A 72089-nucleotide genomic window follows, 5' to 3' on the forward strand; every position below is an offset into this window, starting at 1 on the left:
GGCTGAGCATCACCATGATGATGACTGTTAGGAGTTAAGGGGAGAGGCTGAGCGTCACCATGATGATGACTGTTAGGAGTTAAGGGGAGAGGCTGAGCGTCACCATGATGATGACTGTTAGGAGTTAAGGGGAGAGGCTGAGCGTCACCATGATGATGACTGTTAGGAGTTAAGGGGAGAGGCTGAGCGTCACCATGATGATGATGACTGTTAGGAGTTAAGGGGAGAGGCTGAGCGTCACCATGATGATGACTGTTAGGAGTTAAGGGGAGAGGCTGAGCATCACCATGATGATGACTGTTAGGAGTTAAGGGGAGAGGCTGAGCGTCACCATGATGATGACTGTTAGGAGTTAAGGGGAGAGGCTGAGCGTCACCATGATGATGACTGTTAGGAGTTAAGGGGAGAGGCTGAGCATCACCATGATGATGACTGTTAGGAGTTAAGGGGAGAGGCTGAGCGTCACCATGATGATGACTGTTAGGAGTTAAGGGGAGAGGCTGAGCGTCACCATGATGATGACTGTTAGGAGTTAAGGGGAGAGGCTGAGCGTCACCATGATGATGACTGTTAGGAGTTAAGGGGAGAGGCTGAGCATCACCATGATGATGATGACTGTTAGGAGTTAAGGGGAGAGGCTGAGCGTCACCATGATGATGACTGTTAGGAGTTAAGGGGAGAGGCTGAGCATCACCATGATGATGACTGTTAGGAGTTAAGGGGAGAGGCTGAGCGTCACCATGATGATGACTGTTAGGAGTTAAGGGGAGAGGCTGAGCATCACCATGATGATGACTGTTAGGAGTTAAGGGGAGAGGCTGAGCATCACCATGATGATGATGACTGTTAGGAGTTAAGGGGAGAGGCTGAGCGTCACCATGATGATGACTGTTAGGAGTTAAGGGGAGAGGCTGAGCGTCACCATGATGATGACTGTTAGGAGTTAAGGGGAGAGGCTGAGCGTCACCATGATGATGACTGTTAGGAGTTAAGGGGAGAGGCTGAGCGTCACCATGATGATGACTGTTAGGAGTTAAGGGGAGAGGCTGAGCGTCACCATGATGATGACTGTTAGGAGTTAAGGGGAGAGGCTGAGCGTCACCATGATGATGACTGTTAGGAGTTAAGGGGAGAGGCTGAGCGTCACCATGAAATGTGCAAATTGACATAAAATGAATAAAAGGGGAAAAAATGCTCCATGTTTTTTAGGCTGTAAACTTTAACTGTTATGTAAGCCAACTAGACAGACAGTGTATCACTCTTCCTCCTGTACATTAGCAGATAAAAGGCATCACATACTTGAATGAATGTTAAATAAAGAATGCTGGAAATAACTGCATCTCCATTAGCCTGTATGCTATGCAGAGACTGCCTTCTTCATGTAGTGAATTGCAGCTGATGTTTTAAGATGGCAATTGGCAATTTGACTTATACAACATTCGCAAGTTGTACATTTGACTCATACAATAATAACCCACCTTGGAGTGATGCTCTAGTTTCTTGGTTTTTTTCTCCCTTTTGCTTGCGCCGGACTGAAACTGTCTTTTCACCGACATCTGTATCAAAGCCGTGATTGGTCAGATGTCGATTCATTGCAACGGTGTCGGGTTACAGACGTGCTCCCCTTGTCACCTCTCACGGGTGCGCGGAGAACTGCACGGAGAACTGCGCACAGCAGCTGAGGCCCTGCGCAAGGCTGGGCCCATGCAGCCTGCGTGATTGGCCTGTAGGGAGGGGCGGCCCTGCATATCAAACATACCGGTAAACCAGCATCGTTTGCTATGAAAGCATATAACTCTGTCCACGCAGAATTACATCCTGTGTTCCTCCGGTACTTTTCTTTTCTTTGATGTATCCATAGTTCGCTCATCGAGCCGGGGGTCAGGTTATTCACCTGCAGGGAAAGGCGCTAGCGCGGGACCGTAGCATGATGTGACGCATGTTTTAGTTGACCTAATTAAAACCATTTTGTTTTTTATTTATGTGTCACAGTATCACCTCAAAATACTAGATACCAAACATTTTCAACCATGCAACAAAATATAAATATTCCTACAAATACTTTTATTTTATTTCCTTCTTATTTTTGTCTAAGCTCAAGGGAGCCAGAGCAGAGGGCTTAAAGGGCCGCATGCGGCCCGTGGGCCGCGGGTTGCCGACCCCTGCATTAATCAATAACAATAGTCCACAGCTCCTCTCTCTGCTCCAGAGGATTTAAAAAAGATATATCCCAATGCCACCCAAGTAAAAAGTTTGTTCCTGTTTGTCAACGTGTATGCCTTAAATAAGGATTCACATTAATGACTGTGACTGCTACTATGTTTCTGAAAACATTAGAGATGATATAAAAAGCATACATTAACATAATCTAGATTCACATTTGATCAGCGCTGTCTAATCCGTAGTGATAGACACTGTTAGACTTCTTAGCTCTAACTGGTTGTTTTTCTTTGGGCGTACTGGCATTTTGAAAATGCAATAAGGAGCAGAGAAACATGTTTTTATTCATTGATATGGCAGGATATTATGACAGTTTGAGCGAATATAAATACCTTGTAAGGGTTACAAACTGACCGTTTTCAACATACAATGATGTGTGATCGCTCACTTTTTGCCGCATAGAGGAAGCTTGTGTCTGATCATGTTCACTACTGTCTTTCAGTCGACCTGTATTTAAAAACTGCATCTAAAATGAGCTTTGTGTTGATTCTGAGCACACCTTGAACAATGTTTACTTATCGTCCAAACAGATGCTTCCTGATCTACATGAATATGATATTACATTACAAGGACAGAACATAATCACTACATGTGTAAATACTATGGTAACTTAGTGCTGGGCAGTATGCCGTTTCATACCGAATACCGTGAACTTTATACTGTATGATATGAGTTTTCATATACAGCAATACCGTTGAAAAAGTGGCAAAGGGCCTCGAGCGGCACATGCTGGGGTGTCTTTATGATGTTCATATTGTAGCTATTTAGAGTGGTCGATGTGTGTTAAAGTCTCTATTGAGGGATAATGGTGCGGTGCCAGCCAAATTGCACTAGATTTATTTGTTTAAATAAATAAAGTTGCACTTTATTTTTTTATTCTGAACCTAAGTTTGAAGGTCAATCATAAATCATAATAAAATAATTTAAATGTGCACTCATGAGGGCCACCACTGATCAGGTGATTCTTTGTGGGGCCAAAACGTATAAATGTAAATACATGTTCTCGTGATACCGTTATCATTTGGAAAAATACTGTGATATGAGTTTTTTGTCATACTGCCCAGCCCTAGTGTAACATCATGCTGCAGCTCACTTTGACCTCACGCTTTGTGGTTTGTAGGTATGACACTGGTAAAGATGGCTTCATCGACCTGATGGAACTGAAGCTAATGATGGAGAAGCTGGGAGCCCCACAGACTCACCTGGGCCTGAAGAACATGATCAAGGAGGTGGATGAAGACTTTGATGGCAAGCTGAGCTTCAGAGAGGTGAGTGCTGCCGTACTGTGTGGCTTTTAGTTATGATGCAAGTCATTTCATTCCAGATAGCTAAAACTGATCCTTTATCATCATCACTTTCAGTATTTGGTTGTATTAAGACAGGTCACTCTTGGGCAGAGTATTTAATAATCTGAACAACATGATTTTCAGTACAGACAAAATGATGCTGTATGGATGTGATGTCTGTAATGCACAGCGCACACACCACCAAAGACCACTCTCCACTACGGGAACAGGCAAAAAAGCAAATAAAAATGGTGCTGAAAAACGGTGGATATTGTGCAAACCCCCAGGAAAAGGGGCAGCACATTTCCTAATGGCCAAAACTATAAACACCTCAATAGCCCTCATTGCAATAATTAGTTGAAAAGTCCCAATCCAGAGGCATTTTACTCGCCACCTTTACCTTTTAACATTTATGGATGCAAAATAAAAGTTAAAGCAGTGTAAATGTAAAAGAATGGTGATAAATATTTGCAATCTCAATATTGATAAAAAACGTGTGATTATCATTTTGGCCATACTCCTCCTCCGTATCCATCACTCGCCCTTGATGAGTCCTTCCCTTTTTTAAGTTCTCCTTTGCATTGGAGCTTAGAAGTCCATGACATTCTACTAAATATGGTGCTTTACTGCTGTGACCATTAAAACTTCTCAATCCAATTTGAATGGATTCAAGTGATGTTACCAAGCCCCCAAGAAGACAGAGGGGTGTTTACACAAATGTAAGTAGTGTCAGTTAAGGCAAATCATTTGGGGCCCAGTCAATTTTCCCATTGACTTACATTGGAAAAAAAGTGCCCATAATTGAATTAGTAGGGCCTCAACATTTTGAAATGCACAAAAAGTTAAAACCAGAGCTATTCTATTAATTTCACTGAGCAATCCGTGACGGAGTGAATTGGAGGCTAGACTAAGTGCGCAAGGTCTTTGGGCCCAGTGATGCGGAAGATTGCTGGTAACTCCAGGGAAGATCTGGGTAATTTTGTTCTCCAGTCATGCCATTTTGGCTTCATGCGCCAATTTTCAACTTTCAAATGAATGAACCGGGCCCCACCTTTAACTCTGCATCCAGTTCTCTTTTTACATCCATCCATCCTTTAAAACAGTGGTTCTCAAACTTTTTTCAATAATGTACCCCCTTTGAAAAATTCAGCCAAGTACCCCCTGGTCAGCACAAAAACAATTTGTGAGGGAAAAAAAGCCTATATGTATATTCTATTATAATGTTATATGTATTTGCTGTTCATGTACATTTTTTGTTTTAATATAGTTGTATCTTATACTCTCTTTGTAATATTTTCACTCATGTGTAATACTTGACAAAACAGCTGCTGTGACAATATAATTTCCCAATTTATTATATATTTGTATAACATTAATTTGTTTTGATTGTAACTGAGTATTTTTCTCACAATAAAACACAAACGTTTGATTTTGTAGTGAAACTTAAAATAGCAGACCTTCAGCATGTGTTACATATTAACAGATTCAACAGTAAACTAAAGACAGAGAAACAGTAAAAATGCTTTTCAACATTTATTAATTACAATATAAGAGGTTGACACCATGCAGTTTTTGGTGGAGATGTTAATCGTCCAATCCTGATCCTGAAAAACCCGGAGAAAACCCAAAATAATAAAACCCACCCACACAAATATTTTGGGAAAACACCGGAGCGAACCCCGAGTAAATCCCAAAAATGATGAAACCCACCCACACATATTTTTTAGGGACATTACATTACATGTTACTTGTTAGACGCTTTTATCCAAAGCGACTTACATACTCAATACTGTGGGCAATCCCCACAGGAGCAATTTGGGGTGACGTGTCTCAGGGACACAACGACATGCTGACAGCAGTGGGGTTTGAACCTGTGACCACTCATCACGAGCACGGACTCTGCGCAGCCCCAAATCCTGACCAGGTCCTTGTAAACCTCCTTGTCGAGGGTCTGAAATGTATCCAGGGTTACTGTGAAACTTTCCCCCTCGACTTTGACCACACTTTCTCCAACAGGCACTCAACGATGCCGACTGAGTTTCCAACGTTGTTGTTCACCTTTGCGTTTAAAAAAATCCGTGTGACCAGTTTCTGAACCAGAACCTTGACTTCCATTTTGGCTTTCATTGACACTTACACTGGGGCTTCTTCTGTGATTGTTGGTGGCGCCTCAATCTCCTCGAAAGCCAATATCATCCTTCTAGTTTGTGTGACAGCCTCGTTGTTCACAAACCACCCGAACACTCCCAAGAAGCGACACGCTTGCCTCGTTATCTCACGGTTCACATCCTCTGGGGGTGGGGCAACTAATATTTTCGTAACTCCTGGGGCAAACTCAGGTATCATCATCCCTCTCGTGGTGTGATTGTAGAGGAGTTCTTTGAGAAGCATTGTGAACACCAGGTTCTTGCCGAGGGATATGTCTTTCATTCTCTGATAAACACAAACTTCGTTGCAATCCTGGTCTCCATCACCCTCCTCCGTGAGCAAATCATCAATATCGTTATCAAAAGCCCTCATTGAATTCACGCTGCTAGCTCTTGCTCCAGGGCAAAATGTTGCCTTCAGCCCTGACAACATTCGATGTATGGTCAGTTTGGCAACACGTCTGGTTAAAAAGGCCTTGATCTTTCCGCATATATTTTTCTCGCCCAGCTTGATCTCGGCTTCTACTTCTTCAATGGTAGTCATTGAATTGCTCTTTGCTCCCAGGTTCTCCTTGACGATGAATTGAGTGAGTTCAGCAATCTCCTCGACCGTGTCGGCTCTAAGAAGATCGCTCTCACATTGGGTCATACTATCCATTAGGGGCTCTGTGATTTAAATTTTTTTATTTTGTAATTATATCCTTGACCATTCTGGATGTATCGCTTCCAATGCTGTCTTCTAATCCGCTTGAGGCAGCTGAGGTTTTAGGGAATATAGGTACGGACCCTGATCTATTAGAGAGTGCAGATTTGGTCTCTGAGGTTTTTGAGAGGGTAGACTTGGACCCTCAGGTTTGAAAGACTGTATAGTTGACCTCTGAGGTTTTTGAGTGGGCAGACCCTGTCTCTGAGGTTTGAAAGAGGGGAGCAACTGGGGTTTGAAAGAGGGTATAGTTTACCTCTGAGGTTTTTGAGAGGGCAGACCCTGTCTCTGAGGTTTTAGAGGGGCCAGATGACTCGTGGCTCTTTTCATCGTTGACGTCATCCCCTTTTTGACAATCAGTGGAGGTCTCCATAGCCCTTTTCTTTTTGCGTAATCTAAATCGAAATAAACCCTTCATCTTAGCCCCAATAGTTCTCAACATATGGATGGCGTGACCAACAATGACATCAAGTCTGTGGTGGGAAGTGACGTGTTCACTTTCCATAAAACCCTCAGCCTGGGAATTGCAGCTGACTGCTGACTTACTGGTTACAGCTTCTTTCACCAGCAGCCTGGTTAAACTTGTGGCGCTGGCACACTCAACCGTGTCCTTAATGTCCAGAAAATCAGCGATAGTCTGAGGGAGTGTGTTGCCCAGAATGGACCAAACAACCTCCTCAGAAATGATTACATTTTTGTTCTTAATGGCTACTAGTAGGAATTTTGTCAGTACATCTACTAGGTCCAAAATAAACTCTGCCACATAAATTCCCTGTGTGTGATTTCCCCCTCACACACAGGGTAATAGTTTCCCTGTGTGTGAGGCGCATGGACATGGACAGACATTTATACATTTACCAACACCTTTTGGGTTTAAAGAAGCTCGGAATTTCAAAGATTGTTGGGATTAGGTGCTCCACAACAGTACCATTGTTTGATCACTCATTTATTTGTTATTTAAATTATGTAATACTCTGTATATTTCTATCTGTTGCCTAGTGCAATTGTATATTGTAGAGTATTTAAATCTATTCAGTATTTTCTTTATATTGTGTATTATTTAGATGCTCTAGTGATATATAAAGAGGTACAGTACAGTGCTGCACCATCAGTGTCTGATTTATTAAAACAACAACATTGTAACTGAGAAACACTTAAATGCTACATTTCAAATGTTTACAATCCATCACTAAATTCATGGCAAACCAATTTGCAAGCTGCAGTTATTACACTTCACGTTTTGATATATGTGTAACTCTATTAATATAAAACCCACACTGCTCCAACTTCGTTACTTTTCCTAAAATTGGTATATTTGTTTATTTATTTTGGGGCGTGGGGAATGAAGAAACATGAGCATTTATACCTATAACCACCAGACTGGATTTTGACGCCTCATATAAACATATGCATACAGTAATGTTGCGCTATACTTTGCGAACCACTGCTTTCAAATATGCAGCACTTCTATAACAAAAAGTATATTACTACATAGAGTATGCCCACAGCAAAACTTGTTTTCTGAGTGTTACTGAACCTCTGCAGTTCCTGCTGATCTTCCGGAGAGCGGCGGCTGGAGAGCTGCAGGAGGAGAGTGGTCTGATGGCTCTGGCCAGGCTTTCCGAGATCAACGTCTCCACGGAGGGAGTGATGGGGGCCAAAGACTTCTTTGAAGCCAAGGTACTCAATGTTTGTCCAGTGATCTGCTCTAACATTAACCTTCAGTCAGAAACTGAAAGTAAGGCAGGGCTACTCGGGATATTTTGTGTTGATGGGAATGAACACGGTGATTTTCTGTGTCGACAGATGCAGGCTCTGTCTCTGGGCAGCAAGTTTGAGGCGGAGATTCGGGAGGAAAAAGAGGAACGCAAGAGACAGGAAGAGGAGAAAAAAGAGAGGCAAGCCGCCTTCAAGCAGCTGCAATCCACCTTCTGTTCATGACCCGCCACAGGAGGCACATAACAATCCTGACATGCACAGTCAGTGTTACTGACATTTTTAGGAATAGCTTTTCATTCCACTTACACTTTAATCAGTGGCATTGCTCAAAATGTGGGACTAATTAACAAAAATAGCAAGTTTCATTAAAGTTAACACTCACTTAAATACTTGAAAATGCCTCATAACACATGTCACAGGCAAGGTTTATTAATTCCAGACTTTCTGCAGCTGTCCCACAGAAAGCAATAAGGCAAAAACACACATTCAGATGTATAAGGAAATATGAAGTGATATCTCCAAACTCATGGAAGTATCATAGATAAACTGTGCATTACTGTGGAATTGTTCTGTCCGTCTGTACAAGAACTGGAAGTTTTCATTTTGAGGGAATGTGACTTGTTTAGGCAGAGTTAAGCTGTTATCAGTCTGTCCTACATATGTTGTTTGTGAAGCGTTTTTGATTTAATGTTACAGCTCATAGTTGTTGTTAAAATATCGTATTATTCAGTTAACACTGTCAACCTGTGATGAATACAATAATATAGTAGTAGAATAACTGCGTCACAGTATTAGCATAATAGTAAGTCTTGACATCTCATAGTATGGACACATTTGTTGGTGGAAAATGAAGCTCAACATTGGTCCTTTACCTTTGGCTCAGTTGACTGATCCAACACTCAACAGGGTGTACTCTGATGGTTTTCATAAATAATATACAGTCTGTAGATTTGAGCCACACAAAGAACACTCCATGGTTTCAATATTGTGCCCCAAATCTTAATATGACCACCTGTTTTCAAAATCAGGGTGGTTATATTTTGTTAAACTTAGTGCTATTTTTGTTTGCTTTCTTTCTTTCTGAGAGTGAGATGAGATGCCTGTCCCATGTTTGTGTGTACACAACCTGAGTGAAGCAGTTGTTAGCTTAGCTTAGCATAAAGTGGAAGCAGGGGGAAATTACTATTCTGGCCTGAAACAGTCTGTAGAGCACATGTTGTATTTTGTTTGTTCAATCCACACAAAAGCAGGCCTTTTGAGATTTTCGTCATCCTTCAACTTTCTTTACAAACAATAGTGTCATGTCTGTTCTTTAATAGCACAAACTCCCCCACATTTTTTAACGTTACCTCCAGCCCACCCTATCTCACCCTTAGAAAGAAAGCAAAGAAACCCTTTTCATTTTATTCCTTTCATGTTTTTTTCACCTGTTGCTCCTGTTGTTATCCCTAAACCAGGCATTAGAAAAGGGGACTGAAGTTAAACTCTGATGGTAAAAGCACATGTTAAGATTGAAGATGCAGGGACTGTTTATCTATTTAAGCATGTTTCCTGTTGTTCCAGGGTTTCTATACCTTGGCTTGTCATTCTGTTTTTAGGACCTACATTCTAATGAACCAAGCATTTGCAGAAGGAATAAGTTGTCATGTGAATTTGATTATGGTGTAGTTCAATATTCAGTTTCAAGAGCATGCAATGCATGCAATGCAAGTGTCTTATGTAAGCTAGATAATCTTATATATTTTAAATCAATTTAGATATGTTCCATATCAATTAGATCAATATTAGAAATATCCTGCAACATAGAATATACAAAGACAGTGACTGATGCTTGATCCAAGCCTTTAAAGGGGACATATCCTGCTATATTTGAACAATATATTGTAGGGCCATACCTATATAAAGTATATAAATATAGTTGTTTTTTCAAAATACCAAAAAGATCCTGCATTTTAGCCATGCCTCATTTCGCTCTATTTGCTCTTTCCAGCGCTGTTTTTGCAGGGGGCTGATTCTGTGAGCTGCAGCTGACCACGCCCCCCTGCAGGAGAGGGGAGCGTGCTTTGAGATCAGCTGCTGGGCTGTCAGAAGAGGGGGAGAAAAAGAGATCTCCGTCCTCCGTGTTTTATTCTTATAGAAGTAAGAAGAGAAGTAACGGGCAGAAACCCTCCTTTTTACGCAGCGGTCCAGACATAGACATCAAACGGCGACACATATTCAGTTGGCAGTTACTTTGGCATTAGGGCAGGGATATCTAGATACTTCCCAAGGTCTGACATCATGAAGTGTGCTACTTTTAAAGCAAGCAACGATGTTTTCCAATCTGTAATCAAAAAGCTCCTCAAAAACGCTATCGAAGCAGTTCCTGCCGTTGCTACGTTAGTTCAAACAGTAACAACGGACTATTTTTCTTAGCGGATGCTTGTCAATTTAAATCAATACATAAAACTATTTTTTAAATCAATAAATCATTTTCTAAATCCATAAAAGCATTTCAATTAATATTGGGAGTCATGTCGTTACTTTGTTGAGAATGTGGCCATGTAATAAGCGGGACCCAAGCAGACGGATGCCGATCTAGATCCCTCCGCTTCGCGTCGGGCTCCTGATCAGCCTGTCGGTGTTCTTTTCCCCATAATGACCGCGTCGCTGCACATTATCCCTTACATATGATTATATAGAGTCATTATTCATTTGTTTTAAAGCAGGAGGCGCAAACGCTTGCCTCGGGGAGGGAGAAAAAGAGCCACAGCGGAGAATAAACAGAAGGGCAACCATGGCAACCATGCAAGGGAAGTCTTCTTCGCTGCTTTTGTGGCAGACTACAGCGCCACTTACAGGCCTGGCATATGTACTACAGCGTCTCCAGCGCTTTCGAGCAGGCAATGGCCGGCCGTGCCCAACTTCTCATTCCCCTAATAGGTGGAGAAGTTGACCACTAACTGGAGCACCCCTTTAGTGACGTAGACAATAATTCAAATCTGGATCAATCTGTATCAGATCCGTTACAAGCCCCGTTTTTAGAGATTTGGGTATGGAGGAAAAGAGAGAGGGTTGTGTTTTCTGACACTTGGTGAGTTCCCTGGAACACCGGGGACACATATTCATGTATAAAAGATGTACACGAGTGCATTTTGCATGATAGGTCCCCTTTAAGTTTAATTTCTTGAAGAAATAACAGAAAAGTTAACAGGAATCACTAGCTCAGTCTGGTTTAGTCTTTGTAGATAGGCAATGCTAAAATAATTGTCAGTGTTGATTAAGCATTTATTTTAAACTGACACTCTGACGGGTTACACACTGTGACATAATAATTTATATTGTAGTTTAATTTGTAGCTTCTCAAAGCAGATGTAGTGTGGGTTTAAAAGAGGTATTGTAGTTATTTAGCATTGCACTTTCAAAAAATGTACAAAAGACAGCTATTAGAAATACTTGTCAACAATGGATCCTACATTCCCCAGAATGCAATGCATGTCATAATCTTTAAGACCCTCCCCCCCATAGCATAGATCTTTTAAACTCCACTAACTGAGTTTGTACCACAAGCTTCTTGTTATGACAGAGATAATATCATTATATAATTCAGCACCTTTGTCTGTGGAGGTCCCATCAGTGTTGATGGTAAATGTAGTTCCCAGTCTCCTGCATTTCTTTGACAATGTTCTCTGGCTCGATTAAATATCAGCAAAATATCTGTCATGTAAAAACCTCTGCACTTGATTATGGGATACTATTTTCGGTATTAGAAATATAACTATGAAAAAGCCAAAAGAACACGGAAGTTCGAAAGCGGAAGACTCTCCTGTAGTTCTTCTTTTCCTCCCAACTACTTTATTGACATGTCTAATGACACTTGGCGATACAGAAAGCACAATATATTTTGCACCAGGAGAATTTCTCTGTCAATACAGTGGAATTGATTGATTCAATCGGCATAACAAGTGGAACAAATTCTAATTTAGGAAGTTGTTGTCTGGTGACAATAAGGCTTGACAAAGCTCCCTTAGACCTTTAAAATATATTTAGCTGTTTTCACAGGCTGTACCTACTGCTGTGTCAAATCAGTGGAGTGCCTCTTTAATGTGACCACCTATTGAAATACACACTTTATGCTTGAACTGCCCACTGTCCACTCCAGTACTGCGTTTGTGACTACGTTCCCTACTTGAGATTATGTATGCAGTATCCCCATTCAGGGTTCTTTAAAATACAAAATGTAAAAAACAACAGAAGGGGTCAGCATGACTGTCCCAGTCTCAATGCTTTTCTCCTGAACAGAGTTATGCAGTGATCACATAATTTGGAAGCTAATTTGGAAGTTAGCATTACAAGGGCTCCCTCTACAAAAAGGCATGATATTTTTTCCATTGGTGAAATGCTCACACATTTCTGGGTTTATAGACTCATTCCTCAACTCTCAGTCACAGCATGCCACACACTAAGACATGTAGCAATTTCAAGAAGAACATTTCAATATTAGAACAAAGCCCTGGTGCTGCTCAGATTCATTAAACTACATTTAAAGTTCCAGTCCAGCTGCCCCCTCAGTAAATCTCCATGTCAGTAAAACTCTTATGCATATCTCTCTTCATGATGTGGTTCCAATAAATCTCTAATATATTTTTCTAACTATGTGAGATTAGTAGTAACAGACACCAAGACCTCAGTGTGCAACAAGTGTTTTTAATAGCTTTGCTATGCAGCTATGTCATTAGCACTAGCTTAAAAAGAGAGATGTGTTACTGAAAGGAATAGTTCCATATTTTGGAGAATTCCAAATTCTTTTTTGCAGAGAGTGAAATAATGTTATTCTCATGTTTGTGTGTTAAGTCCAGATCTGGAGTTGGGATGTAGCTAGCTTAGTTTAGCATTAGAACTGGAAGCTCGGTAAAACAGCTAGCTTGGCTAAGTCCAAACTGAAAAGCACATCTACCAGCACCTATAAAGTTCACAGAGACATTTTTGAACTTAGACTGTCATTGCTAAAATCCCTTATGGTTTTAGGGGTGACTGTTTTAACTGCACAGAGATACAAAAAAAACAGTGCTTAACAACTATCAAGCAACCTGCACTCCAGTTGTTGGGCGTATGGTTAAATAGTTGTTCATCAAAAAGAAAAGTGTTGACATTTCTGTTTAAATACAGTTAAGTAACATAATATTAGGATGTGTCAGTGAGCTTTTGTGGTGTTGGCTAGTGTATTTTTGAGCTCGCCTTGCGTTTAAAACAGCTAGTTAGTTACCTTCCCTGCTAGCTAGCACAGCATCATATAGCTGTCACCTGATTGGTTGTGTGTCGCAAGGTCAGTGTCATTTGTGCTCAAGGTTGAAATAGTTTGACTTTGAGTGTAGTGCTTGGTGGCCATTTTGAGCGTTGCGCGACGCCAGTTTATCTCCCGCCTAGTCGACTGGCGCCCCTCTCCATGAGAAACCAATAGCACAGCCAGCGCAGAGTGTTTTACCGCTTTTCATTTACAGGCAGCTTACATTAGGATCATGTCCTGACTCCAACTCTGTAACCGATCAACACATGTTTTTGTGTACATGATCCTTCTTCATCCTTGGATGTTTGTTTTTTAGTGTTTAACATCAACCGCACACCTTGACGCTGCCTATGTCAGAGTTTCTCAGCTTTGGAACAGGAGTCCATTAAAAAACAAACTTACTGTCCTGATATTAAAGAAGTATAAGTAAGAGCTCCGTCCCTACACCTGAAACACCACTGTTTGATACATTTGGTGTCATTTCAGTTTTGAAACCCAACAATTGACTCACATGCCTGGAAAAGCTGAACTGACCTAAGCAGTGTTTATGCAGGTCATTTATCTGGTCCGTTATTTACTCAATGTATTTGAGTCGAAGCATGTTCAAGGTGTCATATAACAAAACTACTGTACGTATCTCATACCTTCTTCGGTATTTGTTGTGGAAATTGACAATGTATTTTTTCATGAATAAAACACTATATATTGTTATTTGTTTTAGCAGAGACTTATAAGTTGCCAAATATAATAAAAGTCAGTGAGATATATTTTTGGGCACTTGTAAAGATATTGTGTTGTAATGTTCTGTCAGAATGGAAGTTTGACTTGATTGCAATAAGCATAAATAAAACTGATGTTAAGAAATACTGAATCAATGTCATTACTCATACTCTGTACTGTAGATAGTGATGTAAGAGTGACACCTTCAGGCCTTTTAAAGGCTCCTTTTACATGAGCTGCATGGAGAAACACAGGACTTCCAGTGTCATGGAAATAATTATAATGCATCTGGGTAATTGGTATAAACCAGGAATATATTAAAATAATGAATTAATGCATTTATAAATACAGTGTAGTGGTAAGCCATTAATTAAGTTTTGAATGTAATAAGAGTTGGTGGTTTTAATCTGTTTTGTTAAAGGGCAACTCCAGCATTCTATGAAGAGAGCACACAAAAGAAGTGTACTGTAATCAGGACGTGAGGACGTTTGAATTGTTTTTTCTCTCTCTTATTGGATTATATTTTGAATTTTCTTAAGAATTGATCGACTTCACCATTGACATATTGTTATAGTTTAATGCCCTTCGTCTCCTTAATTTCTTAGATGTGACACTACATCCAACAAAAAGTATGATAGATAATTGTCTGTATTCTTACTAGCTCTCCTAAAAGTCCTTCAACTTTAGCTTTTAGAATGGTTAAGATTAACAAGTGAAGATGCCCGACAGTGTGTTCTCCCATTGAGTGGTGCAGAAATGATGAATAAAGCTCCGTGCTAAACACATGTTTAAGATACTTACATGATGTGTTCAGAAAAACAATCTCCAGATATTGACATCACTTTTAGAATAGTTAAAAAGCTAACATTGACCTATCATGTCATTCACGACATGATAGGTGTCTGGGTTGATGATGTTTAGCAGTCTCATTTAGGTCACTTGTTAGAAACTTGCGATTTTTTAAGACACACGATTCAGACCTTCAACAGTGGGGTATTTACTGACTTATTCTTTGTCTTAAAACAAAATGTGAAATACTTGTGTTAACTAAAAATTACTTTGAGATGAGGGAACCCAGAAGTGCTAACTTTTTTCCGGAATAAGGATATTCCACTTTAATGTTCAGCTTCGACAACTTTACTGTTTCCGCTCAGGTTTCTGTCAGCAGTTACTGTTTCATATTTGTGAATAGCTTGTGAATCTCAGGGGTTGTAGGCCTTATTGTATTGAAACACATTGGACAAATCTGATGGACAGAAAGGTGATTAAGAATGTAATGTATGCCTAATGTATGGTACTCTACATCTTGAGTTGATTAGGTCAAATGGGTGTCACACATTTAAAGATGATTTCAGGAAAAGCCTGCAGTGTACCAACCTTACACCAGCAGGGAGAAGCACATCCTCCATTCAGGTCAGCACACACCACGGTAGCAATAATGTAGGAGTCCACAAGCTAAATGAAAGAAGCTTCCCTTTAAAGCTTGTTTAGAAAATATTTATTTCATGGAATGTACACTGTACAAAGGCACTGAAGCATCTGAGATACATTGAGATCTCATCCTTTTACAATCACATTTTGTGGAACAATTCCTCTCGTATGTCTGAAGTTGCTACATGATTTATTTTAAACCATATAGATAACAAAGTGATTCTCTATATATAAACAGCCTTTAAAGGGAAATACTCCAAATAAAAACACACTGCTTCCTAATTTCCTAACTTTCTTCGCTAATCCTATACAAATTTGAATGTACAATATGAACACAACACATTGATTTAAGCTTTTGCATAAAGATTTAAGCAATGATTTTTCAAAATAAAGCATCAATCTACAAATCATAAGTAAGTCATTCTATGAGAGCCATATGTAATTTCATGCAGGTCAGTCTAATGTTATAAAGCTCACTTTAAGACATGGATGTCTTTGTTCCATAAGGCTTTCAATGAATAACCTTAGCAGCTTAACATTGACAGTGGAATTTCAAAACACAAACATCAGTAGAGGAAATCATTCATCATGAATGCCCTTTAGAGAGAAGGCAGATGAGTCATTGCAAACGGTCACTTCCTTTTTATTTCTTGCTCCTTCAACACTTTCAATATAACTGCCATTCCTTCTAACTCCATGTTCAGTTAAAAAGGTAGCTTTAATGCAACTTAATATAACCTTCTGTGCCAAAAATAGTTATCATTATCTTAAGTGGAAAGTATTCATCACAGTATCATAAAAACATAACAATTCCACCAGTGTAATGTATTGTTGAACTACTTAAATGCCATGTAATCCACAACAGGTTTAAGGGCAATAATAGTGTTTAACCCTCTGACTACGACACATCCATGTTGCCTGGCGTTTTCCAAAAAAACACTTTATAATTTGTAATGTTCGTCTGTTGACTGTTTTTGTCCACACTGAACTATTTCAAAAACAATAAGAGGAATTCTTATGAAAGTTTGACATACATTTACATTCTCCAGAGGGATAAATCCAACTGACTTTTCCTTTAGCTGCATAGGGAGGACAACAGTTGCCAAATACTTGGATCTATGACCAAAACCCTCTTCACTTGTAAGTACTTATTTATTAGCACTAACCTAAGCTGGTAGGAAAAACCGTAGGAAAAATAATGTGTTTGTTAGCATTGGCTGAATCCAATTGTGTAGACCTCAAACGTTCAGATAATCAAACTTCATTGCAACCTTTTCCTTATTTTTTAAAATCTTTTTTAACTCCCTCCCTCTGTTTTACTATAAGTCCAGTCTTTTAGCAAATGTTATAACAGAAGTCATGGAGGGCTCAGTTGCTACGTCCAGATGATGGACATTTGAATGGAGTTCAATGTGTTTCAGTATCTCATGAGAACCAGCACTGCATTACCAAACAGCACCAAATGATTGACTAAAATGAAAGGAGACATGATGAAACTGTAAGGTAACACGTGCCTGGAGAGTAGAACATTTTAACATGGCAAATCATTATGGTATTTCTTATATTATTATGACTCTTTAAACAGGTATTAACTAGGGAGCATACATTACTCACTATCTTTTCTCACGGTAGTTTTGCAGAGGGCCAGTGCTAGTGGTACTTCACCCAAAGCAGTTGTGAATTTAGTGGTGCAGGAATTAATTCTAATACCCGGAAACGATTGGAACACTCGTGGTTCTATTGTCTCAAAGTTGAAACAAACTTATCAGAAAAAGTAATGCTTGAATACATATATTAGAATGATAAGACGTACTTAAAATGACAATAACCATATTTGGCAAAAATGTATTTGCATTATACCAGGGTTTTTAGTTTTGAGGGGGGGTATTTGGTACAACTTAATTTGTGGCTCATTTGAAAACGTACACACTACATGATTAACTCTGAATTAAAGCCATATTCTTAAATTGAATATGTTAAGGTGTGTTATGATTGATCAAACCTTTTCAGTAAGGTGTTGGGTGTTGTTCACTGCACCGATTGTAAAGCCCCCTGAGGAACATTTTTGATATGGAGAGGCAAAGTCCCTCCCTTTCCGGGGGACCTCCATGGGACCTTATTTCGGAAAAAGTATGTATTGAAGTCATGGGGAGAGAAAGATTATCTTTCGATCCTGTTTGAATTATGCCACGAATTACACATATGATGTTTGTCAATTTAAAAGATCATTTTGCAAGTCAAAAAAATCTAAATGTGTCGTAAAACTGTGAAGTAACACTTTTTTTGTGTGAAACCGCTCAATGAACTACATCTCTGGTCTCGCACCACACACCAAGACGGCCGTCACGTTGGAACATTTCACTTCTTTCTTTCAGAATCAGGTGGAAAGTATTAAAAGAGGTGAAAATCACTCCAAGTCTGGGCATGTTGAGAGCTGTACATACACACAAGGGGAGTTAGTCGGTTCCGTAAGAGCCAGCAAGCATGCGGGACCGGGATTCTGGGATTTGTAGTCTTTATAGTTGCATATTTTTCATAGTATTATATTTCAACAGTTTTACAACAAACTGTGACTTTCTTGACATGGAAATTATTTTTTAAGATTGACAAACATCATATGTGTAATTCGTGGCACAATTCAAACGGGATCGAAAGATACGTTTTCTCTCCCCATTGACTTCAATACATAATTTTCCCAAATAAGGGCCCATGAGGTCCACCGGAATGGGAGGAAACTTCGCCTCTCTATTGGGCTATATAAATAAAATAATGTTGGTCTCTACCAACTCCTGATGGAAATATGTAGCCCCTCAATGACAACAGCCATAATGTGGCTCTCAGTTAATAACTCAAAGAGTATATTTTGCCATATGAACCAATCACCAGAGCAAGGCAAATAAAACCCAACCTCTGCCCATGAATCCAACAAACACAACTGGATATAAAGTGAGAAATCAGTGGGAGATAATACCCAGGTTGACCACTAGGGACTTCAAGTGATTGGAGTGAGGCAGTCCAAAGCAGCACCCATGTCTGATACACATTTTAATTTCAAATGTTAAGACATAAATTCAGATTTACCAAATTAAATCAAGTACCTTCTGACAAAAAATATCTACCCCATTGTTACCTTCCCTAGTCATCCCTCAGAAACAGCCCTCTGTTCCTATTGGACGTCTCCCGTAGCATCACTCCATTCTGTCGCTGCCATCTCCGTTGATTTGCACAACACATTCCTTGTTCAAAGGCTCCTTTGAGTGGGTCGTTTCAAAGTGCTGGGTGCTCACCATGTATCTCCCCCGAGCATCCAGCCCCAAGGCGGGCACAAAGCAACGGTCAAACAGGATTTCTTGGCGCAGGTAGGAGGTCCTCTTCTGGCAGGAGTCACCAGTTCCCTCCTGCAAGGCTGATAGGAAGACCACCAACTCAAAATGGTTGGAAGTGCCCTCACACAGGGCAGGATAGAGGGGGCTCCGGCGGTCCAGGGGGTGGTAAAAGGTGAGTGGGAAGATGAAGAAGGGACAGGGCTGCTGGCCTAGATGATCCAAGTGGAAGTCCAGAGAGGTTTGGTGCAGGGCCTGACCTTCATGCTCCTCGTAGAGCACGGCGCACACTCTTACGTCCATTAGAGGTCGCTGCAGCAGGTTGCTTGCTCGTAGCATGAGGCACGTCTGGCCCTGGTGTTGGCCCACCACCACCTGGGGGCTGAACTGGATGGCTCCTGCTCGCTTCTGAGGACGAGCAATCTTAGCTACAAATGCACCTGAAATTTAAAAAAATTCTTTTTTAACAATTAGAATGCTTGTCTCAAAAAGCACAAGATACATTAACAGCAGAGATTATACTTTAAAATGTTCTAGAGGCTCAAAAGAGGCACCAAATTATGTAAATGTAAATAATAATATGGTTTGCCATTGGTTTTGTTTCGTTGGCTGCATTGTGCCCCTGCCACAGCTATAGGCCCACATGGGTGGGTATTAGTGTAAACATGTGATAACTAATGGGGCAAGATTGAATATAAGTGGAGGCCTTGTAGGCTGTAGACTAGAGTGGTCAGTATGCTTCCAACAAAATGTGTCATACCATCTTACAAAAATAATTAAATGCTCAAATATCCCCATGATGTAAGGTTTTCTGTCCAGCCTTTAAGTAATCAATGAAAATGCTTTGTCTTTCAGATTATTAGTTTGTCTCAAGCTTACTGAAACCTTATTAACCCTAACCCTGGTCTCCCCCACCCGGTATGGCTAAGAAAGTCCAACTGTTAACTTCATTTATTAAACCAGCAGTCCCTAATAATGCAGTATTACATCTGGTGAAAGAAAACACAAAATTCTGGATGAACCGTAACCTGGACATCCTCCTACAACATTACACTAATGGCACATTTCCACTGCAGCGGGGTAGCCCTGTTTAAGCGTCCCTAAGCGTCCTCGCTCAGGCCTCGGGCTGCCTCGCTGGCCGTCCGAGGCCGTGGCCCCTTTCCATTACAGTTTAGGACCTGGGGTAGCAACGCAGTGTAGGCGGGGCATTTGTGCAGAGACATCCTGGAAAACTTTCACATTTCGAGTTGTCCCGTCGAGCTCCTGCTGGATTTTTATCATCCCCAATGAGATGTAGGAACGTTGTCACCTCCTCGGTCGACCACGGTGTGCTTTTCTTTGACGTTGCCATTTTTGTAGCTCCTCCGTTTACAAAAATGCTGTGTATAAAAATGCTGCAAGCTTGCTTCTAGATATATATGCGACGCTAGGGATGATCTCGCGCGCGATCTTGTGACGATTCTCTCTGACCAATCAGCAGTCGAGAGTGTTGATGTCAAGTTCAGCCCTGGCCCTGGTCTGAGGGAACCACGATTTTATGAGGCCGGAAAAAGAGGGAAAAAGTACCCGCTAGCCGGTGCTAGGCTATATGGAAAGGCCACCAAAAACTGGCCTGGCCGCTTGAGGACGATTAAGGATGCATAAACGGGGCTACCCGCTGCAGTGGAAATGCGCCATAACATCCTCCAGGACCTCAGTCTCAACCTGGCTCCCTTTAGCAGGGACTCATATGACACAGCCCGTCAACGTTATAATTAGAAACTCACCTCTTCATCTATTGCTACCTTACACTCCCTGTTAAACCCTTCAGACCCCCACACTCCTACCCCTCCTTTGGACATTTCTAACCCTCTTTCTTTTCCACCACTGCCGCAGCGACCTGAACCCCCTCGGTTATTCCGTCCCACCCCCCGTAGCCTTCCCAACACCCTTACCTTCCCTTCAGGTATCACCACTATCCCCTATCTTCCTCCTCTATCACTCCCTCCCCGGCCCATTAATCATCACCCTCCTCTTCATTTGACACGGACCCCCCCACCAACCTTGGAACTTGCCTGCCCCCCCTTAGTTATATCTAACACGGGCCCCTCCACCAACCAGTGGACCGACCCCCCCCCCTTTCAGTCACACCTGCCTCTCCACCAATTAGTGGATCTGGCTGTCCCCCTTTAACCTTACTTGTCCCCCTCCCTAGCCAACTCTATCCTACCCTGGCAAGACCCACCAAACGTCTTAGAGTCATTTTAAGACCATTAGCTCTTGACTCTAACGGGAACCCCATCACCCCAGGACCTACAGGGCTCCCCCGACCCACTAGTGGACCGGGGCCTCCCCCTCCAGTACCTGCCGTTTCAATAAATAGTGAGTCTGGCTGTCCCCCCTTAACCTCACCTGCTTCCCCCCTACCCAGGAAGAGTCGACTGGTATGGCTTACCCGACCTAATAGTATACCGGGCTTTCCCCTATTAGGACCTGAATATCCACAAATCATTGGATCTGGCTATCCTCCCTTAACCTCACCTGTTCCCCTACCCAGTAAGTGCTATCACACCCCGGCAGCACCCATCAAGTGCAGATACACCAGGCGCAGAGCTCTCAGTCCCATGTCACTCTTCCCCTCTCTAATCTAACCTTTCCTTCCCCGCTCACCTAATCCTAACTTTCCAAACCTTAATCCCTCCAACCTCTCCCTTCTCTCTATCCTAACCCTAACCATTCCCTACCTCCTTACCTAATCTTAAACCCTTTCCGCCCTTTGAACCTGTTGGACCCTCCCCACCCTGTCTACTTCTCTCCCCTGCCATCATATTTGAACATCCATATTTAACCCCCTCTTTCATTCCTTCCCTCCCTTCTGGTGTAGTATTTGAATTCCCATTTGAAAAACAGGACAACATTACCCCTTAAAAGTCTAAACACAACATGTATTACAGCATTGGTTTTAATGATGAAAAGACATGTGCAGCATGTGCCCGTGCCTCTTCCCTGTCACCACTAGATGGTGACAGGGGACCCTTATTTCTTACCTAACCCCTTCGGAGCGCTGCGCTTTCCCCCTAACCTAACCCTGCCAGCGCCTCGGGGACTGACTCCCCCAGTTTTTTTTTGTTTTTTATTTCCCTTATTTCATAACAGGGCTTTTACAAACATTTTATGTATTTCCTTGGGGTTTTTAGAAGGTTATCCCAGAGAGCTAGTGCCCCACGCAAAGCTCCCCTAACCTACAGTAACCCATACCCTTATACCTTAAATCCCCAATTTCTAGAACTGTCCTCGTGATGAACTGGGTAGAGCTTTAAGAGGTTTACATACCAAACATTCTTCCATTCATTACCGTCTGTACACTGCAAGATCACATTTCTCTAATACTGTGTATTAAAAGGAATGGAGATGCTGTACTGTACAATGTGAATATATATATCAAGTCCAACATAACAGTTGATGCAAATATGAGCCCATATGGTGCTTTTGTGGCCATCTTTACATTGCTTCCAGTTTTAAATGTTATCAGGCCATTAAACTGCCATTATGAGTTGTTTTCAAGAACGGTCTATTGCTTAAGGAGGGGCAACCAGCTATAGGCAATAATGTGCAAATTATCATCAATCAATCCATCCATCCATTCATTCATCAATTCATCCATCCATCCATCGATTCATCCATCCATCCATTCATCCATCCATTCATCCATCCATCCATCTATTCATTCATCCATTCATCCATCCATCCATTCATCCATTCATCAATCAATCCATCCATCTATTCATCCATCCATCCATCCATTCATCCATCCATCCATTCATTCCATTCATCCATCCATCCATCCATCCATCCATCCATCCATCCATCCATTCATCCATCCATCCATTCATCCATCCATCCATCCATCCATTCATTCATCCATCCATTCATCCATCCATTCATCCATCCATCCATTCATCCATTCATCCATTCATCCATCCATCCATCCATCCATCCATCCATTCATCCATCCATCCATCCATCCATTCATTCATCCATCCATCCATTCATTCATCCATCCATTCATCCATCCATTCATCCATCCATCCATTCGATCAGAACAGATTTCTGGTTACTTTAATGATTGGTTTAAACATATAACCAAACCACTAAATCCTTTAAATAACTTGGAATCCAAGTATCAAGGAACCAAAATGATACATTCAACCTCAATTATAGCCAGTTATTAAATAGCATTAAGAGGAGCTGGATACTCTCTTTAAGCCCCCCCCCCCCCCCCCCCCCCCCCCCAATCCTCCTGAAAATTCCCTATCTGCCATGACACCCGTTTACCCAGAATACAGCAGTCAATTCAATATACAAACAACAGAGAGGGCTTGTTGCCCAAGATTCTTACCACTAGCTTCAATATATCTGATACCAGACAAACATATCCAATTGTGCCTGTTTTTGGGATGGAACAGAACATATATAAGGAGCTTCCTGTTCTGAATATTGTATTCATAGATACATCAGTCCAAACCCAACCTGATTCTAATTCAGCAACACTACTGTTGCTGCCTTGGGCAAAGCACATCACATACTCAACCTCAAATGATCTCCTTCCACTCTCACCCCATCTGGCATAACCCTATATTTAAAGTGAATGAGAAACCATTCAACCCAAATGCATGGATACAGACAGGAGTAGCCAGCCCGGGGCACCTTTTCCGTGGCAGCTCTTAAACGATCTATTACAAATATCAAACCACTTCCAGCTGTAGATAAGTTTAAAAGAAATAGAACAGAAGAATAGAATCAAATAGAATGTTATAACTTCCACAACAACGCACTCCCTTTCTTTAAAACTAGATTCATTTTCTCCCTTTTTTCTCCCCAGAACAATACTTGTTCATATTGGGATGATCAGCCACCCTGTTTAAAAGTGATCTGTTTTATAATACATTTAATCACAGCTTTGAGACTACTATTATATGAACTGTTTATCTTACAGATGATAATTCGGTAAAAATGTAATACCAACGGTCGCCCAGCAGATGTCACATATTGCATGCGTCTTAAGCTTTAAAACAATGATCTTACAAATGTAATGTCAAGGAAATATGTCCAGTATGGTGATTAGCTTCTGTTATAGACAGAGGTTAGGCTCCCATTGTGTACATTGAACTTATAAATGAAACTGGGACCCAGAGTTTGTTCAGAGAAGGCTTTAGTAAGAGGAGAGTTGTACCTGTGATGAATGCCTCCAGCATGAGCCCCAGCAGCATCTGAACAGCCAGTAGTGCTATAGCACTTGGGCAGTCCCCACTGGGGAACATGGTGCCGTAGCCGATGGTCAGCTGTGTCTCCAGGGAGAAAGAAAAGGCGGCGGTGAAGCTGGTTATATGCTTCACACAAACCACATGCCCCAGTGGGGGGGCATCATGATCTAGCACAGCCAGGTCTCCGTTCAGGTGGGCCAGTAAGTACCAAAGGCAGGCAAACAGCAGCCAGTGGGCCAGGAAGGAGGCGCAGAAGGCCAGCAGGACCCATCTCCAGCGCAGACCCACCAACAGTCCCCACAGGTCCTGCAGGGCCAGCACCCAGGCTCTTCTCAGGGCCCTGCGCCACGAGCCTGGAGAGCACATCGGCGGGCGAAGGGCACAGTGTCCGTCTTTGGTGACTAGGCGCTGGCGGGTCGGCGTGGCCAAGAGAGGAGAGGAGGAAGGCTTGCCTCCCAGAACGCTGCTGTTGGACTTGGTTGTCATGGTTGTGGGAAGACCTCAAGCAAGTTGAGTCAGGATGATCCTGAAATGATAACAATGCACACAGGGATAGGATCGTATCTGTCAGAATCTTCAGTATCGTTCTTTCCATGTATTTTTCCTGCAGAATTGATTGCGATTTTAATTTTAGAAACATAACATGAAAAACAGTCCTCAACAAAGGGCTTTTCATTCATCATTTCTTTCCGTTTTTTGATCTTCCTAGTACACATTTCCATAATCTAACATTAAGATGGTCAACCACAACATGACATCATAAAGTGGCCAAAATCTGATCAGCTCATTTTCAGACAGGTTTCTATAGAAATGGATCAGGACAAAAAGAGAGAGAATCTTTGTTCCTGAGACTTTCAGAGTCTCTTTCCACAGAGGGGACACATGTTGATGTAGAAGAGACATGAAGAAGAGGGGACACATGTTGATGTAGAAGAGACATGAAGAAGAGGGGACACATGTTGATGTAGAAGAGACATGAAGAAGAGAGGACACATGCTGATGTAGAAGAGATATGAAGAAGAGGGGACACATGTTGATGTAGAAGAGACATGAAGAAGAGGGGACACATGTTGATGTAGAAGAGAGATGAAGAACAGGGGACACATGTTGATGTAGAAGAGACATGAAGAAGAGGGGACACATGTTGATGTAGAAGAGACATGAAGAAGAGAGGACACATGCTGATGTAGAAGAGACATGAAGAAGAGGGGACACATGTTGATGTAGAAGAGACATGAAGAAGAGGGGACACATGTTGATGTAGAAGAGACATGAAGAAGAGGGGACACATGTTGATGAAGAAGAGACATGAAGAAGAGGGGACACATGTTGATGTAGAAGAGACATGGAGAAGAGGGGACACATGTTGATGTCGAAGAGACATGAAGAAGAGGGGACACATGTTGATGTAGAAGAGACATGAAGAAGAGGGGACACATGTTGATGTAGAAGAGACATGGAGAAGAGGGGACACATGTTGATGTCGAAGAGACATGAAGAAGAGGGGACACATGTTGATGTAGAAGAGACATGAAGAAGAGGGGACACATGTTGATGTAGAAGAGACATGAAGAAGAGGGGACACATGTTGATGTAGAAGAGACATGATGAAGAGGGGACACATGTTGATGTAGAAGAGACATGGAGAAAAGGGGACACATGTTGATGTAGAAGAGACATGAAGAAGAGGGGACACATGTTGATGTAGAAGAGACATGATGAAGAGGGGACACATGTTGATGTAGAAGAGACATGGAGAAAAGGGGACACATGTTGATGTAGAAGAGACATTAAGAAGAGGGGACACATGTTGATGTAGAAGAGACATGAAGAAGTGGATTTTGCATAATAGGTGACCTTTAATCTTTGCATTTTACTAGCAGAAATATAGACTCTGAAGTTGCTTTTATTGCTCAGTTGAGTCCCACATTTAAAATACAGCAATTTATGCAGCAAATGTTGAAAAATCTGTATGAAATATTAGCAGATTGCATAATCTATAATCCATTTGGACCATTGCAATGAAGTGTAGTGAGCACATTCATGCAGGTTGGGAAACAGTCCATGGACGTTTTCTGTGTTAACAGTGTAACAGCTCTCTGCCAATCCAATGTATGTTTTTGTAAAATCTCTGGACTATATTTGACCAACCGTAGTCACATGTACCAAAAGTATAGGTAGCAGTATTAATAGGCTTACATTTAAAGTAACATTTAAACATTTCACTGCAATAACGTTTTAATATTGTTCAGAATGACACATTTTCGATCAAAAGGTTTTTCATGTTGCCGTCTGTTGTTGTTTACTATAGAGTCTTTGTATGTGATTATCATAGGCATCATCTGTTAGCAAGCACACCTTTTCTTTCTGATCGCACAATGTGATTGGCTTCTTTCAAATGTATTCAAAGAAATAAAGAGCTGCATGATTTCTAAGAATGTGGGGAGGTTAGGGTTAGGGTTAATGAGTGAGTAGTGAGTAATTGGTGTTCAAGTCAAAGCTGAGTTAACCCTGCATTCTTGATGCCAAAGGAATAACACTTTCTAATCTTATTGAGAAATTGACCATTTATGTAGTGGCACCAAAAGAGCCAATCAACCTTAAAACCATACAATACTTTTACTCTTTTACTTTTGATTAATCTTGGTTAGAAGTAGCTAGCAAGGACTTATTTCCCTTTAGGATTGGGTAAAATATTAAGCATCATTTTAACATAGTTCCCAAAATGTGAAACTGTTCCTTTAAATCCCAATGTTAAGCTGTATATACAGAATCACCATGCATCTCATTTAAACAGGACATATGTTTGTGGAGGAACTCCAAGCACCAGATGGATATGGAGGCAGTCCTGAGAGGCGACAGCTAGAGTCCTGTACTCGTCAGAGTTTCTATTTCTATGTCAATATTGTTGCCAGGAGATTAGAGCAGGTCCCAGCTGGGAATCTGTCTGAGGAACACAGCAACATGCAGAGTAGGAATGTGTCTTTCATCTGCAGGGAGCTTTAAACTTACTGCACTGCATGGCTCTCCACTCTTCCTGTTCCCCAATTACAATATACATCCACTCTCATTTTACGTATGCATTCTTTTAAGCAATTGGTACTTCTTTCATGCATTTACTGTGAACTATCCTTAAAATACAAAAGCAGGTAGAATGAGAGCTTCAGTTCAAATAAGATGTACAAATAAAGATTGATCACATTTAGATTAACATTGTTGGTAAAGTACGCATTACGAAAAACGTTACGTTTATTGAAATTCTTAAGATTTCTAGACTTTGAAACACAAATGCAAAAGTTACTTGGTTCGGGTCTTCATTGAGTAATACATGTAAACAACTTGAATCAGTTCAGTAGTTATGATTAAATTGGGACAGCATGATCAACATTGGAGCACTCTGTGTTTTGAACCAAGCAGGGAAGAACTGAGCATTTCTTTTGGAATAATCTGAAGCAATAGAAGGGTAATGAGGAGTGTGTCGGGTGAGTCTGGATTTGATTTAATTAAAATGTTCGTCTTTGTGATGTGGCTGGGGGAAAGAGACAGCAAGGTGGTCACATGAGAGCCATGTGCTGGACCTCAGTACAGTATGTCAGACATGTCACTGCATCAGTCAGTGATCACACTGACTCTTTATGCAAGGCTTCCTTTGTTTGTGAGACAAAAATATAAATATTAGTCTCATGTCTGAGGAAAGCAACAGAGCTGAAGTCAGGACGTGGGGCTTGCGTGCATGTAAGATGTCAGTTTATCTGTCCAACACTTCTGTTCAGCAAATCCAAATTCAGCTTGAATTGCGAGTTAAAGTTATTGGTACCAAACCAGGAAGCTGCACACTATGACAATTGATGTATAAAGAGAACTGGATAAAGCGTTAAGAGGCGGGGCCGGTTTATTCCCAGGAAAGTTGTTTTCTTTGTTGCATTAGCCAATTGGCCTGTTAAAATAAGATATCGAATCATTCAGCAATCTCCCACATACATATAGGCCAATAGGGCATGCGAAATCTCCTTAAACCCCGCCTTCAATCCGCAGCATCACTGCTGTCTCGGCTCAGTCAAATTAATTAATGAATTGGAGTTTCCAAATAACTGTGGTTTCAGTTTTCAGCCCATTTTACAACTTTTAGGACTTAATGTTTTAAATGAGCGTTATCCAAGTGTTCAGATGTCTCTTTACCAATGTAAGTCAATGGGAAAAGTATTTTGGGGCCCAAATGACCTCATGTTACTGACACGGAAGTTTTGCCACTACTTCAATTTGCCTTGATGCCCACATCCCTTCCTGATTGGCTTGTTGAAGAACACACAGAGTTTGAATCAAGCCAATTCAATCCTACATGTTAATCAGTGATGTTCAGAGGTGTTGCTACTTCTATTTTTTCCGTTTGGACAATGCCAGGCTAGCTTTTAGTCTTTATGCTAAGCTAGGCTAACCATGTCCTGACTCCACTTCTATTCAAAATAAGTTGTAGTTATCCTTTCAAGGTACCAATACTCCTGAATTAGTATTTCTTCTTTGCTTTTAAACAGGGCACCTTTGTTAACTTTAGCAATGCAATTAAAAAATGACAGTATAGCTTTTACTTAAGTACCTATCTACTAATGCAAATAGGTATATAAAATGCCTTTTTAGGATTCACACTAATGACAAGGACACAAATCTGTCAGCAGTGTGTATATGATGCCTTTAATGAGTTGTTTTCCAACTCGTGAACTTTGAGCCTAGAAATGATTATAAATTGAGAAAGGTATACATTTATCATGTGTTGTTTTTGTCTTATGTTCCTTTACTGTATATGTGTTTACTTTCACACATGCGTATATTTGATACCTGACTTTTATTATTGTATTAGTAAAATGTTGAATCTCTAACTTCAACTGTAAGTATAATTAACTTGTGTGAACAGATTTACAGTTTTTCATTCCTGTGAGTTATTTAAAATATATCACACTGCAAACAAACAACACTTTGTTGGAGAAGTCCCTGAGGCTGAAGGAAAGACATCTCCGAGTGAAGATGACTACCCGTGACGGTGCCTACAGTAGTCAGCCATTTTCCCCGTCTCTTAGCTATTCGTGCTAACGTAGAAGTTAAGAGAGCAAGCTTGTGGAAAAGTTCATCGCTTACTCGGAGGGGTGCAGAAAGTTTTATGTAACATTCAATCTGCAGCTGTTCTTCTATTCATTGTTAAAGCCACATTATCACACAATACAAATGTCTGGAATAGAAAAACTACTCTTGATCAAGTCGTATCAACTTGGATTCTGGATTAGTCCCAGCTTGTTAAACACATCTGAGTAAAAGAAATGGCTTTTAGCTGATACAAAATAGTTAGGAAATCCATTCTTTCCTGCATTTATTGTAATTACCAAAATACATGATGGGATATTTGATTTCCCTTGCACAGACACACAAACACAGATCACTAATTTGACTGGTCAAACAGCCGGGCCATGTACTCACCTAGAGCTGCGGTCAGGGCTAAACAGGGGCCCTCTGACCTTTTCACCCAAGAGCTGGTCTGAGGTCTGCCAAGTGGGCAAAGGGGCCGAGGCAATTGGAAAAAGAGTGTCACTATAGTTCCTTGGAGGACGGGTTGTAAAATCCCAGATGAATCCCAAGCAGAAACTGATGTCACCCCGGAGAGCGTGTTCCTGGTGTGGGAGCCGGACTGAGCGCGGCGCTCTGTGCTGCTCCGATCTGCAGCCTCCAGCTCCGGGGCGAGGATGATTCAATTGGTCACATTACCCTGCATGGAGCCTATTAGTGTTCCCAGAAGACAGACGACAGAGGGGAGGGGAGGGGGGGGGGGGGGGGGGGGGGGGGAAGAACAACACCTTGTCACAGTTCATTCAAAGGGCTGCTTGTTGCTGGTTGGTGTCCTGTAGTTGCTGCAGCTGTGTAAAAGTTGGGTTGGCTGATAAGGTGGTGTAAAGGTGTGTGCATACATGTTTCTGTATCTCAACCTTTTGTTGAGATACATATGGTGTAATGGTAATAAAAGATTTGGAAGAATTAACTCATTGCGATCGTATCAACTGAACCAATTTAGATTCATTGTTCAGCTCTAATGGAGATGTTTTATGCATAATTGCACACATGTTAAGTCTTTGGAAATATTTGCCGTGACCACTGGAATTAAAAATAAATTGAGAGTTTAAACTACACTTGGCTGTGCAACAGGATTGAAAGCAATTCTGGTTTTCTCTTTGACTCCAGCATCATACATTATAATTGTTTTAATTTAGATATTTTCGCCGATAGTCCTTTTTTTATGCATTTCTTTCTATTAAACAACTAGTGTAACCATAGGAACCCCTGCATGCACATGGTCTTGCATCAGTACATGGTTTAGTAAAGAAAACATAAATGTTTCTCTATAGTTGTTCTTTATTTAAATGTAGTTATGTTTTTGCCTTACTCTTAATGGATTCTCTATATTAGTCTTACAATACTCACACCAAGTGTCAATATTACGTCAAAGATTGAATATTATTGGTTCAAAACGTTATTTTGTTAAAGAGACCAGCATCACACGTTACTTCCACGTGACAGTGAACAGTTCACATATTAACCAAAGAGTTCACTACTGGTGACTTAATAACAGTAGAGCCACATGACGGGAGGTCAAAGGTCATCACGGTTTTTGTCCTCTGAGTAGCAGGACAGTCAATCTGTTCTTACGCCAGCCAAGCAGGAAATGACATCAAATGAAATCCAATGAGATGATGCTTCCTAAAGGATGTTCGGTAAGGATAAAGGATTCGGTAACTTATTGTCGTTTTGGTCGTCATTTCTGTTCAGTAAGAATAAAAATGGCTTGTAAGGATTCGTTTTATTAATACTTTACTCTGAATTAAATAAAGTTTAGTAAATCTGTACCCAATGTTTGACAGAGATATTTAGCAGATTCAAATGAACAGTGTAAATGTTGCTCAAACTGGACACTGAAAACTAACATTGGAGATTATATCCACACAAAGCCATGAGAATTTGAAAATGCTGTCCAAAAGTTGTGTTAGTAAAGATCACTTTCCACAATGTAAGACAAACACAGAATTCACTTGTTTTCATTCACATAATATTGTCTTTGTTGTCAAGCATACAGTAAAACGAACAAAAATAGGGATTTAAACATAACTCATAAACTCAATATATGCTACATGTTGACCAGATAAACAAATTGTAGTGGTTGTCTAGTCCTTGCAACCCCTTGAAGTGCTTTTACATATACAAACCAGCATTCACAAATGCACACTCATTGAGTCAGAGGCTGCCCAAGGTGCCACCTGCTCAGGGAGACTAACAATCATTCACACACCATTGAGAGCAATTATCTGGCCTAAGGACACATCATCATGTTGGCTGCGATGGCTGGGGATCGAACTGCTGACCACTCCACCTCGTGAGTTCAGTATTATGTTCAGTTCAGTATTCAGTTCAGTATTATGCTGAGAAATCAATTCATCTGAAAAACTGCAGGTATGCAGTTATCAGTGGTGAAAGTACCAAAGTCAAGTATTGTACTTACGTGCAAATTTAAAGTACTTAAAGTACGTATTAGTATTTTCATTTCAAGCCACTTTATAGTTCTCTACAATTCTAAAGAGATACATTATTTCATTTAATGTATCTTACAGCTTTACACGTTAATAATAATGATTTTAGCATAAAAACACACCCGTTTATAAAATATAATGTTTTGTAATAAATTAAATTACAGTTTATTGATGATACAGCTGGACGATTAATAAAAAATGTTTGTATGTACTTTGAGTACATTTGAGTTTTATGATTGTTTTTATTTTAGACATTTCTACATTGTGTTACTTTTTATTTTTATTTACAATAGTATTACTTTATTACACTTTATCAATTTGTTCTGTATTTTTTACAAGGAGATATTCGTCCTTTGACTTGTAAAGGATGTAAATACCTCCCCCAACACAGTAAACACCTGTATTGTGTGATCAGCTACAGCAGACTGACTTCAGAAAACACGCTAACATCATTTAGGGGAGATAGGGGTCACGGAAAGTTCTTCTTAACCTAAAATAACCTAATTTCCCCAAAGTTCAGTCTTCCCTCTATAAACCTTTAGGCTTTATCCACAAGATCTACTCACTGTGGAAGCTCTGATAATTAGACAGTCTCATGCTATCAGGACAGGAAATGACCCCTTTAGATTCTAACGGCCGTGACCTTTCCTCCACTGCCGGCCTCAGGACAAACTACATGTTAGGCCTCATCAGCAGTGTGTCCATACAGTGGGGAACACAGCAGCTAACGGCTATAGTTAGTACGTTACGAATGTTATGATCCTTGTTAACAATGAGAATAATACCATACAGAAAAACCGTAAGCAGTGGGTGAGACATTAGTGAGAGTGTGTCGGCCCCTCTGCCCCCTCTGTTGTCCTGCAGAGGTTCCAGTGGAGGTGGTAGATGACCACGTCACAATGTGAGGCGCTGTAGCTGCTTTACTCTAGCTCTGCCTTCGTTCTCTCTCATTAGTCTGAAGAGTGAGAGAGGGGTCCTTCACCTACTTCTGGGAAAAGTGTGGCCCCTTCACTGTAACACTGTTCCACTCTCTCCCTCTTGTCCTGTTTTCCTCAGGGGGCAAATTAGTGGGTTGAAGGAGCTTTGAGCACATGTGAGAACATGAGACTTTTTGACTTTGGTGATTCATAGCTTTTGCTTTACTCCAAATCTGTCCATTTGTTATGGCCAGCCCACCTACAGAGATATTAAAGTACATTTATGTAGCGATAATTATATTTTTACAATGTAATATTAATATTAAATTCATTAATCTACACAACATATTATCACCTTACAAAGGTGTTAATGCTAATACTATTCACCCTCCCGTCAATAGCATTTCAGTGAGTCAAATGTAGCAAATACACATTTATGATATTTATACATTTTGTCCAGCAGGATAATTTCCACATATTAACAGTTTCATGATTTTTAAGCGTAAATTCAAGCATGTATTACCTTTTTCCCTCTGTTTTAAAGTTTCAGTTTTATGTTTCTCTTTAATTCCTGTCTTTATGTGTTTCTCGCCTGTTTTGATTGTCTGTCCTGGCCTGACTAGTTCTAACTGTTCCCCATCAGCCCTGCAACCACCTGTTCTCCTGCACTTCATCCCATAATTAGTTCAGATTTAAGTCTTGGTTTTTCTCTTGAGTCATTGTTGGATCCTTGTATGTTGGGTATCGTGAAGTTCTGTTGGCCTTGCCTCGCAAAACCTACAAATTAAGTTTTTTCCTGTGGCATGAAGTTTCCTGCGTCGTCTCCACTTCCTGTTCCTCAAACTTCATGGTCCGAAAGAGGTCACCAAATTCCTGCTTTTGTGATGAAGGTGAACACCTTCCCCGGGTAAACGTGCTGGTGAAAAGTGGTGAGTAATTTTGTCTCTTCTACTGTTCCTCTAAAATATGTTGAAGTTTCTAGAACCAAACCAAGAAGGAGAATTGCAAAAGGCTAAGTCGGAAGCTCAGCAGCCGTGTCCCTATGGCCTGGTACGATCTGAACCAGGAGCTGATTCTGGTTCTGAAAAGGCTTCATTGTGGACTTCTTCAGGAGCAACATACCTGAAAATATTGTCTTGGCTGACCTCTAGTGGTTTCAGTGTGTTTTAGTTAAGGACCCTAACCCTCTGCAACAGAGCACTTTTCAGATCACGCCCAACCACAAGTCACCACACCCAGATCACTATCCACAGAGGGCAGCTAACCTGTACTGTTCAGCCTGGTGTCAACTTATTTTCTTTACTCACTTTAAATACCCCGAGGAGTTTCCCTGCAGGAGAGGGAGGTCGGTGCTGACCATTGTGTTGTGCGAATGTAGTTTACATACCACCCTGTGTTTGGTTCCAATGTGGAATTTTTAAAGAAGTTTAGTCCATGTGGGCAGCACAGAGCAGAATGTATTGTTTGAAACGTGTAATCCATGGACACACATTCATAATAATAATAATAATAATAATAATGCATTTTATTTATTGACCGCTTTTCGAGAAACTCAAAGACACTGTAGAGAGTAAAAATTCATAAAACCATAGTTAAAACATTGTTCAGCAGGAGATCACAGCAGAACATGGATGTCTTGCTGAGTGATTTCTGCCTGAGCTGCGGGACCTTTTTATGTTGTCTGTCTGTCAGGATGAATTCACTCATAGGTAAGGTACGTTTATTGATATAGCACATTTTCAGACACAGAGGCAATTCAAAGTGCTTTATTTATATCATCATTAACTCTAAGAAGACAAAAGAAAGGAACACAATATATTAACATAATGGAATAACTGATTCCTAAAAACCATGCATAAAAGAGATATAGAATAGTTTAAAAATGACATTGTAAATACAGTAGGTGCTAAAATAAGTAAAAAGACTTCTGAGTAAGCAGCTGAAAAAAGTTGTGTTCTTAGCCTCGACTTAAAATAATTAATGGTTGGTGAAGACCTCAGCGTGATAGTCAGATTGCATAATTTTTCTTTTCTTTTTTAAAGTGAAGACCAGGGTCCAAAGGAAATGAAAAACCCAGAGAGACCTGTCCTGTTCTTGCCGTCCAACGAGCCCATGTCTTGTCTCAAATACAAACACGAGCCTCAATATTTAGGTAATGCCAGAAGAGGGAGCTGTTATGCCAGTTATGCTTTTTTATCCACATTACCTATTCCATCCAATGTGGAATGCTTTGGGCAAACCACTGTAAATTACTCCAAGTACTCAATATAATAATAATAATACATTTTATTTCTATAGCGCTTTTCTTGAACCCAAAGACGCTTAATATGGAACAATGGTGGCATATTTAAGATAAAGACACGTTTGAAAAAGAAGATTCAACATTGTTGATGGTAATTTAATATTTTCACATTTCGCACATACATAGCTGTATGGAGAAACGATCCATATTAATATTCGTATTGATTACAAGCGGAAGTGCATGCGTTCTGATGTGAAACATTACATTTTTCTTTGTTGAGGTCTTAAAAGGGTCTTACAAAGCTGCAGTGAAGCCAGATGAGCCTAATGTGTCTTCCTATGGAGTGGTGCAGTGTTGAAGTATGTTGTAGCAACCGCCATTTTGAAAAAAAACATTGACTTTGAAGGTTTGGGACTAATTTCTGCACCACTTTTTTATCAGTAGATTATATTTTCAGGCTCAATTTGCCAATTTTTCAAACCACTTCCTCCCTGGTCTACTGATAACGCTGTAGCATACACTGTCAAATGAAAACTTGTTAGCATATGTCCATTTAATACATGTTTGATATTATTCTCAGAAAATGCACCTGGTGGCTGGAGGATTGACATTCAAATCCTTTCCTGTAGTGTGTTCTATAGGTTTTTGAACATGTAAATGGTCTGCAAAGGCTACAATCCCAACGTTTCTTCCAGAGAGAGTTTGTGAGAGAAACTCGCCCCTGGTCTCCATTGTTTACTTTCGGAACATAGTGACATCACTATGTATCAAATGCACTTCTATTGGTAAGCGCTCCAACACATTGTATGAGATAGGCTAAGAGTTGGGACATCTCTAAACGGTTGCCCAATCACAACAGAGCTTTCCAGCTAACCAATCAGAGCAGACTGGGCTCTGGTTTCAGACAGAGGGTGAAAAGAGGTGCTGCAGCACAGGCAGTATGAGAAACATAAAGAGCTTTTTGAACATTAAAGCATGGAGACATGTCCCAGGAGAGACATACAAATGTTAACCTGAAAATGAGTATAATAGGGCCCCTTTAAAGAGGGATCAGGTAATGTGTTGAACATTCACCGGTGCTCTAAATAGTTCAGCCTGGTCTACGATTGGCGGAAGTCTCAGGCAAAACGTTGTTTCCAGGCTGTATGTGTTTGTAGAGAGCTTGTTCCACTTTTCTCCTTGTTTCACAGGTTCAGTCTCAGCACTTACTGTTAAGTCCTCGAGCTCCAACTTTATACTAAATAGAAACATCCTTATTCTTTTGAACCAGGCCTCAGGGACAGCCTCACCTCGTTCCACTGAGTTACCTCAACCACCAGAGAGAGGAGCAGACTCTGGCTATTGATTTCTGCAGAGGGAAAACAAGTGTTACGAGGCAAGGAAAAGCAATGAAACGGAGAAGCTACTTTTCTGTTACTTGGAGGTAGGTGTGTGTGTGTGTGTGTGTGTGTGTGTGTGTGAGGACATGAAGGTCAAGAAGACAGTTCACCTGCCGCACCCATCAGGTCGATTATGCTTTTAGTTGTTTGTTTTGTTTCTATCCACTTGGTTAGTGACCTGAGCTCTCTTAACAATTCACATCCGTGTGTGCATTTCTAACCTGTGTGTGTCCTGAATGAGTTAAGGCAGAGCAGAGGCTGTCCTGGCTGCAGCAGAGGAAGAGGGGGGTCTGTCAAACATGCCCTCTCCACCTTCCACATATGGTGTGGCAGTACTGCTTGTACACAAGGGCACAAGCTATCTGCAAACACAGTGGTGGGATTCCAGGTCACTGTTTCTGACTTCACCCTTCAATAAGAACAAACATGCTTCATACATATTGTGTGTGCAAGTGAGATGCACACATACTTCAGAACCAAAGGATCAGACTCTGCCCCCTGTTAACCAGAAAGTTGGTTTCACCACTATCCCACCCCACCTTGCCTCACAGGAACAGGAGTGGTTGCAGTGGATACTGGGCACTGACGGTGCCACCATCCAGCAGGGCATCACATATGTGGGGAGGCTGTAGTGCAGTGGGATAGTGCGTTGGTGCTCGGATCAGGGGGTCACAGGTTCAAACCCCACTGCAGTCAGCATGTCGTTGTGTCCCTGGGCAAGACACGTCACCCCAAATTGCTCCTGTGGGGATTGCCCACAGTATTGAGTATGTAAGTCGCTTTGGATAAAAGCATCTAACAAGTGACATGTAATGTAATGTAATATGTATACTGTATCCCCCAATCAGTGGAGAAGCCAGGCTGCTGAGGCTGGCAGTAATATGATCCTCTGTGGTGCTAATGAGACTTCAGAGCTTCAGCTGAGCAGGTACAGCTCATGTCATGCTGGTCCGTCGCTGAATTATTTAGCGTGTTGCATTTGGCCACTGTCTCGACTCATTGTTCAGTAGGTCCAAAGAACATAAAAGACACAGGCTATTCAGGTCCACTGCCATCACCAAAACTAACAGTATCAAAGGAGGCTATAGTGCTCCTTTCTGCAGGACAATAATCTGTCTGTGCCTTTAAGAAAAATGTACCAATCATTGTTAAAACAAATATATATTTTTGGATGAGAGCACCTTGTTGCAGATAAGGTGTTATTGTTGTATCACTGTACTACATTGATACCAGGCTGGGTTCAATGGTTCAATGGCCCTCTAATTACTTGGCAGTGCCATGCTTGGCTTTATCTAGGCAGGGAATGTTGTCAGTGAATACATTTTACAACTCCTTAAGGCCCAAGCAAACTTCATATCGTGTCTTGCCCTGCATCTGTTGAGGAAAATGAAAGAGTGGATGTATGAATAGGACTGGATACAGCATTATGATCAATCAATGAAAGGTTATTTATTTAGCCCAATATCACACATTTTACATTAGTCTCAGTGGACTTTACAGTGTGTACAGAATATGAATACAACACCCTCTATCCTTAGACCCTCACATCAGACAAGTCAAAACTTCCAAAGAAACCCCACAGTTAATGGGGGAAAATGGAAGAAACCTCCGGCAGAGAAAACAGAGGAGGATCCCTCTCCCAGGACGGACGGATGTGCAATGGATGTGTCGTGTGTAAATTGAAAAGATAATACATTTACAACATAGGTAGTCCAAATGCTTGAAAAAACATGTTTCTATAAATAAGAAGATCGCTCCGGGTGGATGTCAACAATCTTGTGGGAGCCATCAAAGAAGTAGTAAGGTGAGCGTCAGGCAGGACCACAGTGACAGGGACAGCCACGACTAAAGCTCCCGGCGTAGACAGACACTAAAAATACATTTCGGGGAAGCTGGATTATTCGGAACAAGGATCGTACACCTTTAAGGTAGGACCTTAACCAGCTTAAAGCGGTTCCCTTCATGCCAATTCAAAGCTCTAGTCTTATTAATAGGATGTCATGATTTAAATTAGGGCTATGCAAGTGTTTGTACTGGGCAGTTTGTTAAAAAGAATATCCCCTGATTTACAGAAGTCTCTTTCCTAGTGTATGTCAATTGGAAAAAGCCGTATCAATGTCTACTTTTATTGGCTATTTTCTTCTTTTTACTCTGTGGTAATCGTTCTACAGCCCACTTTTTCTACGTGGGGCTGAACTCCAGCAGAACTGACTCCATCTATTAAGGACACTAGAAAGCCAGCGGGCTTCCTGTTATAATATCACAGCACTTGTTTTCTTTCCTTACCTTTTTGAAGTTTACATTTCTGGATCTATATGTTCCTATTTAGTTTCTTCAAGTTTATTTCTTCTGTCTGTTTTTTTTTTTTTACTGTTGTCCATTCTTCAGTCAGGAAGGCTTCTATTTAATGCTTAGGCCTATAGTTTATTTCTCATACATCCTGCCATTCACTCCTCTCAGGCATGCTTAATCATAATTTCCTGCTGCCTTTGTCTGTGGATGTCACTCTTATCATCTGTTCTTATCAGCTCTCCACATCTACAGAATAACTGCTCCCTAGGGCACATACTCCTCAACCAACCTCCTCGTAGAGTCTAAAGTAACAGATACATTATTATCACATACCATTAGTTATAATGAACACTTATCTTTACTTCATGTACTTCTCTCTCCTTATGGAAAAACACCCTACCATTTAAATTGGTGGGGGGCCCACTGAAGCTGCATATATACGGCACAAAATTGACAAATGTAATCAGCAGAAATTCAGTTCACCCCGCATATTCCCACACTATCCTATGATAACCTATGGAATGCATCGTACTTCTAATATGTTAAGCTCACATTGCAGTGTTACTGAGGTCACAGTAACGCCAGACTAGACCAAGACAAATCCCCCGGTCTGCTTCCCCTCTGGTGTTGGAATGCGTTTCATAGACATACGTTGCTTTGACATTTTCAAACCCTATTGAACTGAGCCTGGCTCATGCATGCCCTCTCCATTTGTCTCCAACCCCACTTGTGGAGACTGAATCTGAACGTGTGTGTAACTGCGGTGTTTGCATTGCGTTAGAATTACTGCATTATAAGAAAAGACAAGATAAAATGTACTTTATTGATCCCAAATTGGGAATTATTTTTGTTGCAGCAGCATAAAGCAAAACAAGGCATTTCACATAATTTGAAATTAAAAGAGTAGAAATAAACATCTCAAAAATAGAAATACAAATAAAACAGCATTAGAGAGTAACAAATATACAGATGACCTTGAAGATAAAATATCAATAAACTATTGACGGGCCAATATTCAGTTAACCCAATATAAAAGCAGGATATTATTTACATTAGGTGTGCACTGTATTAAAGAATATTACTGTTATTGAGAGTGTGTTTAGGTGCAACAGGCCTAACTCTTTACTCCATGACTCTTTCTGACTTTTCTTCCCGCTCCACTGTAAAAGGAGAACCCTCATTGCTGATTCTAATGAATGCTGGGTAATTTGATCACTGGCTCCTTCCTCTGATCTAGACACTGGTTCTTTATATCGCTGAACAAGCTGCAGCCTGACATTTGGTCATGATTGAGAAATGTGCTGTTTTGAAGTGGAGTTTAGCCTGCACATTGATTTGTAAAACAATAGATGTTAAATCTGCTAAATATTGCACAATAACAATAACCGTGAGACTACAGAGCATTTGTACACTCTGTTGTACATTGAAACTACACCTGTAGCGCCTTCACTGTGTTTACCTTCAGAACAGCTGAATAGAGATCGAGGCTGCTACGTTTCTCACACACACACACACACACACACACACACACACACACACACACACACACACACACACACACACACACACACACACACACACACACACACACACACACACACACACACACACACACACACACACACACACACACACACACACACACACACACACACACACACACACACAAAGTTAACCTAAATTACATGTATTACATCTAAATTATGTAATTGTAACATGTAATTTAGGTTAACTTTCTGTTTTATTTAGATGCTTTTATTTTGAAGGCGAGTTTACGCTGTTGACAGGAAGTTGTTGTTGCTATGGAAACGTGAAATGCTACATGATGTGTGTGTGTGTGTGTTTGGTGTATGTGTGTGTCCGACACCGGCATTTGTTTTCAAATTACCATGAAGAGTAATTTACACACATCTGGCTAACTCCATATGTGTATTCCCATGTGAAAGAAGTTTGTTTAATCTTAATCTTGATGTAGGCTAGTGCTAAATGCTGTCGGAGTGCACCGGAACGAACGCCATTATCATAATATATTCTGAAAACAAATGCCCAACATACACACACCCACAGACACAGACACACACACACAAACATACACACGCCCTGGCGACCGGACATCTTCTTCATAAAACTAATAATATGGCGTAATAATCGGGCAGTTTCTAACCATAAGAAAGTATCTTGTGCGAACGAGAAAGTATATCGTGAGCACAAATTAATAAAGCGTGGCCTCGTTTCATTTAAATTGAGGCCACGAATGACATCTCATGTGCACAAATTAATAAAATGTGGCCACGTTTTATTTATTTTTCTCTCTGTGAACCCTCCAGGGCTCCATACTTTAGGCAGCTTGGTGGGATTTCAGACCCCCAAGATGTACTTCCTGTCCTGAATGACGCTTAGGCGCAGCCACACAAGGACAAAAACGGCCGTTTGCGTTACTGTTTAGTGTCATATAGACCATTCGGCCACACGAGGACGACCGCATACGGCACTAAACGAGGAAACGATAACGGGTCCCAAGGTGGATAGAACGGCATACGCAACGCTCTGGGGGGTCAAACAGCTCCGTGTGTGCGCCCTATACGATCATTTTCTGATAATGATTGCGCAATAGCCCCGCCTCTCCCCACCTCTGCTGCTCACCTCCGCTACCCCGCGCCATTGCTGATGTGTTTCGCCACCAACAACAACAATAATGGCAGATCGCAGAGTTGCTATCGTGCTCCGGACGCTACTGACCATGCTACAGTTCTTTGTGCAACATCTACAGCAGACTTACACATCCGGGGGGGATCTTACTCGCTGCTTTTGTGGATATGTACTGCAGCTTCAGCGATCATTTTTTGATAATGATTGTGCAATAGCCCCGCCTCTCCCCACCTCTGCTGCACCCCCGCGTCAAAGTAAACTGCACACTGAATTCAGATTATTTATCTTTCTCTCGATATGGACATAAACCGAGTGAAGTCTAATCTGACAGGACGGAGACACCTCTCAAACTACCTAAACTAGTTATAAATATGTTTATTTTTACTGTCGGCCGGGTCACTCATTACTGGATCAGTTGCTGCATGAGACAGACACTGACGCTGTCCAAAGAGAGGGTGGAAAAAGAGAGGCTCCGTGTATTTTTATTATTATATTATATAGAGTCGTTATTCATTTGTTTTAAAGCTCAATAAATAACAAAGAAGACCTTTGACCGGCACTTTTATAATTTTGTCGGAAGGTTTAAACTTTAATACACGTTGACTGGCGAAAAACTCTGCCCGGTTCCCTCGGCCCCCACCGCGGAGAATAAACAGAAGGGCAACCATGACGACCATGCTTCTTCGCTGCTTTTGTGGAGGAAGTTACAGCGCCACGTACAGGCTCCTGCATATGTACTGCAGCTTCTCCAGCGGTTGGAGCTAAACGGAGCGGTCTCGTGTGGGCAGACACTATCCGGATAACTATTGCGTGTGGACGGAAGCTTGTTTGCGATTGCGTTTGCGTTAATCCTATGCGTTTAGCCGTTTTCGTCTTCGTGTGGCCGGGGTCATAGAAACTCTGCTGTTGAGTGTTTTTAGAGCTGAAATCCACATGGAGACGAGTTCGGGATGTTCCAAAAAAAGCTATTCACTGAATTCATCGAAGTAATCATTTATTGAGTGTTTCATGATTTCGAGATTACCAGGATAAAGAAAAAAGATTCAACAATTCTGGTTATATTTTAGGCATTTAATAATTACTTTTTGTGTTGGATCACATTCAAACATTTCAAAGAAAATAACAAACTTGGGAAAAAAAGTCATCTGCTCCTGATCCTGGTAATGACTGGAAATGTATTTGTCAGAGAAAAAAAATGCAGCTGTGTGTGTTTGAGTGTGAGAGAGGAGACAGAGGAAATGACGGGAAAGACTGGAATGGTGTGGTTTGCTCCTGAGTCCACTAAGCCAGCAGGAAGTCGGGTTGCTTTATTTTTCATCATCTTCCTGGTCTCAAATTCTCTCCTATCATAGTAATGTGCACACCTCCCCCCTGGTCTTTCTGTTTGAAGAAAAAGTGCTGAAATGCGTTTTTCTACCAGCTACTTCAAGAACTTTGCTTCTTAAAATTACAAGAAGCAAATCTGTGTCCTAAAATACATCCAGGAACATGGTTGAATACTATATGGTAAATGCATTTATATAGTGCTTTTCTAGTCTTTGAGCAGGAGCTGGCATTCACCAATTCACTGACATGTTCATACCTCCTGCTCATCAGCAGTGATCAACATACTCACTCATTCACACATTGTTGGCAATGCCAGTAGAGAAAGATGTAAGTACATATGTTGGGGACGCGACACAAATACTTGGTCTCAAATGCAATGACTCAAAGTTCAAAAATCTAAAAGTCTTTACTTAAAGAAGAACAAAATAATCACTCTTAAGGGCAAAACATAGCAAAAGCTAATTGCAAATACATAGGGCTAAATAACAACAAGGTTCTTGGCCTCAAACTCCTGCTGTCTGACTGCACATGGAACAAGACGAACAGGCAGAGGACAAAGGGAGCGTTGAATAGTAAAAAAAAAGCACAATATATATATATATATATATATTAGGGCTGTCAGTCGATTAAAATATGTAATCGCGATTAATCGCATGATTGTCCATAGTTAATCGCGATTAAACACAAATTAATCGCACATTTTTTATCTGTTCTAAATGTACCTTAGAGGGATATTTTTCAAGTTTTTAATACTCTTATCAACATATAAGTGGACAAATATGCTCTATGCAAATGTTTGTTTATTATCATTTGATCAATGACAAATATTCTCATGAATATTAAACATAACAATCTCTGAACATTACAAATGTCCGCCTCAATTCAACCTCTCATACAATACAATAATACAATACAAAGTTTGTGTGTGTGTGTGTGTGTGTGTGTGTGTGTGTGTGACCTTGAGACATTAGAAATCGGGAGCATTTCAAAAGCACCGCGGGGGGGGGGTGCTAGTGGATCAACGGAGCTGTTAACGTGCTTATTGTAATTCTGAGTGTAATGCCTTGCGGCCTGTAGCACCATCCTCTTGATGGAGCATATGTGTGGGCTGGACCAGGAAAGGAGTGAACAGGGGGTCGGAGTTGTCCATTCTTGTTCTGTTTTTCTGTGACTATCTAGTTGCGCACGCTACTAAAGAGACGCGCTACCATGGAAACCAAACAATGGTGTAGCTGTAATAAAGTCAGAGTGGAAACAGTCGTGTGTAAATCTGATTTTGTCAGAAATCGGGAGAAATGCGGGAGAAATATGACCCCGGGAGGAAACCGGGAGAGGGCTATGAAATCGGGAGTCTCCCGCGAAAATCGGGAGGGTTGGCAAGTATGAACTCAAGGCATATGCTCGAACGGGAGCTGCCTGGACGCTGCAATCATGTTGCGCGCACTATCCGTGCTGAGTGTGCTGACTTTTCGTGCAATGTCCCACTGTCTGGCTACCTGCATAAAGTCAAGTGCTCGGCGCAGTTGTCGGCGAAATGTCGCTCCTCTGTTTTCATTGAAACAGCTCCTTATATACGTTAGCGCAGCTAGCTAGCACCAGATGCTAACAACAACAATACACGTAAGGTGTGCCCGTTATCTCTCTCGCTCGCTCTCACCACACATACACACACCCTCCCGGTCCTCCCGATGGCCAGTCGGTGCCTGCCGGTGAGCGTGGAAGTGTGGTCTGCCGCAAGCGGGCGGCAGGATCGGGGCTGTCAGCATCTTCTTGTAGATGATATTTTAAACTTGATGCACTCTGAAACTACGGGGCGGCCGAGGACAAAAAATACACATGCGTTAATCGCGTTAAAATAATTAGTGGCGTTAATGTTTTTGCGTTAACGCGTTATTAACGCGTTAACTTGACAGCTCTAATATATATATATATATACCAGCACCTTACTATAATAGCTACGTTAATAGTAGCCGTAGCACACTGACAGGAGGCCATGTGCTGGAACAGAAAAACAGTCTGGAGGATCGCTGTCCAACATGGAGCAAAGTCAAGGACCCCAAGTACGTTTTTTATTTTAAATGGTACTATTAACGTAACGTTAGCGTTACTTCCTTTAAATTAATTTGGTAGTCATATTTGCGGCACATCTATGATAATAATTGGCTTTCAAGTGTTGTACGTTACGTGAACACTGTTGCTAGGCAACTGACAACAAAATGTGTTTCTTTTTTTCTTATTTCATTGTTTAGGAATAGGGAAATATACAGTTTTCTAATGTCATTTTTAATGTAAGATCTAGTGGCGTTTTTACATGTACAAAAGTGGCGGGGAACGAAAAACTTAGATGTTTATATGCAGACCCGGCGCCAGAACAAATCTACAGAGAGGGCATATGATTTTCATGGGAGGGCACACAAAACCGTCATGTGCCGCGGCCAGTGGCGGCACCAGAGATTTTCTTTTCGGGGTGCTGCTTGACGTTTCCTAGAGGGTGCTCAAACATGTAGGGTTTCCCATTAATGTACCGGCGCTACAGTGGAATGTTTGTTATACCAGAGAAACTTTCAAAACAGCGTTGTGATGCCAAACAGCGGGCAGCACTGCAGCGGTCTGTAAATGCCGCTGAATCACATATGATCAATGAACCACAGCACTCTAGAGAAAAGTACAAGGGTTGAGAAGTAGTTATTTAATTTAATCTGGCTTCCTATGATTAAAAGCAACACGGTCATCGACCCGACGCCGTTGGGTAGAAAATCAGCAACGTAAACGGTGACGTCATGATGCAGCAGAGGCAGCACCAGTCGGGCTCTGGGCGGTGTGAACAAAAGGGGGCTGAAAAGAAAAACCGGTTCCCAACCAGAAAAGCTCTAGCACGGAGCGGGGTGAAAGGGGCATTAGTGGGTTATTTTAGCCCTGGGTCTCCAATTATGTGTCACCATAGTTTTTCCAAGCCACTCATTGATTGAAGACTTTTTCCAGTGAACTTGTATTATTTAAAACAACATTGAGTTGACATTTCTTTGTTTGCTCCATGATAAATGTTTGGGCCTGGTTTTCTAAACAGTTGGATTGAAGCATGGCAAATGTCTGCTGTGTCTGTTGAGTATCAGTGCCAACCAATGCTGTGGGAGTAAGGCTGAGCTTAATTGATTGGTGGAAAACTGCACTGGGCAGTTTATTTTTAATTTAAAAAGACATTATTGATTTGCTGATAAGTGGTCAGGGGTTTAGCAAGCCTATCGGCATGGAGCAGACGCTGATGAAAGCAAGCTGGGTCAGGGATAGAATGAGTGCTGTTTAAAGCCACCCACACACAAACTAGAGTGGAAATATAGTCCTGGCTAGAATAACCCCCTTCAGAATGAAATAAGTTTAATGGAAACAGCAGCATTTGTCTACAAAACACATAGAACTTTGTTTCCTTTGAGGGAGACAGTCAACAAAGCTTGAGGCAAAATACAACTATATGAATGTCAAATAGGAAAAACCCGAACACGTATCCAGACTATTTTGGTAACATGACTACTCACTTGTAAAACCTGTGAGGCCCCATGTAACACTAACCATCAAGTGGAGTCCAATATACCAGATCAAATTTGTCATTTGAATTTTAAATAATCCAGTATGTTTCATTTCTATTTATTCCTGTAGAATATGGTTTTGTCACAGAAAAAACTGCCCTTTTCCAAAAATATTTTCTTGATAAATATTATTATTAAACTGTATGTTTGCGGCCACGTGCATTTTCTCATACAGTGTTTAAGGTTAACCCTGCTATTATTTTTCCATATATCAAACTGTCTCACTGAGCCTTGCTTTCAGTTACACTTTATCATTGTCTGATTATGTCAAAGCAAAAAGTTAGGTTTACACATCAAAAATAATATAAATGAAATGTGCATTTGTTCTGAAAACCTAAGACCAAAGTCATTTTGTTGTTATGGGCATCTTTACAATGACCCACAAACTCATATTGACAAGCTACTTCTGTATCAGTAAATGTCAAAATGGCCATATGTTCACATTTCAGCATGGTTCACTAAAGGAAAATAGTAATTGTGCTGACTACAGGTTTCATACAGCTCAATGTTTCGCTAAGAGTAATGAACCCACCAATATTTACCACAAACTCTGCAGTACACTTTCTTACTAAACTGGGTTTAATAAATAAACCAATTAGGCATGGATGTACAGTATACAGAGAACTGGATACAGTGTTGTCTTTCCCAATGTAAGTCAATAGTAAAAAGTATTTTTTGGGCCAATGACGTCACAGACTGACATGGAAGTGGTATTGCCGCCATTTGGCCACTACGTAAATTTGCTTCAACAACCGCATTTTCGTAGTGGCCAAACGGCGATAATATAACTTCCGTATCAGTCCGTGAGGTCACTGGGCCCATAAAAACGTTTTCCCATTGACTTACATTGGGAAAGAGATTTCTTTAAATCAGCGGATGATTTATTTTTAGTTAAATCAACTACCCAGTATGAACAATTATAGCCCTTATTTGAATTATTACTGTCTAACAGTTGAAAAATGTGCTAAAAGCTGAATCGAGAGCTATTTTTTCTCTCGATTCATCTGACTGAGCCGAAAGCGGGGGATCGGAGCGGGTCTTAAGGAAAACTCAACTGAACATTCTCTATGAGCCCACTTACGGGTACTTTAGCCACATAGGGGAGAGTGGGGTACGTTTAGCCAATTTTCACCTACTGTACAGGTATGTTGTCTTCTAGCCAAGGAAACATTCGATAGTCAAATGACAACAACAACAACAACAATCTTTATTTCAGGATGTCTTCTGTCAATCTTTATGATGGGTGCTTCCTGAATGTATGGTCATATGACAACAAATGTGCACAGTTCCCTAAGGGTGGGTCAACTTACCCACTGGCTCCTCTTACCCCACTCTCCCCTACAGGTACTTTTGTGACATTTTGGTCTCTCAAGAGGCAGGCCATTTTGGCTTCATGCGCCACTGAGCAACTCTCATAGGAATGAACAAGCCCCGCCTCCGACGCTGTTTACAGTTCTCTTAATACATCCATGGCTTTAACGCCTGTCTAACTTGATCACAAGCCTTGACCAATCAGCCAATCACAGTTTAGAATAATGCGGTGGCATTAGTTGGTCGAGACTACTTAATTTTTCTTAAGTATTCTAATAAACCATTATGCAGAATGAATTTTCATAGTTTTACTGTTATTTGAATATCAAATCAAATCAAGTTTTATTTATATAGCACATTTATAAACGATTTTTGGTCGAGCCAAAGTGCTGTACATAAAATAAAAATAGCCTACAGTAGACACACTTTACAGCAAATACAACAGCACAGATTGTTCAGAATATCAGTATGAGAAAAACGACACCCTCTGTCCTTAGACCCTCACATCGTACAAGAAAAAACTTCCAGAGAAACCCCACAGTTTAAGGGAAAAAAATGGGAGAAACCTCAAGGAGAGCAACAGAGGAGGGATCCCTCTCCCAGGACGGACAGACGTGCAATAGATGCCGTGTGTAAATCGAAGAGATAATACATTTTACAGCATATACAGTAGACCGAATGTTAGGAAATGCATGTGTAATAAGAAGATGAATCCACGAGGATGTCAGCTACAATCCTGTGGAAGCCATCAGGGAAGCAGCATGACGAGACCCAAGGCAGGACCGCAGAGACAGGTTCAGCCACGACCCGAAGTCCATGACTTAATCTAGAACTCAGGATAGAGGATCCAAGACACAGGACTACAGCAAGAGGATCAGCCTCGACTCCGGATCCCGGCGTAGATATAGATACAAAACAAGAAAAAAGATTTGGCTGGGTTAATCGGAACAAGAGAATACACAGACACAGACATAGAGGGAAAAGGTCATTGGATAAAAGTTATTCTTGATAACCCTCTAGAAAGATCTCATGAACTTCCCGACTCAATCTATCAAGACCCGAGCAGTTCTATTGGATATAGGATAAGAAACAGAGATAGGGAGCACAACAACCTATCTCTTCGTCAGATTCAATCCCCCGCTTATCTAAGCGACTCTGTACCCCGTTACCCTCTACAAGGCCATAGACCAGCAGAGGGAAAATGGGGGGTATGTAAGGGTAAGGATTTTTAAGAATAAACCGCAAGGGTCTAAAGGGAAAAAATATGAAATATAAGGTACTATATTTTAAGTAATCCTATCTACTATTCCTATATTTGAATAATGTATAAACTATTTTAAAAATACTTTATGAAATCCTATGTTATGTTATAAATATTAAAATAAAGAACTAAATGAATAAATAAATAATTACACAAAAGCCAAAGAGAAAAAGTGAGTTTTAAGTGTTGATTTAAAAAACCCCAGGGTCTGGGCTGACCTCACATGGAGGGGCAAGTATTCAGAAGTATTCCAGAGCCAAGGGCCAGCCGCTGCGAAAGCTTGATGCCCTCGGGTTTTAAGCCTGGTCTTAGGCACTATCAACAACAGCTGATCAGCCGACCTTAAGGCTCTGCCTGGGGTGTAGCGATGGAGGAGTTCGGCTATATAGGCAGGAGTCAGCCCATTTAGGGCAACAAATAAAAGGAGTTTAAAATCTATTCTGAACCGAACTGGAAGCCAATGCAATAAAGCCAGAATTGGGGTGATATGGTCGCGCTTTTTATGGCCAGTGAGAAGACGTGCAGCTGCATTCTGAACTAGCTGGAGGCATCTAATTGAGGCCTGATCCATACCCACATACAGAGCGTTGCAGTAATCCAGTCTCGAGGTAACAAAAGCGTTAATAACCCTTTCTAGGTCTTTAAAAGATAAAAACGACTTGGTCTTAGCCAATAGTCGTATTTTGAAAAAGCAGGTCTTGACTACAGTGCTAACCTGCTTATCAAATTTAAAGGCGCTGTTGAAGGTCACTCCAAGGTTCATAACAGAGGGGAAGATATTTTTATTGAGGGAACCCAGAATATCAACCGGGGAGACTGTTGGTTGGGGTCCAAAAAAGATGACCTCGGTCTTACTCTTATTAAGGGTGAGGAAGTTTTGGCTCAGCCAGGATTTAATCTCTATTAAGCAGTCCTTCAACTGCTGTAATGAGTTGGCATTTTGATTGAGAGGCAGATATACATCATCAGCGTAACAATGGAAGGGGATATTATGTTTTGTAAGAATTGAACCTATGGGCAGTATGTACAATAGAAAAAGGATGGGGCCCAGAATCGAGCCTTGGGGAACCCCACAGGTGAGAGGGGCTTTGGCAGAGGAGAAGACACCTACACTGAGAAGCTACGGTCCGTCAAATAAGACCTGAACCATGCAAGGGCAGAGCCTGTAATGCCTGCGGACTGTTCAAGCCGTGACAACAGGATACTATGATCCACAGTGGCAGCAGTTAAATCTAACAGCACCAAAACAGCTGGGCTGCCTGAATCGGCGGCTAAGAGCAGATCATTAAAAACTCTTAAAAGGGTTGTTTCAGTGCTATGCATAGGTTTAAAGCCAGACTGACATTTTTCATGGATACCATGCGTGGTTAAAAATGACTGTAACTGGGCGTAGACTACTCGCTCCAGGGCTTTAGATAAAAAGGGTAGCTGGGAGATGGGCCTGAAATTTGCGAGAATGGAGGGATCGAGATATTTCTTTTTAAGTAGTGGCTTAACCACGGCATGTTTGAAGGCAGCTGGGACACATCCTGAGCTAAGAGAAGTGTTTACAAGCAATAAAACACTTGCTCCAACTGATTCAAAAACATCTCTAAGGAAGCGAGAGGGAATGCTGTCTGAGGTGCAGTTTGTCGGCCGCAGGTGCTTGACTACTTCCGAGAGAGAAGAGAGGGATACAGGCTCAAAATGGTCGAGGACAGCAGGGCACAGAAAGGGAGCAGGATCTGGGGTAGCACTAGTATAGGCTAGCCTAATACCTCATTAACACCAACGCAACTCCGGTTCAAGCTCCGTGCTAGAGCTTTTCAGGTTCAGAACCGGTTCTTCGGTTTAGCTCCGGCTCTTTTCACACTGCCCAGAGTCCGACTGGTGTTGCGTCATTGCGTCATCGTTTGCGTCATGACGTAACCATTTGCGTGCCTGCTTCATAAAGCCAAACCGCGCGGAAACCCCTCACAGCTGACACCGACAACAACAACAATGGCCGATTGTGCTCCAGCTTCCTTTGTACCTCTTCGGAAGACCAGATTCCCAGTAGGTAGCTAGTCTCTTCAGTGGACCACTGCTGCTTGTTAAGTTTCTCCATCGTTGTGTACAAGCTGGATAAAACGCGGGCTTTTTGTTGTTGTTCAGGAGTTGATCTGTCTCTGCCCCTGCCCCCGCCTCGACGTAAGCGTAACGTATGTGGTGCTTTTGCTCTGGCCGGACAATTTTTTGGTGCTTGAAACGAACCGGATTCCGGAGCTAAGAGGCTGCTCCGCTGCAGTGTGAAGAGGAAAACCCGGTGCTTTTCAAGCTCAAGCTCCGAACCGGCCCCGAATGGTGGTGTGAATGAGGTATAAGAAAATAAAAAAAATGTAAGAAATGTATCGCAGAGAGTAGTTGATGGCACAATTGGAGAAGCATCACAAGGATTAATGATCGAATTGAGGACATTAAAAATAACTTGAGGTTTATGGCTATTTTTGGAGATTAACAGAGAAATATACTCTGTTTTGGCTGCTTTGACTGCCATCTGATAATCGGAAAGGCAAGCACGAAGAATTTCTAAGGAGACATGAAGTTTATCCTTTTTCCCTTTTCTCTCTGCACGCCTACAAGCGCGTCTAAAAGCGCGAGTACAATCATTGAGCCACGGCTCTGAGAGAACTTTGTTGCGTCTAAGCGTAAAAGGAGCAACGGAATCCAGTATTAGTGTGCATGTCGAATCAAACAAAGAGATAAGCTCATCAGCACTAAAAGCACAGTTCACCTCTAATTTACAAATCGGATAAGTATTAAAAGCATCTGAAAACTGTGAGGCAGTCAAGGGGTTATATTGTAATGTCTTGTGAGCTGAAGCAATTTCAAATTACATTTGATACTCAAACGTAGATGAGGAGAAACACCAAGTAGCGTACTGTTGTCATAATAGGACTCAACTACAGTTCTTGTGTAGATGAACTTATTGATTTTTCAAAGCTTCTACAAAATGTATCAAACCTTTGCAGTCTGAAAACATTGTCTGGCCTTCTAAATATAGACAAGGTGCTGCTACTCCAACTTTTCTCTCTCTGCGTCTCTCTCTCTCCTCTAAGTTATTTCATACGTTGGTGGGAGAATGTGGTTAAATACTGCAGCTTAGAGCAGAGCTGATATGTTTGTATTTGTGGCTCTTATCCCAACATCTGTATCCTCAGTGCCCATGGCTGAGAATGTGAAGAAGAAATGAAAAACTTTGGGATACAAAAGTAAAAAAGGGGGTTGTGTCACAGGGGAGTCTGTGTTCTCACAAATCCCCTTTTTAGGCAAACTATAGCTTCATTTCCAAACACAAAAACACAGAGCACAGAATTAAACTATCACAGTAGATTTGAATAGTTATCAAATACAGTACACACAACCCTGTTGCAGGTCTGGCTCACTGGATTGGTGTTTGGAAGATGCCATAGGTAATTGTCTCAAAGTGATCTATCCTATATCTATTCACTACACTTTCGTTTCCTATATTAATTAATTAATGCCAAAGAGAGATAACAATTAAAACAAATATCTGGCAAAGTTCAGGGAAGCTACCGTTGCATCTGCATATGCCAACCCCACATGTGAAGATTTGATGAAGATTATTTGAGTACTATAGAGCTTCCCATAAATTGCATTTAAAATTAGGATTTAAGAATTTGTAAAATAAATAAAAGTAATTAATAACAAATTGTAGATCCAAACAACACCTTCACCTTGCTTAAAGGTGGGGTAGGTAAGTTTGAGAAACCGGCTCGAGATACACTTGTTATATTCCATGGAATGCTCTTAACATCCCTATAGCAATGAATATCTGAAGTGCTTTGACAACAAATCCATATAAAATGTAATCTGTGGTGCTCTAAAAAGCACGACCAATCATCTGAGCCGGCCCGGCTAAAGTAACTGGATGGCCTCCCTGCCTGTCAGCCTTCCATCTGTGCACACACTTATCTCGTGCCCTCATTGGTCATGTGCGCGTTCGTGTGTGTTGGAGGAGGGGCTCTGTAAGGAAGTGGCAGATTTTTTCCGGCTGTGTATTTTCAAATTCTAGCGCACTCGAGCTGGTTTCTCCAAAATTACCTACCCCACCTTTAAACGTGTGCACAATTGAAGTCAGGTTGGATAGCTTCATTCAATGGGAAGATAGCATTAGGTTTAAGTAATTTTACCAATTATAATTTCATTGTTTTACAAAACTTCATCAGGTGTTTAATGTGACAGTCCACTAACTCTTGTTTGGAGACGATTATCAGGTTTTTTGAGGTTGTCATATTTTGGGAAAGATAATTTATGAGGGTTGGCGGGGTAGGGAGAAAGTCCCAAAGTTGCCAGTTTGATAGTACTGTAAATGTTTACCTGCCTCGCCTTGTTCACTTAACTAGTTGACTCCAAGACCTAACCCTAACCCTAATCTTCCAGTAGGATGAGCCCCCGTTCACAGCAGGTCAGGGGGCCTCAGAAAGAAAGCCAGTTATCGAAGAAACCAATTTCCCTGCTACAGGGACAAGCCCACCAGCGGTTCATTGCTATCAGCCTACTATAAATCATTTCACTACTGTGCACGGGTAAGGGGACCAGACATAATAAGTCCAAGCCGACCCATCTTACTTGCAAACTCCAACAACCTGGTTAAGCTATATTTTGTGACCTTCGACAGATTCATCAATTTGATATTAGGGTTGAAATGGATAACAATGTTCCTAAAGTTGGTTGGGTCTCCTGCTTCTCCCTATGTGATACCAGCACCCTAAAATGTGTCTCAATGTAATTAACTCTGACCAATAGTAATGCTGAATTGATCCTTGCTTTCTGGTACTCTGTACTCAGAATACTTGGTTTTAAATGGAACATTGGTTATCAGAGATATTGGGTGTGAATTTATCTTTTTCAATATCTATTTTTTATATCAGGACAGGACAACAAAACTAAAATCCATTAAGTGGTAACGATGAGATAATACTATTGGATCAAGATACTGTACACTGTCTTCTCATGGTGTGATACATGATATACTGAAAGGGGTAAACAAAGTCTTGCTCTGACATGGTGTCTCTCCGTGTCCCTCAGCATCTGTGAGTGTGTGTCGTGGGATTGTTGGATGTGTGTACAGTGGGTTCACATTTCAGGTTGTACTCTGGGAAATGACAGGCCACCTCAGCTTCATAAAAACTTGATTGTTTTCAGGGGAAAGCTGAGAGTGCAAACTGACAGGAGAGTAGGAGGGAAGCTCGGGTCACAATGTCTCAGTTCTTTTTTCCCGTCTGACCTAATCCTTACTCTCTCCAGCCTGTAAAACACCAACTCCCACTGAAAACTCACTATTTTTCTCTGCTCACCACCTCATATACTTTTTATTTGATGTTTTCATGAGCCTATACTGGTGATTTACACAACCGTGCCGACAGTTTTACAAGACCCTAGTAAGTAGACCAAGATACTCTGAGGCAGTTAGGACTTCCAAACATCTCCCCCACTGTTATTTTCCTTTGGAAACTGGAACCCTCATTTTACTTTGCATACATGACTTCAGTGGCAAGAAATAGTTTATTTGGATTTAATAAGACTCTTCCTGCCTTTCTTCCTTTCCCACCATACTTTATTGGACTGTGTGATGTGAACCTACAGGTCTTTTCCATGCAGGTGAATTGCTACCAATAAATACCACCCCAATACAATAGCCTCCTCTACCCTCTAGACACTTAAAAGCCACACACACACACACACACACACACACACACACACACACACACACACACACACACACACACACACACACACACACACACACACACACATCACACACACACACACACACACACACACACACACACACACACACACACACACACACACACACACACACACACACACACACACACACACACACACACACACACACACACACACACACACACACACACACACGGCTATGAATCCAATTTGTCATCCCTGACTTTTCATCAAGTGCCACTGTCAAGGCAAAATTAAAATGTAATCAAATTCTTTGGCTCATGACCATATACCTGTTCCTGCAAAGCTAAAGACATTGCCATCATAAGTTTGTCTAAAGAAAATCAATATTCAAAAATGTAGATGATCAATGAATCCTTACAGTTATTGCTTTTATTTCTTTAGGCGAAAATGCCAAAAAGTGTGAGTCTCTAATTTGAGAGGAAACTGAACTCTCTGGGTTGTTGACTGTTGCTCAGCCAAAACAAAACATTTAAAAATGATAGCTTGGACTCTTAGAAACTGAGATGACCATACTTCACAAGTTGTATAGACCAAAACGTATTTAATGCAGAAAAAAAAAATGAACTGATATTGTTATACATCCATATAGAAAATTAAAAGATACCAAGTTTTAGTCTGCTTTGGCAGTGGCGTTTCTAGGTGTACAAAACTGGGGGGGCAGAAAGAGGTCGGGGGAGAGAGAGAGAGAGAGGGGGGGGAGGAGAGAGAGAGGGGGGGACAGAGAGAGGGGGGGGAGGAGAGAGAGAGGGGGAGTGTCAAATTACATACTGAAGACCACAGGAGCAACACTGTGAGCGCATACATTTACGTACACAGCGTGGGGATGTCATAGTAATGCACCTTCATACATGGAGTAAAGGTCACCATCACAAAGTAATTCTTAACAATAACAACAACCGTAATGCTTTAGCATTAAAACACCATAGACTGTAAATATAAGGAAAACACAGACACTCATCGTCGAGGTCACAATATCAATCAATCCAGCAGAGGCAAAACACAGAAGATCAACAAAATATATGACATAAATGAACTTACCAAAGCTGAAGGCTCACTTGAAAAGAAAAGCGGCACGGCGGTCCTTCCTCTGACAGAATGTGTCTATCACTTTGGGGATGAAGTCCTGTAGTTGCTGGATCAACTGGCTTTCAATTGAAAGCATGGCCAATGCGTTAAGTCGCGGCTGTCCCATGGTGTTGCGAGTGAAAGTCTTTATCCTTTTGAGGGTGGAAAAGTTCCTCTCTGACTCGGATGTCGTCATCGGAGTTGTCACTATTATTTTGACCAAAATAACAGTCTCAGCAAACGTTTCCTCCAAGTTGTTCTCGTGAATGGATTTCAACAGAGACAGGGCAGTGTTTCCAGTGTGAAGCTCACTGTGGCGGTAGAGCGTGGTCAGCTCAGACTTCAACTTCTCCTTGTTTCCCAACGCAGGCCACAGTTTCACGGCGCAGTCAAGCTCAGGTGTAGGAAATGACAGGACATGCTGTGGGAAGAATGAGCTGTCAACAAGCTTTGCAGCGATCAAATGGTCACTCTGTGAGAACCTCTGTTCCACCTGTGAGATGACTGTGTCACAAGCCTCCTTCATCACCGGCGCTGTGCTGCTGACTCGTCGGCCTGGCTCGTCTGTTCCATCATGAGCAGTGGCGGCCAATGCATCAGTTTTCTGCCTCATTTTTCTGAACATTTTCCTTGAAACGGCAGAGCGCGCTGTTGATCCCAGGTGCATCGATGCTTCGTTTTTGCAGAGTGTTGTATAGAACATCCACTTCTGGCATAAGCAACGAAAAAAACTCCAGGAGCTGCATAAATGCTCGGTCCCGCAGTTTCTTTGACAGGCCGTATGCCTCACTTATGGTGAGCGCATCCCATCCTGGTTGTGCGCGTATATGCTTCATACACTGAAGTAGTGCATCTCGGGTCTCCCAAACCGCGTTCACAGTTCTGCTTTTAAAGTTCCATCTCACAGCCGGTGGCCGTGGGATGCGTCTCTGTGTTGCCTCTGCAAGAGCTGCAACACGTTTTGGAGCACCGGAGAAAAAAGTGGAAAAAGCAGTTAGATCTGCAAAAAACACCTTCAGGATGCTCATCCTTGCTGAACACAGTTGCTGCAGGGTCAGGTTCAGTTGGTGGGCGTAGCAGTGAACAAACTGAGCGTTTGGGTACGTCTCCTTCATCACCGTCTGTACCCCGCGCACGTTACCGCTCATGACGGCCGCCCCGTCATAGGTCTGAGCGATTAGCTTTTCTTTCAGCTTCAGGGGTTCCAGAACAGCCTTGATGCTGTTAGAGAGACCTACACCAGTTTTGTCCTTTACTTCCACAAACTCCAAAAAACGCTCTGTAACTGTGAGGTCAGGCATAATGTATCGCAGCACAATCACCATTTGCGATTTACAGGAGACATCGGTTGTCTCGTCGGCCTGAACGGCAACAAATGATGTGTTGTCCACTTGCTTGGCTATTTCCTCCCTGTACACATCATACATGCAGTCCAAGAGTTCATTCTGTATGGTGCTTGATGTCCCTTTGAAAACAAGCTGAGCTTCGTAGTGCCGTTGAAGCCTGGAATCGCCCTCACACATTGTCTCGAAAATTGACCTGAATATCCCTGGATTCAGAGAGTCCGCCGACTCGTTGTGGCCCCGCAGTGCTGTCTCACATTTCCCACACAGTTTAATACAGGTGATGATCCGACCAAGCACGTACCTGTTTTCTTCCACCTTCCTATTATGAGAATCAATGCCGCGTCTGTAGGCGCTGTCAATCTGAGCTGCAACATTCACCCTTCCAAGTAATCCCAATTTTACGGCATTTTCCAAATGACTGTTGCTGCTCTCATGCTTCATTGTCCTCTCCGAAAGATGCTTTAAGTCCTTGTAACCTGTCCTCGACCAAGTACCTTGATCTTCACCAAAAAGCAGGCAAGGAAAGCAAAAGAGGGAATTCTTCTGGATGCTCGCCGTTAGCCATTTCTTTTTAGCAAACCACTCAGCGTTAAACCCACGTTTAACTTTGCCCGCAGTCTGGACCATTTGGAAATCCGGTGGATGGTGGGCTAAGTGTCTCAAATGTGTGCTCCAGTAAATGGTCAACTTCATTCATTTTCTTTCAGTTTTTTACTTCTTTTAATCGCTGGTGATGTTAGCTATATGCTGCTCTCTCGTCTCCTCTTCAAACTACACGTGACGTTTCGCAGCACTGCACACGTGAGTACTTACAGCCAATCAATTCTGAATGATGTGAGATGACGTATGGTGGGGATGGGAGCACTATGCCCCTACGGTCATTATTTTTTTGCCACACACATTAAATAGAAAAATACTCTGAGCATGCGCAGTGTCGTTTTTACAATCACCGTTCACTTAGACTGTGAGAGGGAGGGGCAGGATCGGGTTTTGTCCCACATGGCTCTAAACAGCTCAAAACGGCACTCTAGACACTAATTAGAAGAACACAGACTAAAACAGAAATGTACAGACGAATCAGATTATTAAACATGACCTTAAAATATATTTTATATGTTTTTTTATTTATTTTTTAGTATTTTTTTGTAATCATTATTTGTAATACTTTCTTCTGACACTAGGTGGGGCTGTGCCCCACCTGCCCCTAATGACCCGCCGCCACTGTGCTTTGGTAATCAAAATCGCAACAAGCCCTTAACACATATAACTAAATGGGTTGTGTTTCGTAGCTTCTCTCTTTTATGGGCAGGTTCTGGAGACGCCTGAACATTTTACTTTCTTTTTCACAGTCCCAAACTACATAATAAAATCCCACCGAGATGTTGACAGAACTGTCATACAAGTCGGTACAAACACAATTCAGAAACAGCAGTCCAAACTGTTAAAACAAAACTTTAACAATCTCTTTGCTGTCCCTAAACGGTCCCTTTGCAGTATTTACATCTCCGACCCAACCCCCACCCCCGGCCGAAGAATGGTTAAAATACATTTTTTGGAAATTTTTCGATCCTTGGTCCTCGCGGGCGGTAGTGGACTGTTACAGCCGGAGACTCGCAACGGCGGTGGACTTTCACAGCGCCGGTGCCGCCGGAGACTCGCAACGGCGGGTGTTTGCGGCGGCGGATGCGGTACCGGCGCTGTGAAAATCCACGGCCCACCTGAGCCAGTGGCCCACCAATGACAGCGGCCACCGGGAAAACAGCGTTGCAGTGGGGAAGAAAAGCAATGTGGAGCGGCACCTCACCACTTCATAAGGAGTTTAACCGTGACACTTTTCGAAATCCCGTTTGTCTCCCCACTTTACAAATAGGCCTATGTTTATTATTATTTTTTAACGCAAGCCGTCATCGACACGGAGGAGCACACAGCCTCTGTTACCTCATTCACACCAACGCAACTCCGGTTCAAGCTGCGTGCTAGAGCTTTTCAGATTCAGAACCGGTTCTTCGGTTTAGCTCCGGCTCTTTTCATACTGCCCAGAGTCCGACTGGTGCTGCGTCATCGTTTGCGTCATGACGTAACCGTTTGCGTGCCTGCTTCATAAAGCCAAACCGCGCGGAAACCCCTCACAGCTCACACCGACAACAACAACAATGGCCGATTGTGCTCCAGCTTCCTCTGTACCTCTTCGGAAGACCAGATTCCCAGTAGGTAGCTGGTCTCTTCAGTGGACCACTGCTGCTTGTTAAGTTTCTCCATCGTTGTGTACAAACTCGATAAAACGCCGGCTTTTTGTTGTTGTTCAGGAGTTGATCCCGCCCCTTCCCCCGCCTCGACGTAAGCGTGACGAACCGGCCCTGAAACATCGTTGGTGTGAATGAAGTATGTGAGCGAGCGAGAGAGATAGAGAGAGCGAGAGAGCTAGAGAGAGCACACCTTTATCTATTTAATATAGCCTAGTTGTAAAAAATAAAGTAAGAAATCATTCCAATGTGTAAAAAAAAAACAGTTTAAAAGGGGAGTGATTAGTAAAATATGCATAAATAAAAAGAAAGAATGCTATAGGTAACATACAGTAAGTTAAGAATAAACCAGTGTAAATGATTTGTTATTGGTTGTGATCATATTCTAAAGATGTTTGGATTATTTAAAAGTATACAGCTCCCTTTCATCTGAGTGTTGAGAGCTGTATCCATAAATTAATTTTGGTGCACCAGATTGATGCTTTTAACTTCAACATTTAAAAAAAATCTTCCCAGGGATGCATGCCCCCGGACCCCCCTAGGATGTGAGGTCCACCCCCAAATAAAGCAGGTTAAAATAATTAAATTGCATACATGTTGTTTTAGTAAACACTGAAAACGGGTCCCACAGACCCAAACAGCACACAAAGGTTAAAGGTAGCATATAATAATGTTAAAATGTGCTAAATATATACACTGCAAAAAACAAAAAAAGAGGAGTAAAAGTAGCTCACGACTTGTTTTATTTTTTGAAAGTAGCTCTCATCCTAACAAAGGTTGGAGATCCCTGTTATAGAACGATACATTTGACAATTTTAAGCTTGATATTTGATTGGAGCGATGAGGAGCAGGTGGGGCTTGAAAAGGCCCACCTGTTCAAAGTGGGGAATGGCAGAAAAAGTTTGAGAACCACTGGTATACAGCGTCTATCATGCTAGTGTTCCCATGTCCATCTGTTCAACACACCCATCCATCGGTCCAGTATTGACTTGTCCGTCAATTATGTTTACCCAGTACTATTCTGTCCTGCCGTGGTTCCAAGACAAAGAGGTACACCTTTAACCATGCTTGGACCTTTCAAAGATATATTAACGTTGCTGTTAGAATCCCAACCCAATCATTACATGTGAGTCATCCCAGAGACTTGGTCAAAAAAGGCAATTAAAGGTAAAAATGGTGTTCCTCTATGTACTGCACACTATACAGTTGGCTGACGATAAAGTAATCTCATTCTCTTATATCTGAAATCTTCTCTTCGTTCAATCCTGTTGAAGAGATCTACAAGTAGACACAAATTTGCCCTGGAAGTGACTGACCTACAAACTGACCGACATCCCAATCTCCAGCTTATATATTCAATTATATCTAAATGTGCAATAAAGCAAGCAGAAAGTGCCTCCATTCAAACTATGTCCCTCTGCCCATTTGTCCTTGAGATGAATGATCCACTTCTGAATTGATGAGGCTATTCTGGTCATTGAGAGCCGCTCCAGTTTGTTAGCATCACACCGTGTATGTCTTCCTGAGACATAGAAAGACAGAGTTTCAGTGGATCTCTTAGGGATACGCATTCATTATGAACTACTCTTATCCTCAGTCTACTAGGAGGAATCAAATTAGGCCACTCTGTCTTTACTGACACACTTAAGGCCGTACCTCCCTACGGATGACTGCTGGAACATGTAATGTGGAGCTCTAGATATGAAGATACTTTCCGTGTGATTATTTGTGTGTGTAGGCAGGGCATCTATTTACTGCTAATGTCCTCCATGGTGATGTCTTGTCTTCTTGCATGTGTATGTTAAAAAAAGATGAGGTAGAGGAAAATGCAGGAAAGGAGAAAATAACTCATGTCAGACAAAGAGAGAAGAGGTTCCCTCTCTTGAAGCGGAGAGAATGGGAACGAAGTCGGCCATAGGTCTAATGCTTACATTGTAACCATGTTTTTCTCAATTAAAATAATATTTCTACATTTGGTTATACATTAAATTCTTATGGAAAACTTGGGTGTCACAGTAAGTGGAAACTTCTTTTAAAAAAGGGGCTTGCCCGACCACACTATGATTATGTTTAAAAAGCACCTGTGCCGACATGGAGTCAGTACAGAGCCGTTTTATTGCTGGTCATTTCAATGCGGTGTAAGAGCTGAAGAGATAATCTCTTCACTCATAGAACCAAGGTTTCATGTTAGCATACGTTCTTTGTCTCGACTACATTACATAATCAATATGTGCAGAGTAATTATAAAAAACGCCCCGAGAGGAGACATAAACACATGCCCAATCGTTGACACCTACACATCGTCTAGAAATCAGATCAAGCTGCAGTGTGTTTGGAAGCAGATTAATCCTATTAGAGCAGGGCTTGTCAGCAATGCCCAGTAACCAAGCATCAGGTTGCAACAACAACCTCAGCCCAGCTTCTTTTCATCTCATTGGATTTGCCAGCTAAGCTTGCAAGCAGAGTAACCCCTGTCCAACAGGACTTTCACTGGAAATAGTATTTAGCATGCAGTAAGTAAGCATATAACCTATTTACTGTTGTACGGTTTGTACTTGTGTTGATTTGGTTATTTCCCATACTATAACTGTCTTTGTGATCTGTTGTATTGAGCTTATTGGTAATGCAAGTTAGTTGTTAGCATAGTATATAGAGACCCAGAGTAGGCCTGTCACGATAATTAATTTTGTTGGACGATACATTTTCCCGGAAATTATTGCGATAAACGATAATATTGTCGGCACCATTGCAAGACCATTTTAGACCCCTGACATAATGATAATATATAATAATAATTCAAGTACATCCTTTCAAACATAACTTTGTTATGAAATGTGAAATAATATTAAAATATATAAATTATATAAAATAAATAAAACAAATACATTTAATTATAACAAATTAAAATCACACACAACCAAAACAATCAATTAAATAGACTCAGGCTGGAAAACAGAGCTCTCTCTCTCATATATATATATATATATATATATATATATATATAAATACATAAATAAATATGAGCACACATTGTCTCCCAAGCAAAAAAAACCTCCTTAAAACAACAGTCAAGTGTACAGTCCACTGTCCATACAAAGACCCAGATGCCTCAACAGGCCATATCCAAATCTGTATTTCAAAGATTTCGAGCAGGTGGGGGCTCTCCAGCTGCCGTGTTTGCTCCCAGCTGGGAAAACGGAATGGGTAGGTTGTGTTTCAGGTGCAGTTTAAGGTTAGTCGTATTGCTAGCTTTTATTGCTACATTTTTAAAACAAATGCGACACACCCATTCAAATCCGTAGGTTCGCCTCGTTGAAATATTCCCACACCGGAGTTGTGGTATTAGGTTTTGCATCCACTTCCATTTAACTTCAAATTCCCCTCGAGTAAGTCACACGTTGTCTCCTGCTTGTCTCTATATTATTAATTTGGCTGCTACACTGCTGCACGCGGAGTTTCCTGACCTGGCTGTGTCATGGGCTGTGTCATGGGCTGTGTGTGAGCCCCGCCCCTCACAGCGCGCCGGGCTGGCCAACACATTCTCACTCCCAACCCGTCACATGTTGACGGTCGGTCAGAGCCCCTCTCCGTCACTCTATTACGCACAAGGTACCCCTTGAGACTCAGATTTCAATGGGCAGGGCGTCCCATAGACCTTCATAGACCTCCCATAGCGTTGATAATAGACGCCATGAGAACGCTCCCCGGCAAATGCTCTACCCCGACGGTCGGTTGTTATTGTCAATATTAATATAATAATAATTTATTTTTTTAATAGTCACACTCGATTTTGCCGATTGTCTTGTTGCCCCAGCTGGTTGACACCTCTTTTAGCAGAAACAAAGGCTACATTAATGTATTAAATCAATGTTAATCCATGTGTGTGGTTGCCAGGCAACACAATGATTTACAAACTCTTCAACTACAACCTAATTATATTTAAAAACATTTTAGAAGGCCTCACGAAATACTTTAATGTAAATTTAAATTTAAATGTGAAGGGATGTGTGTAATGTGGTGATTGACATTATTCACCCACGGATCTATGGGTTGAGGTATTGTTCCGCATGGACATTTTAGTTAACTGGACTTCCTGTTGATGTGAAATCCGAAAAAAAAAAATTAAAATAAAATAATACTTCCGAGTTTGCTTGCTCTTTAGAAGTCATCACATAACGGCATTGTAATACACGGTTCTGCTGCATTAAATATTACATATCTGCCGTAGTTCGCTATTTATAGAGCCCTGATGAGAAGACTTCTAGACAAACTGGAACAACTGCCGCCAAAACTGAATATGACGTATAATATATCAGAAATTAAACAAAATCTTCAATTTCTCTTCACAATATAAGTCTCCTTGCTGTATCAATACTAATTCAGCTGACTTTTATATTTGATCCAATCGGTATATTGGTATATTTACACCATAACGGTGCACAGTTGATATAAAGGGACACCTGGTGGTTAAAGCACGTTATTGAAATGTATCATTTGTATTATTAGATATTAATAGGAGACACAGACAGACAAACTAATAAGGCTTTATTTAAACATTAAAGAATACTTTAGGTTAAGGTCTTATTTTGAATAAGAAAAACGCTTTGGGGGTATAAATATTAAGCCTGACAAAGTACTAATATATTGCTTTCCTGCAATGTTAACTACTGTATGTTTAAGCACTTATTTTTAACTGATATTATCAGTGGCGGTTCTAGACCAATTTGACTGGGGGGGCCACTGGGGGGCCAGTTATTTTCTGAGGGGGGCACAATAAATGCAGGACGAAAAAGAGAACTAGACAGTATGAAGTAATTGCGCATAAGAAAACAATGCAATACAGTTATTGGTATTTGTTTCAGTACACTTATTTATTTCAGATAGATCTTATAGTTATTACTGTTAGCTTCAGCTTAAGTTATAGTGCAATGTTTGCACTAACACCATATTTATATAAAAATAAAGGCAATGAACAGTTACATCTCTACTTTACATAAGGGTGTCTGACGGCAACAATCTCACATTACAGCAACAAAATCCTGCGGTTTTTGGCAAACTGAGTGTGAGTATTGTCCACAGTGGTGACCATTGCATGTATGATATGTGTAATGTGTATTTGTAAAGCGCTTTGAGCATCTGGAAAAGTGCTATAATAAATGTAAGGAATTATTATTATTATTACCAGAAAATATACATTTAAAAAAAAAAAAAAAATACTTTTCATTGTTAGGGGGGCCACAGGGGGGTCAGAGGTCAGTGTTAGGGGGTGTTGAGATCGCCATATGAAGTGAATACTTAAAACGAAAGTTAATTATAAATCATATATGATCAATCATATTGTTGTATAAACCCATAATGAGAATGCTTCTTGATGGTTTTTGAATATGTATGTATGCTTACAATTTTATCTGTTGCTATTTGATAACTTTGCGTTTTAAAAAGAGGGTGTTGAGAATTTTCATAGTATGTTTAATACTTAAAACGAAAGTTAGTTATAATCAAATATAATCAATTATATTCTTGTATAACCCACAATGAAAATGCTTCATATTTTAGGTTTTTCTATAGTTACAGTATAAACAAAACCAAGTGGTTTGTTAAGTTGAGTGTAAGGCCTATACAGAGTTATGGGTGTCTCTGATAAGAGAGTAGGCCGTTTTTTCCCTCTCCTCTGACAGCAGTTCACAGGGAGGGGGGCTCCTGACTGAAGGAGAAATACATTGAGGCCTCAAAAAGGTGATTATGTCATAGCCATAGAAAATGTCTGTCCATGTCCTGTTTTCTACACAAACATGGGAAGGTGTGTCTTAGGCCATAGCCAATAGAAGATGTTGGTTGGGAATAGAGGAGGTGTTTGTTTTTTGGGGTTTCGATCCGGTTTTTTGAGCATAAAGAGACTGGTTTTTTGAGAGAGCGCGAGAGAGAGGGGGGTTTCCCCTGGTATACTCTCTCCCGGTATAGGCTCTGTCCTTCAGAGCTGGGTAAATAGCTCTCGGTAAAAGTTCTCTCAAACTTGGTAAATATCTCTTGAATTTGTTGGTTGAAATGCTGAGTGAATTTCTTTGAATGCTGAGTGAATTTCTTGGTTGGAATGCTGAGTGGAATGATTTGATGGGAGATGTGTTTGTGATTAGTAACCGCCACCGTGAGGATCTTCCTCCGAAATACCTGCGGGAGATAGGTATGTGTTTGTGGATGTTAGTACCCGCCTTCTGTGTCGGATAGGAGTGTGTTTGTAATTAGTAACCGCCACCGTGAGGATCTTCCTCCGAAATACCTGCGGGAGATAGGTGTGTGTTTTTGAATGTTAGTACCCGCCGTCTGTGTCGGAAAAAAGGTATGAACCTGATGTGAATTGATTGGGTGAAAATGAAAGTTTGAATTCAGATTTGTATTGTCACCGGTCTTTTTATGAGGAAATACCTCTAAATTCTATCGGGAGATAATAAAAGGTCACAACTGAATTGGGCAGTTGAAGTTAATCATTTTGGTAATAAATGTAAGACTGTGAATTAAAGTTTCATATTTGAACATGATCACAGCATAATTTTTTTTAGTATGATTATAATGTTGTAAAGAGAGAAGGTAAAAACCCTGTATTAGTTTGGACCTATTTTTCTTCAAATAAACTGATCCTACCTGTTGGACTGGGATAACTTAAAAGACACCTGTGCTCTCCTCTCCTGCTTCAAAGGTAAGACTGCACCCTGCCACACTCACACTTAGGTAGGAGCACACTCCATTTACTGATATCAAAATCCTTCGGGATCCCTTAAACAGATTGAAAAAGAGTTGTCTGAATAGAAACAGCAGTTAATTGAACCTGGTTCTTCGGGGAGTTAATAGAGGTGAGATCTTGCTGACGTTGGTGGATCTGAGCCAAGCAGTAAACTTACATAGCCTCAATAACTTCGGTCAGGTCAATTAGTAGGTCAGAGTAATTTACCGGAATAAATTATCAGGACCTCGCCGACTCTAAACAGGGGGTACTGGCCCCCCCTGCCCCTTTCCCTGGAACCGCCCCTGGATATTATACATATGTATTATACTCTTATAAGATGTATGTAGATAGTATAAGAAATGTGCAGAATACGACAGTTTAATGGTGGAGGTATACACACATATTGATAGATGTCTTGTAATGCACTGTTAAGGAACCTGTGACCCAAGTTGTTCATCTCCGACCTTGTCAGGTATTGAATATTCAATAAATAAAGAACACAGAATTATTAAATATAAAACACAGAATTTGTGTGATTATACTAAATGATTTACAAATAAACACCACTGCATATTTACAACTGTTACACATGCTGATGTAACGCAAATGTTTCCAACTTGGGATCAATAAAGTACATCTTATCTTAAGATGATCAATGTCTACTGCCATATTTGCAAAATGTGACTCTGAACCTTGACAAGTGCATGTTTCAGGCTTATCAATGAACAACAGGAGGGGTCACAGACATAAGACCAGCTGTTAAATAAAGCTCTTCTGACCTTAGCTGTCATGTGGGTATATATTAATGCTGCCCATTATGGGCACAAGCAATTTTCACCCATTTATTAACTATATGTTTTAAATTTGAGTGTTTCCTATCCCCTAAACCTCCAGGGATGTACACAGTTTAATACTGGCAACTTCTTATTATGGGAAATATGAAAACGTCTTTTAAAACTAAAATTCCTAGTAGAGACGTGCCATAGATAGAGAACATGTTGCGAAACACAATAGCCAGCATGTGTAGTTCTGGGGACGGGGTGGGGGAGGGGGGGACGGGGTGGACCCGTTCAAATCCAGTTTTGGACAGTCTGCCGTGGTTCCATCCCATTTCAAAGTGCTGCGAAGCGGAGAGAATACTTACTTCCGGGTGTAACATTTTCGAAAACAACTACTATGAGCTGCTCTGACCCTCGGTCCTGACGGACTCCAACTTGTGTTTATTAATCAAACAAATAAATAAACACAAGGATAATTATGTGTTATTGTTGAGTAAATAACAGTGTGTGGTTTATAAAAGAATACAAAATTAGAAGGAAAAAACGATGAAACAATACATATTTCAGTTTTCTGAGCCCCTACTCTCCCCATAACTGACGGTAACAAAAGTCCTACATTATTCAATTAAAATAAAGAAGTAAACACAATAAGTGTGTGTAGTAACTCACGGGAGGCTTCTTGTGAGCAGGAGTTTATTAGTTTCTGGTAGAACCAAACTGCGACTCAGGTTCACCACATACTTAGCATGACAAACTAGCCCACAGTTATTCTTCTATGCTTATTGAACGGCAACAACTTCAATGTCGCAGTGCCACCTAGTGGACTGGTGAACTAACATGCAATATATATGACCTTACAACATCCCCTTCCCCTCAAGCAGGTTATATACATCCAACATGAACATTGTAACACTGTAACATTTTTGTTTTTATTAAACCTAACAGGTGACTCACAACAGTATTATCTATTCCCTTCTTAGCTCAGCTGGAAGTCTTTGAGGTAACTGGGTAACTTAGTCTCTCTTTTTGACTGTCTCTTCCCTGGACTTGTATTTTCCACAGTTCCATGGACCCTCTCTGCTGCTGCAGCTACTGTAGCTGCTGGCTCTTCCAACTCGTCCCCACTGAGCACCACATTCTCAACGTCCTACCATGTCTCTCCTTTTTCGGCTGCCTGACTTAGCTGAGTCGAGTCAGTCTGTTGTCTTTCATGGTCTTTTTCTGGTCTTTGGTGGTGAGCATGAATCTGGTCCACATGTCTCCTGACTACTCTCCCATCACCCAGCATCACTTTATATGACACTGGCCCTGGCACTGACTCTATGATTCCTGGAATCCACTTGGGTCCAAGACTGAAGTTTCTCGTCAGCACTGAGTCTCCTGTTTTGAACCAGCGCCCCTTTGCCTTTTTGTCATGATCTCTTATTTGTCTTTCGTGTTTTTCTTTCACCTTCATGCACAGATCTGGATGAATTTAATCCAAACAGCAACGTAGCTTCCTCCCGAGAAGCAGATCTGCTGGTGACAGACCTGTTGTAGTGTGAGGAGTCACACGATAACTAAATAACACTCTGGCTACCTTGGCTGTCAGTGTGCCTTCTGGAAAAAATGTCATCATCCTTTTAAATGTCTGTAACCCTCTCTCTGCTAACCCGTTACTGGAGGCGTGATAGGGTGCAGAGGTCACATGACGGATACCATTTATTTTAAGAAAATCTTTGAACTCTGTGCTGATGAAACAGGTGCCATTATCAGACACCAACAATTCAGGCAGTCCATGGTTACTGAAACTGGTACGCAGGCACTCAATTGTAGTGGCTGAAGTGGCAGAATTGACTGAAACCACATCCATCCATTTTGAGTGTGCATCGATGAGCATAAAAAACATCTTCCCCATGAATGGCCCAGCATAATCCACATGAATACGACTCCAGGGCTTATCAGGCCAATCCCAGTGGTGTAACGGAGCTGGTGCCGGAACATTTCGGTGCTATTGACATGTTATACAGGACTTGACAGTATCCTCTACATCCTTGTCGAGCTTTGGCCACCATACATAGCTCCTAGCCAGTGCTTTCAGTGCATGATATTAAGGATTTTGGGAGATGGCCCTGTGGGCCATCTAAGCTAATTTACAGATGGCCCTGAGCCCAATAGAGATTGCCCTGAAAAATGCGCGCGGACGAAATGGCACGAAGGGTTTGGGGGGCCTCCGTCCCCCTAGAACATTTAGATTTTTGCAGGTCTTAGATGCTGTCTGGTGCATTCTCTAGACTGAATTATAAGATTAACCACCACAATATTATATTGTACAATTTCAATTGTATTCTTCATTTAACTTGTTTGTTTGTTCTTGTTTGTGTTTGCTCGCTTGCATGCCCTGCATAGCTATAAGAAATACTTAAGTTGTTGGTCAAGACACTTTCCATCTGATGAAGGCAAATGCCTTCCCAGATGTACACAAGTAGAAACCATTACATTCAGTTATAACTGCCAAAACAAACATTATTTACACTATTATGGCCCCTGTTAAAAATGTTTGTAATGTTATCTACTGTAAATTGGTCAAACGAATGCCTCCTCATCCGGAAGCTGACCTAGCAGACCCGAGCAGCAGTCGAGAGGAGCCGAGCGCATCCACGAAGCACACAAAATGGCGACGTCAGAGTTCCCGTTAGTCGGCAAATCTAAATCTCTTCGGTCAAAAATGTCCGGTCAATTTCCCTTTAGCGCAATACCGCTTCAGTTGCGCCACTTATGTGACAGACAAGAAGAGTATGTGACAGACAAGAACAGTCGATTCTGATGTCTAACACTTAATGTGGAGAAAGAGATGTCCTGTATGGGTTGATTGTGCGTTGATCTGTTGGTAATGCCTCGGGGTTCCGGTGGGTATGTAAACAAATGCATAATGCTGCGCTATACTTTGTGGCCTCACACAGTTGCATAGCGACACTTATTGTTTAGGTGTCTTTTAATAAGCAGGTAGTCATATCATTAGCTATAACTAGCTGGATCTGATCGATATGGACATAAATGCGAGTGAAGTCTAATCTGACGGGAGAGAGAGATCAGCTGCTGCTGACGAGTCGACACGCAGCTCTGCATAATCACCTGCAGCGGTGAGCGGACAAAACACACACTTCAGGTTAGAATATCACACGTAGCTATTTTAATGACCTCTCAAACTACCTACACTAGTTATAGATATGTTTAGTTTTACTGTCGGGTCACTCATTACAGGATCCGCGAGCTGCATGATACTGTTATAGTAGATTGCCCGATCGGGCAACCAGCAGGTGAGGCTTCATTGCCCGAGCTAAATACTAGATGGCCCCGGGCCATCGGGCAGCCCTTAATGTCGAGCCCTGGCTTTCATCCTGGACACTCCTGGATGGCATTGATGAAGCTGTCTCAAAACACTTTCTTGGCCTGGCTTTGGCACAATAACTCTTGCGCCCCACAACACACACCCATTTTGGATACTGAGTTCATGTTTCCTCATTGCATAAGGGCCAAACTCAATCTCTTTTAATTCTGATGACCAGCCTCTGTGTACCAATTCCCGCACCCGTGAGAGTACTGGATCCTTGTCTGTCCATATTTCACTTGGTCAGCAGTGACAAGTGTGATGTCAGAACTCTCCAGCATGAGAACCCTCTCTTCTGGCCTCCCCAGGTTAGGTTTCTCTGGTAGGGGCAGGCGGCTCAGTGCGTCTGCATTGTTGTGGTACTTCCCTTCTTTTTACACTATGGTGTATTCATAGGCTCTCAAGGTCACGGCCCAACGTTGGATCCTCGGTGATGCCATTTGGGGTACTGCTCGCATCTCACTGAAAAGTGACAACAGGGGCTTGTGATCCGTCACTATAGTAAACTTCCGTCCATAGATGTACTTGTGGAAGCGTTTTATTCCAAAAATCACTGCCAGTCCTTCCTTGTCAAGTTGTGAGTAGTTTTTCTCTGCAGCATTTAATGTCCGTGATGTAAATCCAATGGGTCTTTCAGTTCCATCTGGCATGCGATGTGAGAGCACAACACCTAATCCATATGGTGATGCGTCACATGATAGCACAATGTCCTTCTCTGGGTCAGAATGCACCACCACTTCAGCTGACTGCATCATGTCTTTTGACTTTTTACACGCTGTCTGTTGTGCCTCTTCCCACTGCCACTTTGTGTCTTTTTTTTAGCAGTTTGTGCACTGGAGCAAGGATGGTTGACAGACTGGGCAGGAACTTGTTATAATAGTTTAACAATCCTAGATATGCTTTGAGCTCTGTCACATTTGAAGGTGTGGGTGCATCCTTGATTGCTTCCACCTTCTCATGCACAGGGTGCAGTCCTGTGGCATCCACCTTATGACCTAGAAACATCACTTCCTCACTCATGAACGAACACTTGGTTCTTTTGAGCCTGATACCGTCCTCCTGTAGCCGTTTCAGCACAAGGACAAGAGTCTGCAGATGCTCTTCATCGTCTTTCCCTGTCAGCAGGATGTCATCCAAGAATATTGCCACTCCAGGGATGCCCTGTAGCAGTCCCTCCATGGTCCGTTGAAAAATAGCTGGGCTAGATGATACTCCGAAAGGTAACACTTTGTACGTGAACAAGCCCTTGCGTGTATTTATGGTCACATATGTTTTTGCTTCTTCATACAAAGGGATTTGGTCATATGCATGACTGAGATCTAGCTTTGTGAACTTCTGTCCACCTGACAGGTTGGCAAACAAATCCTCAATTCTGGGAATTGGATACTGCTCCAGTTTTGATCCTCGATTTACAGTCAGTTTGTAATCACCGAACAACCTTACTGAGTCATCTGGTTTTAACACCGGTACCACAGGCGCTGCCCACTCTGCATATTTTACCGGTTCAATTATCTCCTGGGCTAGGAGACGGTCCAGTTCGGCCTCAACCCTTCCTCTCATTGCATACGGGACCGGTCTAGCTTTAAAAAACCTGGGGGTTGCTTCCTTGTCCACATATAGTTTAGCTGGGGGCCCTTTACATTTCCCTAGTTCCTCTTTGAAAACCTCCTCATATTACCCAAGTACCTCCTCCAAGGTCTCTTCCGTGACATGGTGAATCTGGCTTTCAGGTCTCCACTGCAAACCTAGCTTCTTAATCCAGTTCCTGCCAACTAGACTAGGGCCCGTCCCTGGCACAACTACCACCGGTAGTTTTTTTACTGAATTTTTGTGCTGCACTTTTACCATAGCTGCTCCCAAAACATTTACCCTATGTCCTGTGTATGTTCTGAGTCTCACTCTGCATGGTTGTAGGGCTGGTACCTCTCCCCTCCATAAGGTTGTGTACACTGAGTGGTTCACCACTGTTACCCCACATCCTGAGTCTACTTCAAACTGTGTTTCAGTTTTCATTAATAGTCAGTGTTTCTAGAAATGGCTCCTCTGCCGGTATGTCTATTTCCTCCACTTTGTACAAAGTGAACATGACCTCATCTGTGTCTATGTCATCTTTTTCGCCCTCCCCCTGGCTGACATAGTTTGCTCCCTGAGTTTTCACATGCTTATATCTCTGATATACAGATGTAGCACCTCATTTCAGACTCCAGCTTACAGCTTCCTGCATACG

The 72089-nt window shown here is 41.5% G+C and overlaps 2 protein-coding genes across 2 annotated transcripts in view; one reads left to right on the plus strand and one right to left on the minus strand.

Annotated features, from left to right (window-relative positions):
• Positions 1-10083, plus strand: part of efhd1 (EF-hand domain family, member D1) — a 25119-nt gene extending 15036 nt beyond the window's left edge. Inside the window, exons 2-4 of the mRNA XM_034230611.1 lie at positions 3341-3488; positions 7902-8036; positions 8163-10083. Of these exons, the coding sequence (XP_034086502.1) occupies positions 3341-3488; positions 7902-8036; positions 8163-8297 (418 nt within the window). The 3' untranslated portion in view covers positions 8298-10083. The remainder of the gene's footprint in view (positions 1-3340; positions 3489-7901; positions 8037-8162) is intronic.
• Positions 10084-18047: 7964 nt separating this feature from the next.
• kcnj13 (potassium inwardly rectifying channel subfamily J member 13) lies at positions 18048-29808 on the minus strand. The gene is made up of 3 exons (XM_034230509.1): positions 29525-29808; positions 24028-24584; positions 18048-19255 (listed from the first exon to the last, which is right to left on the minus strand). Exons 2-3 carry the CDS (start codon positions 24542-24544, stop codon positions 18681-18683), a joined length of 1092 nt encoding a protein of 363 aa, XP_034086400.1. The 5' UTR covers positions 24545-24584; positions 29525-29808; the 3' UTR covers positions 18048-18680.
• Between the last annotated feature and the right edge of the window lie 42281 nt (positions 29809-72089).

Source organism: Gymnodraco acuticeps, unplaced genomic scaffold (genome assembly GCF_902827175.1).
Source record: "Gymnodraco acuticeps unplaced genomic scaffold, fGymAcu1.1, whole genome shotgun sequence".
Taxonomy (NCBI): Eukaryota; Metazoa; Chordata; class Actinopteri; order Perciformes; family Bathydraconidae; genus Gymnodraco; species Gymnodraco acuticeps.

Coding starts and splice junctions, on each gene's coding strand:
- kcnj13 (XM_034230509.1), bottom strand. CDS start 24,544: ATGACAACCAAGTCCAACAGCAGCGTTCTGGGAGGCAAGCCTTCCTCC. Junction 19,256..24,027: donor GCTGGAGGCATTCATCACAG/GTACAACTCTCC, acceptor TTTAAATTTCAG/GTGCATTTGTAGCTAAGATT.